Source organism: Haliotis rubra, unplaced genomic scaffold (assembly GCF_003918875.1).
Source record: "Haliotis rubra isolate DU_JTF1 unplaced genomic scaffold, ASM391887v1 Scf455, whole genome shotgun sequence".
Classification (NCBI taxonomy): domain Eukaryota; kingdom Metazoa; phylum Mollusca; class Gastropoda; order Lepetellida; family Haliotidae; genus Haliotis; species Haliotis rubra.
Genome location: NW_025767141.1, coordinates 44,874 through 116,962, shown reverse-complemented (window position 1 = coordinate 116,962; position 72,089 = coordinate 44,874). Strand labels below are relative to the sequence as shown.

Sequence of the window (72,089 nt, the reverse complement as noted above, 5' to 3'; positions counted from 1 at the left end):
ATATGTACTTCTACAGACAACCATTCAGTTACATTGTACTCCTACAGACAACCGCTCAGTTACATCTGTACTCCTACATACAGCCATTAACTTACATGTGTACTCCTGCAGACAGCCATTCAGTCATATGTGTACTCCTACAGACAACCATTCAGTCACATGTGTACTCCTACAGACAACCATTCAGTGACATTTGTACTCCTACAGACAACCATTTAGTCACATGTGTACTCCTACAGACAACCATACAGTCACATGTGTACTCCTACAGACACCCATTCAGTCACATGTATACTCCTACAGACAACCACTCACTTACATGTGTACTCCTACAGGCAACCATTCAGTGACATTTGTATTTCTAAAGACAACCACTCAGTTACATGTGTACTCCTACAGACAACCATTCAGTCACACTCGTACTCCTACAGACTCCCATTTTGTCACATATGTACTCCTACAGACAACCATTCTGTCACATGTGTATTCCTACAGACTCCCATTTTGTCACATATGTACTTCTACAGACAACCATTCAGTTACATTGTACTCCTACAGACTCCAATTCAGTCACATGTGTGCTCCTACAGACAACCATTCAGTCACATGTGTGCTCTACAGACAACCACTCAGTGACACGTGTACTCCTAGAGATAACCATTCAGTCACATGTGTATCTAACAGACAACCACTCAGTCACATGTGTACTCCTACAAACAACCATACACTTACATGTGTACTCCTTCAGACAACCACTCAGTGACAAGTGTACTCCTACAGACAACCATTCACTCATATGTGTACTCCTACAGACTCCCATTTTGTCACATATGTACTCCTACAGACAACCATTCTGTCACATGTGTCTTCCTACAGACTCCCATTTTGTCACATATGTACTTCTACAGACAACTACTCAGTTACATGTGTACTCCTACAGAAAACCATTCTGTCACATGTGTACTCCTACAGACAACCATTCAGTCACATGTGTACTCATACAGACAACCATTCAGTTACACGTGTACTGCTACAGACAACCATTCAGTTACACGTGTACTCCTACAGACAACCATTCTGTCACATGTGTACTCCTAAAGACAACAATTCTGTCACATGTGTACTCCTACAGACAACCATTCAGTCACACTCGTACTCCTACAGACTCCCATTTTGTCACATATGTACTCCTACAGACAACCATTCTGTCACATGTGTATTCCTACAGACTCCCATTTTGTCACATATGTACTTCTACAGACAACCATTCAGTTACATTGTACTCCTACAGACAACCGCTCAGTTACATCTGTACTCCTACATACAGCCATTAACTTACATGTGTACTCCTGCAGACAGCCATTCAGTCATATGTGTACTCCTACAGACAACCATTCAGTCACATGTGTACTCCTACAGACAACCATTCAGTGACATTTGTACTCCTACAGACAACCACTCAGTTACATGTGTACTCCTACAGAAAAACCATTTAGTCACATGTGTACTCCTACAGACAACCATACAGTCACATGTGTACTCCTACAGACACCCATTCAGTCACATGTATACTCCTACAGACAACCACTCACTTACATGTGTACTCCTACAGGCAACCATTCAGTGACATTTGTATTTCTAAAGACAACCACTCAGTTACATGTGTACTCCTACAGACAACCATTCAGTCACACTCATTACTCCTACAGACTCCCATTTTGTCACATATGTACTCCTACAGACAACCATTCTGTCACATGTGTATTCCTACAGACTCCCATTTTGTCACATATGTACTTCTACAGACAACCATTCAGTTACATTGTACTCCTACAGACTCCAATTCAGTCACATGTGTACTCCTACAGACAACCATTCAGTCACATGTGTACTCCTACAGACAACCACTCAGTGACACGTGTACTCCTAGAGATAACCATTCAGTCACATGTGTACTCCAACAGACAACCACTCAGTCACATGTGTACTCCTACAAACAACCATACACTTACATGTGTACTCCTTCAGACAACCACTCAGTGACAAGTGTACTCCTACCGACAACCATTCACTCATATGTGTACTCCTACAGACTCCCATTTTGTCACATATGTACTCCTACAGACAACCATTCTGTCACATGTGTATTCCTACAGACTCCCATTTTGTCACATATGTACTTCTACAGACAACTACTCAGTTACATGTGTACTCCTACAGAAAACCATTCTGTCACATGTGTACTCCTACAGACAACCATTCAGTCACATTGTACTCCTACAGACAACCGCTCAGTTACATCTGTACTCCTACATACAGCCATTAACTTACATGTGTACTCCTGCAGACAGCCATTCAGTCATATGTGTACTCCTACAGACAACCATTCAGTCACATGTGTACTCCTACAGACAACCATTCAGTGACATTTGTACTCCTACAGACAACCACTCAGTTACATGTGTACTCCTACAGACAATCATTTAGTCACATGTGTACTCCTACAGACAACCATACAGTCACATGTGTACTCCTACAGACACCCATTCAGTCACATGTATACTCCTACAGACAACCACTCACTTACATGTGTACTCCTACAGGCAACCATTCAGTGACATTTGTATTTCTAAAGACAACCACTCAGTTACATGTGTACTCCTACAGACAACCATTCAGTCACACTCGTACTCCTACAGACTCCCATTTTGTCACATATGTACTCCTACAGACAACCATTCTGTCACATGTGTATTCCTACAGACTCCCATTTTGTCACATATGTACTTCTACAGACAACCATTCAGTTACATTGTACTCCTACAGACTCCAATTCAGTCACATGTGTACTCCTACAGACAACCATTCAGTCACATGTGTACTCCTACAGACAACCACTCAGTGACACGTGTACTCCTAGAGATAACCATTCAGTCACATGTGTACTCCAACAGACAACCACTCAGTCACATGTGTACTCCTACAAACAACCATACACTTACATGTGTACTCCTTCAGACAACCACTCAGTGACAAGTGTACTCCTACAGACAACCATTCACTCATATGTGTACTCCTACAGACTCCCATTTTGTCACATATGTACTCCTACAGACAACCATTCTGTCACATGTGTCTTCCTACAGACTCCCATTTTGTCACATATGTACTTCTACAGACAACTACTCAGTTACATGTGTACTCCTACAGAAAACCATTCTGTCACATGTGTACTCCTACAGACAACCATTCAGTCACATGTGTACTCATACAGACAACCATTCAGTTACACGTGTACTGCTACAGACAACCATTCAGTTACACGTGTACTCCTACAGACAACCATTCTGTCACATGTGTACTCCTAAAGACAACAATTCTGTCACATGTGTACTCCTACAGACAACCATTCAGTTACATTGTACTCCTACAGACAACCACTCAGTTACATCTGTACTCCTACAGACAGCCATACAGTTACATGTGCACTCCTAGAGACAACCATGCAGTCACATGTGTACTCCTAGAGACAACCACTCAGTGACATGTGTACTCCTACAGACAACCATTCAGTTACATGTGTACCTCTGAAGTCAACAATTCAGTCATATGTGTACTCCTACAGACAACCATTCAGTGACATTTGTACTTCTACAGACAACCACTCAGTTACATGTGTACTCCTACAGACAACCATTTAGTCACATGTGTACTCCTTCTGACAACCACTCATTCACATGTGTACTCCTACACACAACCACTCAGTCACATGTGTACTCCTACAGACAACCATACAGTGTCCTGTGTATTCCTATAGACAATCATACAGTCACATGTGTACTCCTACAGAGACCTATTCAGTCACATGTGTACTCCTACAGAGACCCTTCAGTCACACCTGTATTCCTACAGACAACCATTCAGTTACAAGTGTACTCCTACAGATAATCATTCAGTCACATGTGTACTCCTACAGACAACCATTCAGTCACATGTGTACTCCTACAGACAACTATTCAGTCACATGTGTACTCCTACACACAACCATTCAGTCACATGTGTACTCCTTCAGACAACCATTCTGTCACATGTGTACTCCTACTGACAACCATTCAATCACGTGTGTACTCCTAAAGACATCCATTCAGTTACATGTGTACTCCTAAAGACATCCGTTCAGTTACATGTGTACTCCTACAGACAACCATTCAGTTACGTGTGTACTCCTACAGAAAACTATTCAGTCACATGTGTATTCCCACAGATAACGTTTCAGTTGAATGTGTAGTACTAAAGACAACCATGCAGTCACGTGTGTACTCCTACAGACGACCACTCAGTCACATTCAGACAACCATACAGTCATAGAGGAAATCCTGCAGCAATACAGATAAATGTTGTTTCAAAGTGAACTTGCTTCATAAGGTCTTGCTGGTTGGTAACTTTGGATTTAGACGATATCACACACACACACACGCACACGCACGCACGCGCACACACACGCACACACACATGCACGCACGTGCACTCACTTTACCTGTTCAGTTACCTTGAGCATCTTGAATGTTCCATTTCAAATCAGAAAAAAATTACTTAAGATTGATAATAGTGTACCATTCACTTGCAGTATCCACAAACGAAGACGATTATAAAATTCAGTTTACGAAGCATGGGTACCCCTCGTCGACACCCTCACTTGCCAAAGCTCCTTGCGTCAGCCTCCCCATGGGGCGGAGCTAAGACACACACTGCTGCTGAATAGTCGGGGACAGATCTGGCCACATTTAGAGTCGTTTTCCAGTGCACTGAGACAGGTTCGTACTTTTCCGAATTTTACTACACTATTCAACTTGGTCTTTATTCATCAGTGCTGAGTAATGACTCTTTTCGTTTTCAGACTTAGGGTATATAAAGTTTAGGGCCACCCTCACTATTGCCTGCTAATTAAGCTTCCAGATAGATGTAGTGTGTACTGATTTGACTGGTGTTCGTGTCATCATCCACTACTTTGTCGTGTATCGCATGCTCAGTGACAATTTGATATTTTGAAATTCTGTTGGCAAATTCAACCGTCATCACCTGAGTCTGTTTTTCTTTTTCAGAATGCTTCGACTTGCCGCGTTCGCCATTCTCTTCTGTGGGACCTTTGATGCCGCCAGGTATATTAAGACTTTCACCGTAATTCTGATTTGCAAACTGTTGTAAATACGTTGTAACTATACTACTATTACTACTACTACCTCTACTACGGGGTAGGGTGGGGTGGTGGGGATGGATGGGGTGGTGGTGGTGGTGGTGGTTGTAGGGGTAGGTGTAGGGGAGGGGGGTAGGGTTGCCTAGTGGTTAAGGCGTTCGCTCGTCACGCCGATGATCCGGGTTCGATTACCCACATGGGTACAATGAGTGAAGCCGTGATATTGCTGGAATATTGCTAAAAGCGGCTTAAAACTCACTCATTCACTCCTCACTCACTCACTCACTATTGGGAGCGGTGGGGTAGTCTAATGGTTAAAGTATCCGCTCGTCATGTGTCTGAGGACGATAGTGACGTTTACGGACGCGTCGGTCAAGTTCGTCTGATAGATGCTCGTTCGGGTTCAGGTCAGGCGATTTGGAAGGCCAGGGAAGGACAATGACGTTTGCACACGAACTGTGTGGGGTCGAGCGTTGTTGTGTTGAAACAGCCCCCTCTTGTTGTTAAAAAGAGGGAGGAGATGAGGTGGCAGGATTTGGTCGATGTAGCGATTTGCTGTAAGATTGCCATGAACTACCACTAGCTCTGATTTACCCGTGTAGGACATGGCTCCTTACACCAGGACGCTTTCTCCACCAAAGCTGTCCACCTGTCGAACGCAGTTCGGGGCAAAACGTTCGTGTTGACGTCGATAGACACATGGTCCCCCATCCCGTCATTGCAGATGGAAACGCAATTCATCGCTGAACCAAACGCGTTCCATGTGATGCCCAGTTATTAGACACGTCGTTGTCAGCATAGACGTGTCAGGACAGGTCCAGCTTTTGATTTGGCTCGAATTCCCACTTCTCTCAGACGATTTCTGATGGTTTGGTCGGAAATTCAAATCGGTGACGTAGGTGAAACACCCGGGTGAATGCGTCCTGAGCAGGAGTGGTCACTCTTGATCTTCCACTTTATGGACGATCTTGGGGCAAATTGAAGCGGGTAAACCGATGTCATAATCGAGATATGGTGCTGTTGTTGATGTTGAAGCATCTTGCAAGTGCAGACTAAGACTCCCTTCTTCCAAACGTCCAATGGCGATATTTCGGTCAGTAGCATTCAATCTCGGCATTTGTTATCATCGTTTACGTCGTAAATTTCGTGACGAAATAATGAATTTGGTTTGGCCTTTTATAGTCGATGTCTTTACTGTTCAACACGTTGCACGTGCATTACGTGGAAAACGTTTTCTGCATGCATTTTCATGTATCGTTTTCCTTTTTTATGGCCAACACTTACAAACACGTTTTGGGATACGCATGCGCGAAATACACCCACGACATGAGTAACGGGATTCAAACACAGGAATTGTCTTAATGAGGATTGCTGTCAAAATATATCGAAATGAACTGCTGGAAACACATATCCGTTTCTTTTTTTGAAGAGTGTACTAAACATCCCCAAGTTAGAACCCCAGAAACCTAGTTTGACTCATTCATTCTTTCACTAACTGTCGTTTCTTGAAGCGTGCCCTGCAACCCCCCTGATATGCTGTTGGGGAAATTCTGTGCTGCTGTGAAAGACAACGACGTCAACGATGACGGCAGAGTGGACGGCACTGACATGGGCACAGATCTCCTGAATTACAACTTCGACGGTAAGTTGAAAGGAAAAGGCTGGGGGCAGGGGAACTCATTTGAATAAAATCACTCCATAAAAAAACATTTAGCCCTCCGGAAAGTGAGAAAGTTACCGGATATGACGTGACTTATGACGTGATCAAGTACCAAAGATGGCGGAAATGTGAAGCAATGGTGAAGTCATTTGAGGCTGATATCTAACGATGTTGATGTGTTGACATTTATTTGTATCGTCTCTTCTTAATGATCTGTGATATAATTTGAAGCTCGTGTTAAATAGAGGCAGTGGGATAGCCTAGTAGTCAAAGCTGTCGCTCGTCCGATTCGACTCCCCACATGGCTACAATGTGTGAAGTCCATTTCTGGAGTAAAACTTACTTCTCCCACTCACTCACACATGTCCAATAATCAGGAAAACCTTCCTCGAAACGTCTGAAATAAGTCTTATAACCGTTTACCGTTACTTCAGAATCTACATTTTGTGTTTGGTAAAGATATCGCTATGCTTGCTCAAATTGTACAGACCTTGTGTATGTATGCCACCTTTAAGTGCAGACTTGATTTACTGGCCCATACATAAACTTTTTTTGAGACAGACAACTTGCATGTTCATAGTAGTTTATTATGTAATTCGGCTTAAACTATTGTCACATCTTAAACTGAATATCGTTTTTGACTATACCTAGGCTCAGCATTGACTATACCTAAAAGTGAAAATCACGAAAATTCACATGGGCAGCCCCGCCGTGATATTGCTGGAATATTGCTAAAAAGCGGCGTAAAACTAAACTTCAGTCTATATTTTATATTTGATAATCTTAAGAATGTGAAGTTTGATGCTAATGATGATGGTGGTGATATTGATGGTGATAAAGAAAACCCGAAGACCCAAACAACTGTGGCATACGTTTTTGTGAAAACCCCTGCATGTTTCAATTTACCCTACAGATGACCCTTGTATCGTAGAAGAATGGGAGGTCGTGTCTCGGTGGACGTGTCGGTACGGCTACTCCAAAGAGTACGGCGCATTCATGTACAAACAGTTTGACGTCAACCAAAATGGTCGTGTGACGGCAGGCGACTTCGTTACATTAAGTAAGATATATTTTCAAAATGTGTGTCTTTTCGTTCTTGGTGCACTTCTCAAGACAAGATGATAACTGACGATAAATGTCCAGTTGCCACTTTAACAGTCAGTCAACATCCTTGCCTCAGGAAGATGTTGGTGGTTTGATGTACCCGAGACAAGATGATGACTGGCTATAAATGTCTACTTTCAAATTTAACAGTCAGTCAGCCTCCTTGCCTCAGGAAGATGTTGGTGGTTTGATGTATCCGAGACAAGATGATGACTGACTATAAATGTCTAGTTTCCACTTTAACAGTCAGTCAACCTCCTTGCCTCAGACAGATGTTGGTGGTTTGATGTACCCGAGACAAGATGATGACTGACTATAAATGTCTAGTTTCCACTTTAACAGTCAGTCAACCTCCTTGCCTCAGACAGATGTTGGTGGTTTGATGTACCCGAGACAAGATGATGACTGACTATAAATGTCTAGTTCCACTTTAACAGTCAGTCAACCTCCTTGCCTCAGACAGATGTTGGTGGTTTGATGTACCCGAGACAAGATGATGACTGACTATAAATGTCTAGTTCCAACTTTAACAGTCAGTCAACCTCCTTGCCTCAGACAGATGTTGGTGGTTTGATGTACCCGAGACAAGATGATGACTGGCTATAAATGTCTCGTTCCCACTTTAACAGTCAGTCAACCTCCTTGCCTCAGACAAATGTTGGTGGTTTGATGTACCCGAGACAAGATGATGACTGGCTATAAATGTCTAGTTTCCACTTTAACAGTCAGTCAACCTCCTTGCCTCAGACAGATGTTGGTGGTTTGATGTACCCGAGACAAGATGATGACTGACTATAAATGTCTAGTTTCCACTTTAACAGTCAGTCAACCTCCTTGCCTCAGACAGATGTTGGTGGTTTGATGTACCCGAGACAAGATGATGACTGGCTATAAATGTCTAGTTCCCACTTTAACAGTCAGTCAACCTCCTTGCCTCAGACAGATGTTGGTGGTTTGATGTATCCGAGACAAGATGATGACTGACTATAAATGTCTAGTTTCCACTTTAACAGTCAGTCAACCTCCTTGCCTCAGACAGATGTTGGTGGTTTGATGTACCCGAGACAAGATGATGACTGACTATAAATGTCTCGTTCCCACTTTAACAGTCAGTCAACCTCCTTGCCTCAGACAAATGTTGGTGGTTTGATGTACCCGAGACAAGATGATGACTGACTATAAATGTCTAGTTTCCACTTTAACAGTCAGTCAACCTCCTTGCCTCAGGAAGATGTTGGTGGTTTGATGTACCCGAGACAAGATGATGACTGGCTATAAATGTCTAGTTTCCACTTTAACAGTCAGTTAACCTCCTTGCCTCAGACAGATGTTGGTGGTTTGATGTACCCGAGACAAGATGATGACTGACTATAAATGTCTAGTTTCCACTTTAACAGTCAGTCAACCTCCTTGCCTCAGGAAGATGTTGGTGGTTTGATGTACCCGAGACAAGATGATGACTGACTATAAATGTCTAGTTCCCACTTTTAACAGTCAACCTCACTGTCAGTCAACCTCCTTGCCTCAGGAAGATGTTGGTGGTTTGATGTATCCGAGACAAGATGATGACTGGCTATAAATGTCTAGTTCCCACTTTAACAGTCAGTCAACCTCCTTGCCTCAGACAGATGTTGGTGGTTTGATGTACCCGAGACAAGATGATGACTGGCTATAAATGTCTCGTTCCGACTTTAACAGTCAGTCAACCTCCTTGCCTCAGACAGATGTTGGTGGTTTGATGTATCCGAGACAAGATGATGACTGACTATAAATGTCTAGTTTCCACTTTAACAGTCAGTCAACCTCCTTGCCTCAGACAGATGTTGGTGGTTTGATGTATCCGAGACAAGATGATGACTGACTATAAATGTCTAGTTCCCACTTTAACAGTCAGTCAACCTCCTTGCCTCAGGAAGATGTTGGTGGTTTGATGTATCCGAGACAAGATGATGCCTGACTATAAATGTCTAGTTCCCACTTTAAATGTCTAACAGTCAGTCAACCTCCTTGCCTCAGACAGATGTTGGTGGTTTGATGTACCCGAGACAAGATGATGACTGGCTATAAATGTCTAGTTTCCACTTTAACAGTCAGTCAACCTCCTTGCCTCAGACAGATGTTGGTGGTTTGATGTATCCGAGACAAGATGATGACTGACTATAAATGTCTAGTTCCCACTTTAACAGTCAGTCAACCTCCTTTGCCTCAGGAAGATGTTGGTGGTTTGATGTACCCGGAGACAAGATGATGACTGACTATAAATGTCTCGTTTCCACTTTAACAGTCAGTCAACCTCCTTGCCTCAGACAAATGTTGGTGGTTTGATGTACCCGAGACAAGATGATGACTGGCTATAAATGTCTCTGTTCCGACTTTAACAGTCAGTCAACCTCCTTGCCTCAGACAGATGTTGGTGGTTTGATGTATCCGAGACAAGATGATGACTGACTATAAATGTCTAGTTTCCACTTTAACAGTCAGTCAACCTCCTTGCCTCAGACAGATGTTGGTGGTTTGATGTACCCGAGACAAGATGATGACTGACTATAAATGTCTAGTTCCCACTTTAACAGTCAGTCAACCTCCTTGCCTCAGGAAGATGTTGGTGGTTTGATGTACCCGAGACAAGATGATGACTGGCTATAAATGTCTCGTTCCGACTTTAACAGTCAGTCAACCTCCTTGCCTCAGACAAATGTTGGTGGTTTGATGTACCCGAGACAAGATGATGACTGGCTATAAATGTCTCTTCTCCTAACAGTTCCCACTTTAACAGTCAGTTAACCTCCTTGCCTCAGACAGATGTTGGTGGTTTGATGTATCCGAGACAAGATGATGACTGACTATAAATGTCTAGTTTCCACTTTAACAGTCAGTCAACCTCCTTGCCTCAGACAGATGTTGGTGGTTTGATGTATCCGAGACAAGATGATGACTGGCTATAAATGTCTAGTTCCCACTTTAACAGTCAGTTAACCTCCTTGCCTCAGGAAGATGTTGGTGGTTTGATGTACCCGAGACAAGATGATGACTGACTATAAATGTCTAGTTCCCACTTTAACAGTCAGTCAACCTCCTTGCCTCAGACAGATGTTGGTGGTTTGATGTACCCGAGACAAGATGATGACTGGCTATAAATGTCTAGTTTCCACTTTAACAGTCAGTTAACCTCCTTGCCTCAGACAGATGTTGGTGGTTTGATGTACCCGAGACAAGATGATGACTGACTATAAATGTCTAGTTTCCACTTTAACAGTCAGTTAACCTCCTTGCCTCAGACAGATGTTGGTGGTTTGATGTACCCGAGACAAGATGATGACTGGCTATAAATGTCTCGTTCCGACTTTAACAGTCAGTCAACCTCCTTGCCTCAGACAAATGTTGGTGGTTTGATGTACCCGAGACAAGATGATGACTGACTATAAATGTCTCGTTCCGACTTTAACAGTCAGTTAACCTCCTTGCCTCAGACAGATGTTGGTGGTTTGATGTATCCGAGACAAGATGATGACTGACTATAAATGTCTAGTTTCCACTTTAACAGTCAGTCAACCTCCTTGCCTCAGACAGATGTTGGTGGTTTGATGTATCCGAGACAAGATGATGACTGGCTATAAATGTCTAGTTCCCACTTTAACAGTCAGTCAACCTCCTTGCCTCAGACAGATGTTGGTGGATGCAGCAGGGGCTCTGGATTTACCATTTAAATAATTCATCAGTCATGGGATCTTTATATCACAATAAAATTTCTATAGGGAAATGGCTGAATGGAATTACAACTGGGATTAAAACTTCTACCAACATTCTCTTACATTTGTATCTCTTTTCAGATTTTACCAATGCCGACTTCTTAATGGCGCAATACACTGTAAGTAAATAAGTAAATAAACAGACAAGTCTTGATATATAGAGGGTCGATATCCCGAATACATCTCGAACAAACCAAGGCAGGTTACAAATCTAATCATAGTTGTTATGAACCGATATTGGAAGTCATTAAATGTAGTCCGTTAAAACTTGAGTTATACTCACGATTCTTGTCAACAAACCTCTCCAGTACTAGAGTTGAATTTTCATGATACGTGATATTAGATAAGCGCACATGGCCATGTCCGTGTTGGCCAAAAGTTAAAGGGTTCACTCACAACTTTGATTCACTTCATTTGTTGGTCGTCCTTTGTTCGTGTACCCTGTTCTAGCCTGACATGAATATTCATATTTCGGCGAAAAGCAAGATTAACTCTGTGTGACTTGAGGAACAGGTTACATAATAAACACTCATATAACCGAAGTGATATCACACGATATGCTACCCAGATAACACTGGATATTCATTTCATTCACTCACTCTCCTGTCCACAGCGTTTCAAGAACGCCTACTGCGGTGACCCTAAGAATAGGCAGAGCCCCGTTGACAAAATCCAGTGTGACGAGGTGGACAAACTAAAGACAGCGGACATCAAGTGTACATAAGCAGAATCTACATTCACCTGAGATGTAGAAACGGCAATAAAATTGTTGGTAATAACAAGTGTTTTGCTCTGATTGGGGAAGCTGTAAATGGTTAACATCGTCGCTCAGTTTCATGGCAGTGTTTTTGTCTGTTTTGTTGCTGTTATTGGTGTTTGTTTTCTTCTTCCTCCGCCTCCTCTTCTTTTTCTTTTTTGTGTTGTGTACATACATACATACAGACAGACAGACAGACAGACAGACACACACACGCATGCATGCATACATACATACATACATACATACATACATACATACATACATACATACATACATACACACACATACATACATACATACATACATACATACATACATACATACATACATACATACATACATACATACATACATACATACATACATACATACACACACACATGCATACATACATACACACATACATACATACATACACACATGCACACACACAGACAGACAGACACATACATATATACATACATACACACATACATACACACACATGCATACACACATACACATACATACATACATACATACACACATATACACATATGTTTACACATACATTCACACATACACACATACATATATATATACATACACACATGCATACATACATACATACATACATGCCTACATATATATACATACACACACACATATACATACACACACATACACATACATACATACATACATGCCTACTAACACACATATACATACACACATTGAGACAGACAGACAGACAGACATACTGACATACAGACAGACCGACAGACACATACATATATACATACATACATTCAGACAGACAGACATACTGACAGACAGACAGACACATACATATATACATACATACATACACACATACATACACACACATACATACATACATACATACATACATACATACATACATACATACATACATACATACATACATACATACATACATACATACATACATACATACATACATACATACATACATACATACATACATACATACATACATACATACATACATACATACATACATACAAACATACATACACATATGTACACACATACATACACATATGAAAAATATATTTGGATTTATCCGTAATAGTATTGATCTTTTCTGTGCGACTGAGAATAAATAAATAAACCCTTCATCACACCACTGGTCCCAACAATGGTAAGCACACTCTTAGTAAATGTAAGTACTATTCTTAGAAATGATATGTAACGGAACTTTTCAGAATATGCCCTTGTCATCTCAACCTTGGAACGTGGACCAGCTTTAAACCTGGCGTTTCCTTACTGCTAGTACCTAGGCTTGTCATTGTACACCAACAGATTGCAACTGTCTTACTATCAGCTTAAAAATGTGTTTCTATAGTACTCAGCAGATGGCACGCATTTATTACAGCACTTGCAAAAATGCTGATAGGAAATCCAGCGAAGAGTAGGTCACCAATACCTCATGAGTGAGCAGTGTGTTAATAGGTAATTCTTTTTCATCAAGTCTACAATTTTTTTGGTTCAATCCAATCGACTTTTTCCAGTGAGACTGGGCTTTTAGTTTGGCATGTTCGCTTGACTTTGATTGTCCAGGAGACATATTTTAGGACTGCTCCTTACTTCCTCGTTTCAATAGCCGGGGTTACTTGCTCAATAGAAGAAGGAGAGGGCGGTGGAGAAGATGAGGAGGAGGGAGAAAAGAGGAGGGGTAGAAGGAGGAAGAGAAAGAAAAGATGAGTAGAAAGTGGAGAAGAAGAAAAGGGGAGAAGAGAAAGAAGAGAGAGGGAGGAGAAGTTTGTGCTTATAACGTCATGATCTACAAACACTGGCAAAATAGAAAGAGGCCATTGTTGAGTATTGACACATGTTATCCCTTCAAAGCAGAAGAATGAAAGTAACTGTGAGTGGAACATGATTTTCCATTCATCCAACAGCATATAAGACCATACACGTCATATTCGTTTCACCCGATTTAGGTATTCGATTCATTCGCGTGATAGTCACCCCGCCGCTTCATGATAATCGACCAAACCAGGCGATAATGGGTTCACCCGATTAAATATTCGACTCATCAACGTGATATTCGACTCTTCCAAACAGCATGTACCACTTTATTAACAAAGCATTATCGTCCTTGCAGTCAGGTGTTCGTTGCCCCTTGCAATTGTCTTGCCAGGACAAACATGGTGGTTTAGTCAGACCGACGGAAATATATGGGTGAGCGTTTCCTTGTACTAAAGGCGATGTCCGTATACGCAACCTGAGAAAAGAGACAAAGGTTGGATTTTCAGTTCTACCAAATCCAGTAATTCTAATTTTATGGTATACTTATAACACTGATACAGATGATCTCCGAGTGTACAGAATACAGTGTGCATAACAAACTAAAGCCAGCATGTTAACGATGTAAATGATTTGAAAAGATATATAATATATAATATTCCCAGAAATTATAGAGAATGTTTTTATTCCAAATAATGCAGCCTTTCCTCGCATCAGATTATAACCTCAATAAAACCGTAAGATTGTATTAATGTGTTGAAATCCCGAGCCTAGATTTTCGAAGCTCTGTTAGCGCTAAGACAGTCGTAAGGTAATGTTAATGTATGGCACTTACGACTATCGTAGCGCTAAGGGAACTTCGAAAATCTAGGCCCTGATTTCTAATTCATTGCCAATATCTAATCTTACATGGGATTTAAATATTACAAAATGACTCAAATAACCTTTCTTCTGCCAGGTCGACGCACTGTAACTCTTATCTTAAACCCTATTTCCAACACTCAACACCCCACACCCTAGACCCTACACCCTACACCCTAGACCCTACACCCAACACCACACCCTACCTTACACCCAACACATCCTTTGAAGTGTTCTATAAGACCAATAAACATGAAACTGTGTTTGTGTCTAGTTACCTTTTTTATAATTCTTTGGCGAGGTACCTGTCGAAACAAGGCGATAAGCGTCTCCACGACCCACTGAAGGAGAAATGTAGCATCGGAATGCCGTAAGACGTTATTCAGACGTCAATCCCGTCAGTTCTACAAAATCCACTATTCTGGTTTTCATTACCTGAGTTTATACGACGCCCATACCGAGAATTTCCGTGTGCTCTGAGTACACTTTGCCATGCAGTGTATGGAACAAATCCTTGGAGATCAATGAATGCGGGATAGTCACTACACAGAAGTACCTACCTACAGTTTCCCAACTGGGTTAAGTATTGTCAAAACGTCATAAATACATCTTGCATATAGGCCTTTTCTTCCATATTTTGCTGCACGGCCATGAAACCCTGGAAAGCTTCAGACACTTGGCCATTACCTTCTGAAAATAAATCATTCATTGTGTTCAAAGAAGATGGGAGACATCCTAGAACAGTTGAGGGCCAGGACAGGGGTATTCCCCCACTCTAAAGGCCTAAAACAAGTCGAAAAAGTCTGTCCATATAACCCGTACTCAAAATGGACCACCATGACAGGTATGGCGTGCTTCATGGTTATGTCGACGGTCGGGACTCTAGGTAACTGTCTCGCAAACTCATGTATTGAATTCCATGACGTATTAACTGAACATTTTGAGTGAATATACACCCACGCAACTACATAATTTGACAAGTGAGCATGACATGTTGTGTTTCTCAATTCGTCACTCGATCACGTTCGGGTTAATCGGAAGAAGCGCTCATACAATGTCAACAGTTAACAACAACAACACTGGCTTCAAGTACTCAGTGCCGATGACTTTGATTACTGAGCTAGTGTTACGTGCTGGTGTTGAGCCCAACCCAGGCCTTGACACGCGTCAGAAACAACTTAAACTAGCGGACACAAGCAATAGTGATCCCGGTAGTAAGTCTGAGTTCGAGAGACTCATGGAGGAACTACACAAGATAAATACTAAAGTTGATAATGTGCAAAAGGATCTCTCGGGACGATTTGATGAACTCTCAGATTCTTTTGGTAGAATTAAGAAGTCAGTGAACGATTTATCTGCAAAATGTGCTAAACCTGAAGAAGAAAGCTGTACTCTGAAAACTAACGTTTCAGATCTCTCAGGCAAGTGAGACTACCTGGACAACCAAGGTAGGAGAAACAATCTTCTGTTCAAAGGTATCACTTAGTCTAAATCTAATGAAACCTGGAGTGACTGTGAAGATTCAGTGCGGAAGGTACTACATTGGTAGATGGACACTGACGACTCTTCTATTACTATTGAGAGAGCGCACAGAGTTAATCGTGGTAAATCCTTTATCATTAAGTTGCTGGATTACAAAGTGAAACGTGAGATTCTGTGAAATGCACGATCACTCAAGGATACAGGTATTTACATCTCAGAGGACTTTTCCCTTAGAGTTCGACTCATACGAAATAAACCCTGAAAACTATAATGGATTCTGAAAGAGAAAAGGGTCGAAGATCAAAACTTAGATTTGATAAACTAATCTTTGATGACGGAGAGGTTGTGAGCTGGAACAGTCAGGAGGATAAAGCTGTTTTCTCTAGGAGAGGTAGCAGTCGTCACGATGAAGTCTCCACACTGACCTAGGATAGGGGCCGGGCTCACCATGCTGAAGTTATTTCCCTTTTCACATGGAACACACGGGTACTACAGACAAAACTGTCCAAGCCTGGTCTTGTTGAATACTGTCCACAATGTTATATTATTGGATTTCGAGAGGTTTGAGGCAATGTAAACAGGAGTTCGTACAGAACAATTTTCCAAATTTTCCAAACTTGAGAGATTACAATAATAGAGGTGGAGTCCGTGTTATGATTAAGATTGATTTGCATGATGGTGTGAAGAAGGTTATAACAACATACAGTGACTGCATTTTTCTTACTTTGGATGCAAGACATTGTTTACATTCATTCTGAGGCCTCCTCTGTTGTGACTGATACTAGAGATAAGAAGGGTGTTGAATACCTCGATAGGGCTATCTTAGATCTCAAAGGTCATTATAATGACACACATATCATCATTTGTGGCGACCTCAGTGCCAGGACAGGTTGCCTAGCAGATTATATCATTCCTGATAAAGCAGACAATATTCCAGAGTTAGATGACATAATTGATACATTCGATAGTCTACATTCTTCAAGAGACTCCGAGATTATGGCAAGGAACTTTTTAATCTTTGTTGCAGTTATGGAATACATATTGTCAATGGTAGATCAAAGGCTGATCCGTATAGAGCGTATACTTGTATTGCAAACAAAGGGCATAGTCTAGTTCACTATACATAGTGTTCTACTAATCTATTTAACCTATTTGCCTATTGTTTGTCAGCTAAATTGTTTCTTCCAGAGGACTGTCGATTCGGAGCATTATGCTACAATTGCGATTTAAGGAGAATACTAACGTAATTTCTTTTTTAATATATGGAAAAAAGCATCCTAAAAGTCATCTTCCGTTATTAAAATTTCACAAAAAGTTTGTAAAATCGCAATAAAAACGAAAAACGCCCTCGATATTCCGCCTATTACGGAATCACCCGACAGTTAATGAGCAGAGGAGGATATCACGTGACATGACGTCAAATGTGCCCATTGACGATGGCTTCCTCTTCGTTATATTTGACATCTTGACTGTGACCATGGATTCTGAGGCAATAAAACATGTTCCCGATGTCATTTTTTACCTGTAGACCGTACCAATACGAGCCGAATTTACATCATGCAAGACAAACTTCCAGTGAAGATGAAAAAGATGAATCACTCGAAACGGAGGCACACTACTTGATTGGATTCAATTCATTAATTCGGTATTTTGGCCATGTGGCCCAAAGTAAAATTGATTGTGGCGACATAGCCGTACCACTTGACAGGAAGAACATAAATATATGCACATCTTCATCATGAGGAAAACACAGTTTCATGAAAATTGCGACAGAAGTTATGGATATATTTTGTATTGAGAACAGATAGACTTTTGTAACTGATACGATGTAAATATTTTAATTGTTCGCGGATGGGAGATCCGCATACCTTTCACATACAAAAATACACGGCACTGATCTTCGAAACTCCTTGGTTACAACTTGTGCATACCGGAATGTTTTCATTAGTCTGTTTTTGTCACAATATATGAACTTTAAACGAATGCAACTATGATGCAATACGTAATTTACAGAATGCACGAATCAAGGTCTTGTCACTTAGTGCTGTAAGGTATAGTTCAGGCTGTAATAATGATTTTAAAGTCGAGTAATTCTAGATGCATACTTGCCAACATTTAGAAATAATTTGAAGTATGTAGTTTGTACCATTTCTATGCATCCATAATACCTAGCCCCCAAAATTTCTGAACCATATAGTAAGTAATACAGGCATGACTTTACTATGAAAATATGTACAAGCAACTGCGAAGGAATTATGCTTATTCTTACGAAATAATGTATACTTGGAGAAAATTACTTTACTATCTTTCAGGGAGATAGTTTGACATGCTTTTGACCAATTCAATGATGATGAGAACAGAACAACGAGGTAGCTATAATAGATTACAGTTTTAACATCTTGACCACTAGGTGTCAACATCGGAAGACTCGGGAACACAGACTGGTTAGTTCGTCATATAAACAACTGTCGAATAATCGGTTTTATTACTTCAGTTATATTGTTAATGTTTCAAATCATTTTAGATGCTCTCAATATATTTTAATATAATTAAATTTTTATTGTGTTCATTAAAATTCTGGCAATCTGATTGGTTAACTGGGAACATTTCTTTTGATTTCATTTCCCAATGAATCTAAAAAAATAAGCCACGCCCACCGAACCGGACTACTTTCGGACCTGAGGAATGTCGGGGAATACCTTTACACAGCGAGGGAATTCCCTTGCACTCGGGTACCTTAATGAACTTTGGATAAACATTGAAGTGATAGATTGTGGTTAATATAAACAAACAACTCAAAATTATCCGTGAACGTTAATAAAGTGTTTATTTAATAAAAAAGTGTTTGTCATAATACATTATTTGACTGGTTACTGTGGTTACCACGTGCAGTCAGCGAACGGTCGTCTGCAACTTGTCTTGTTTACATTCCAACAAGATGGCCGATTCCAAGTACGGAAGTTTTGATCTGGGGAACTTTGAGTCGATTTTCGAAGATCAATCTACCGGAAACGTTGCAACTCTTAGCACGGATAACATTGATTTTCCGGATGATTTAGACCTGGAAGAAATTGAAAGTTTGTTAGAGATAACAGCATCAACCAGATCTACAAAAACATCGGCAAATCACGAGATGACGTGTGCAATGCAAGTCGATGATAAGCCATCCCAAACACATCGTTTCAAACGTTTATCAAATAATGATTTACTTCGAATGGACGACTACAGACAATCTACATCCACAAAAAGAAACACAAAATGGGGTGTTAAAATATTCCAAGGTAAATATACACAATTCATATAAATATTATTTTCAAATTCCATCCTACGTATATTTTCTCAAAACGAAAGACAGTTCATCAGCACAAAGTTGTATTTTTAAAAATGGAACAATTATCAGAATGAGATTAAATTATGTAGATCTAACCGAGAAAAATGATTTGCTATAAAGTTACCTAGTTCAAAGTTTACATAGTTGGGTCTGTCATAGTCAGGTTTCTAGATATTGTTTTCGTTCTGTTTATTTAGATTGGTCGTTCGACAGCGAGGGGAGATCTGGATTTTTCAACAATTACACCAGAGGAACTTAACACAAAGTTGAGATTTTTCTACACTGAGGCACAGCCTAAAAACCAGGAAACAAGATGTGAAAATATGCCGGCTGCACATGCTGCCGAGTATCACAAGAACACTTTAAAAAATGTTCGTTCTGCCCTGAAAAGACACTTAAATGATATCGGGAGAGATATTGACATTTTAAGACTAAGCAGTTTAAGTCTGCAAATGATATGCTTGATGCTAAATTAAAGTACAATGTACAACATGGCTTGTCACGTCCCACACAACATAAATCAATCATTGAAACAAGTGATCTGATGAAAATTAGCACTTATCTGCATTCGGCATCCAATCCTGTTATCCTCCGGTACAAAGTATGGTACGACTTGGCCATCCATTTTGTAAGTCGTGGTCTTGAATTTCACCAGCAGCTTACGCCCACATCCTTTGAATTTGCGGTAGATGATAGCAATGTTGAATATGTCACACTGTCCCACGAAACGAAACAAAAAAACATCCAGGGTGGTCTCAGCAGCGATGAAGCGCAAAGCGACAAACGAATGTACGCGACGAATGATATAAACCAATGTCCCGTCAATGCACTTCGCCAGCTCCTTGACAAAAGTGACCCAAATGCCGGATCACTTTTTTCGCACTGTAATAAAGATGCACTTAGTTCTCCAGACGCACACAACATTTGATATACAGCAACGTCCCCCAGTCAAAAAATACCAGTTCACTCGTTTCATGTCTGACATATGTCGCAATGCCCAATGTAGTCAGTCATACACTGCTCATTGCCTTCGCGCCACAGCAATCCAAGCCATGAGTGACGCGGGCTTTGAACTTCGTCACATAATGTTTATGAGTGGCCATAGGAATGAAAGTTCCGTGCGTAGTTATAGTCGCCACACAACGACTACTCAAAAACTAAGAATTAGCGAGACGCTTTCCGCCATTGTAACGCCTCGACAAGAGCATGCGCACGTTGGAACATCAGTTCATGGCATCGCAATCCCAGTCACATCACAGCCCCTTTCCACTTGCGCAAATACTGCTGCCACTAACAATCTCAGTTCCACTAACTTCATGTCATCGGGCTTCATTTCCAATTCTCACTTTTCAAACTGTGTCTTTCAGTTCGCTGGTAATAATTCAAATGTTTGAACTTGAAACTTTGCCGTTACCAGCATGCGTCACGTTGTGTTGTTCCGCTCTGATTCGCAACCCCGATGTTAGCTTGGTTGATTGACAGCTGTTTTGGGGTGCTCTATGCTGATTGGCTAATGGTTTGGTAGGCGTGTCATTTTATGTAAATGACTCACCTGAGTCATGTCACGCCATTACCGAATTCTTACACCGAAAATGTTAATCCGTAAATCGGTGGTAACAAAGATATCTGTTTCGATGAATTTGATTGTGTTTAAATAAAATATTGTTGAAAGCCTATAGTATTTGTTGTTGAATTTATTATAGTGATTGATTGATTTCTTTCGTTGCATTGATATGAAACTAAAACCAATGTGCAACTTTTGTAAGAATCCGCTACGCGGATTCATACAGTTTGCACATTGGTTTTTAGTTTCATACCTCAATGCAACGAAAGAAATACACAGTCAATCCTTAAATAATTCTTAGGTGTGAGATGTGGTGAGTGCATCCCGATGCCAACTGGTCTTGAAAGTAAGTGTTGTACTACTCTAGCGCTTGCAATTGGTGTTTGGCATTATGGCGGACTCTAGGCACATTTGACGTCACGAGCGGAAAGGTCACGTGAGTTCGAGCGGAATATGCATAATGGCCGAAGCTCAGATAACAGAAACTGTTTTCGCGATTAAAACATAAATGCACATATCTTTAAATTGAAAATTTGGGTACATTATGTTTCTGATGACATTATCTTTCACCCCGCAAATTATTGCAATTCTCTCGTATTCTCGTTTAAGAAATATAAGTGGAGACCTTCCATGCAGACAAATTGTAACTAAAGGAAACTTAAACTCGCTGCCTCTTGACGTGTTTCATGAGATTACAATGAATAATCCGGCTCCAGGTGCAAAAATGCTGACTCTCATTATTAAAAAAAACTGCATTTTCTTGTGGAGTGAACTCGAACCTTGTGAGGACACAGGACAATCATAGACATCAATGGTTTGATCAACACTGGGAAATTTAAAGCATGATGAATATGAATTTTTTGATAGATTTCGCCTGTCTGGGGATTTTTGTACCTTCAGTGGTAATAAAGTACGAAACAAATTCAGAGAACTTTGTCGTAACGAGAAGGAGGAATATACAATATCAATAACCAACTGTATATTATCAGATTTTTCTAGTGGTAAAAGGGTTCAATCTTTCAGGTCTCATGTGAGACATTTTAGTAGCGCTTCATGTAAATCTGTAGCATCGGTTGACTGTTTGTCATGGGTTGAATATCTTAAAGATGTTTTAAATAGTCAAGATATTCATATTGATGAATTTTTTTTTCCTTTACAAAGGATTTCATTGTAAATCATGATGTGAAGAATCCGTCTGTGAAATCTGTAATGATGATGATATAAATAATATTGTGAACATGGACATAAGTATTGAAGAGGTTGAGTTTTTCTCTTGGTAGTTAACGGCCTAATAAAAGTCCTGTTCCAGATGGTATTCCACCTGAGATGTTTAAGGGTAATAAAACTGTTTTGCAGTCATACTTATGTACTTTTTTAAATGGCGTTTTGAGGTCAGGTAAATTTCCAGATCAGTGGTCACTAAGTATTATGTTTCCATTGCATAGAAAAGGAAGCATTCATTAAGTAAATATTTATCGTGGTATCGGTCTTATGAATTTTTGTGACAAAGATTTTACTTCCATTTTGAACAGGCGTCTAATAGTGTCCATGGTTCTATGTACAATATCATTAGAGATATGTATTCAAAGACAAAGGCTGCTGTTAAGTTAAATAATTTAAACGTTTCAGAATATTTTGATTCTTTGAGTGGGGTTCGGTAGGGCAGTATTTTAAGTGCTCTTTTATTTGCGTTGTTTGTTGATCAGTTGTATACGGAAATAATTACTTGTGGAGACTGGGGCGTATTTATTGATCCATGGTTTATGGAATTGTATTTGCTACTGCATGCAGATGATTTATGTGTGTGGGCAAATCTGCAATTAGTATTCAGAGGAAGATCAATGTATTATTAAAGTTTTGTCAAAAATGGGGGTTGTCTGTCAATTTTGAGAAAACAGAGGTGTTGGTCTTTAGAAATTGTTGTAAATTCAGGCGCTATGAATCATGGTACATTGGCGATCATAAATTAAACGTTTCTACATATTAGAATTATTTGGGTTTATTGTTTCAAATAGACTTTCATGATCTAAATCGGTTCAAAATCTGGTAAATGAAGCGAATAACGCCTTGTCCTCAGTTAAGGATTTTGGTAGGAGATTTAAAAATATTTCTCCAATAATTATGTTCAAAATCTTTGACGTTCAGATACAGCCGAAAATTGTGTATGCTTCGGAAATATGGGGTTTTCAGAATTGGCATGTTATTGATCAGTTTCACATTAGGTTTTGTAGGCACATGTATGTGTTGGGTGTAAGTTTTTAAATGCTCTAACGCGACTGTTTTGGCGGAATATGGTAGAAATTATATTTATGTTGATAGTTTATTACTCGTTATGAAGTACTGGATCAAACCTCTACACTTACCAAAGGATAGAAATCCAAAGCAGTGCTATATTATGTTGCACATTCTACATAGTTGGTAGGAAAACGTGGGTATATTTTGTCCGAAATACTTTGTTCAATTACGGATGTGGTTTTGTGTGGGAAGCTCAACGAGTTGGTAACGAGGAACATTTTTAAAAAGATTTTCATGTAAGAGTTGGTGATTGTCAAAAGCAATTCATATTTTCAGAAATGCACAAATGTTCATTGCTTGATGGGGCGGTGGGGTATCCTAGTGGTTAAAGCGTTGGCTCGTCACGCCGAAGGCCCGGGTTCGATTCCCCACATGGGCACAATGTGTTAAGCTCATTTCTGGTGTCCCCCGCCGTGATATTGATGGAATATTGCTAAAAGCGGCGTAAAACTAAACTCAGTCAGTCAGTCATTGCTTGATGTTTATTCCAGTATCAAAAGCGTATTTTGCATTAAACCATATTTGACTTTATTGAAATCTAAAGATGCGAGGCGTAGAATAACAATGTTACGAATCGGTACACTTCCAATATATAAAAATACCGGTAGATACGAATACTGATAGATCAGCAAAACTTTCTGAACACATTATCGTATACCAATATTTCAACAGATACAAATTGTTGTACTTACACTAAGGAAGCATTGTCATTGCGTTCTTTATACATGTCAATCTGACTGTCAATTGCCAGTATCTTATAATTGCACTTGTTTATTTTGTATTCTATGTGTGTCTAAGGCATTGTTTAGAAATAAACGTGATTGATTGAAGACATTATGTATAACTAACACTAATGACTATTTTATTATAAATAACATTCAATAAGGCGTTTACGCGAAATGTGCTCCTTCTACATTAAGACTCCCTAGAGGGTCACCACCGAGTCCTCCACTGCTCAACTACACAACTTCGCAGGGTGGTTTCGTTGCTTGGAGCATGTACCCAATTGCAATTGCTTGACGAGTCAGCAAACTCAGCCTGTCACTCAAAGGGGGGCTCTAGACAGACCGACCGCGCATCTGTACGTATTTTCAATATTCAATGCCGTAGTAGTCAGCCAATACTTGTACAGCTAAACTAAGTGCTTACATTCGTTATATGTACCGTCTGTAGTAATGATGTTTTGTGGCTCAGCGTCCTATTTAGTAACATTTCTGTATAATGGAGGTGACATGATATTATAAGAAGAAGTGCATGTCATTAATACATTCTACGCGCATTTAACATGTTCTATTCAATGCGTGTTAATTTGGTTCAACTGCTTTGAATCTAATTTAATGGAGTGTCAGCTTGATATTAAAAATAGCCTGAATTAGATCAGGTCCTGCCTAGCATTATCATCGATACAAACCTTGGATTTGAACCCTGTTGTAATAACTTGTGGTGGTTGTGGTGGAATTGGGGTTAACGTCGTACTTGGGAATATTTCGCACATATGACGACGTGCATGCGTGTGTATGTGTATGTGCAGCTGCTTGTACTAGCCCAGACTGAAGCTGGTTTTATAGTGCTAGCCCACTGAGATACCATGCCGCAGTGAAGCATGAATACCCCACTCAGACACATTATACTGACTCCGAGCCCACCAGTCCTTGTTGTACCCATTAATGCCGAGCGCCAGGCAGGGACCAACAAGTACCATATTTTAACGTCTTTTGGTATGACGCGATTGGGGATCGAACCCGCGACCTTCCGCACTCCGGGCGGACGCTCTAACCACTACACCACGGAGGCGGTCTTGTAATAGCTTGTAAGTATTCAGGGGGCATTACATTATGAACAATCAATGCATCTATAGAAACAGTAAAAAATACATTTATCGTTGCTTTTTTCAGATATTTATTTTCTATTAACAGTTTTTGTCATGGCAGCGGCATTAAATCCAATTCCGTTTCCTCTGGCTATGTATGTACTTAAAGCCTCCTACACACAGATATATAGCAGGAATTTACCATGTAAGTAAACTATGTTTACGCGCAACGCGTCAAGTTCTGTTTTATGACGTGTTGTCAAGGAGTAAATATTCTACATCTGCAATTCATCCATTCCACAAATATTCACTGGACAAGAGCCTTTTCATGTTTTTTGTATTGTGGTTTAATGTACAGCGGGTGTTTCGTTAGATCACACAGGGATAAATGTTGTGAGCAACGACTGGAGTACGATCACACACATATACACACACACACACACACACACACACACACACTTGCACGCACCCTACGTGATAAATTATTTTGAGTATCTTGAAAGTTTCATTTCAAATCACACAAAACATTACAAAAGATTAAAAACAGTGTTACTTGTACCATTCACTTGCAGTATCCACAAACGAAGACGATTATAAGATTCAGTTTACAAAGCATGGATACCCCTCGTCGGCACCCTCACCTGCCAAAGCTCCTTGCGTCCGCCTACCCATGGGGCGGAGCTATAGCACATACTGAACAGTCGGAGACAGATCTGGCCACATCTCGAGTCGTTATCCAGCACATTCAGACAGGTTCGTACTTTTCCGAATTTTACTAAAATATTTTACTTGGCCTTTATTCATCAGTGCTGATTAATGACTCTTTTCCTTTTCAGTCATAGTGCATATAAATTTGCCATTCTCACTGTCCGCTGAATATGCTTCCTGATAGATGAAGTGTGTACTGATTTGACTGAAGTTCGTGTCAACAACCACTAAGTTTTCTTTTAGCGCATGCGCAGTAATACCCGAAAGACTGATGGCAAATTCAACCGTCATCACCTGAGTCTGCTTTTCATTTGCAGAATGCCTGCCCTCCGACTTACCGTGTTTATCCTCCTTTTCTGTGGGACCTGTGGTTTCTCAAGGTATGTCAAGACATTCACCGGGACCGTAAATCTTATTTGTAAATATTCTAAATATGTTGTAACTATACTACTACTACTACTACTACTACTACTACTACTACTACTACTACTACTACTACTCACCCGTAAAGATCTTGGTTAGAATTGGTCTCCAACATCGGGTGGTCAGGCTCGCTGACATGGTAGACATATGTCATCGTATCCCAGTTGCATAGATCAGTGCTCATGCTGTTGATCACTGGATTATTTACAGACAGCCGCAATACAGCTGGAACTTGTGCGAGTGCGGCGTTAAACAAACCAACAAACCAAGAAAACAAATCACTACAATTTTAATTCATGCTAAAAATTCCCGAAATTAGAACCCCAGAAACCTATTTTCACTATCTGTCTCTTCTTGAAGGTCCCTTTTCAGTCTGTTTAACCACTGCAACCCTCCTGAAATGCTAGTGGGGAAATTCTGTGCTGCTTTGTTGGACAATGACCTCAACGGTAACGGCATAGTGGACGGCAGTGACATCGCCACAGATACCATGCTTTACAACTACGACGGTAAGTTTAGCCACCTAGACCTTTACGAGGAAGGAATAAGATGCATGGGGGTAGGGGGATTGATTTGAATAAAAACGGCACATAAAGTAACACTTAGTGTAGTGAGTTCGATTAGGTTTACACAGCTTTTAGAAATATTCCAGCAATATCACGGCGGAGGACACCAGAAATGGGCTTCACACATTGTACCCATGTGGGGACTCGAATCCAGGTCTTCGGCGTAACGAGCGAACGCTTTTACCACAAGGGTACCCCACTGTTAAAAACCTAGTGTAAAACACTAACAATTCATTATTAATTATGAGCATAGAAATACCAAGACTGAACCTTTTAGCCCATGGACTTGACGTGACTTATGACATGATCAGGGCGGTGGGGTAGCCTAGTGGTTGAAGCGTTGGCTCGTCACGCAGAAGACCCGGGTTCGATTCCCCACATGGGTACAATGTTTGAAGCCCATTTCTGGCGTCCCCCGCCGTGATGTTGCTGGAATATTGCTAAAAGCGGCGTAAAACCAAACTCAGTCAGTCAGTATGACATGATCAAGTACCACAGCATTTGAGGCTTTGATGTTGCTAGATGGGGCGTAAATCTAAACTCACTCACTCATGTTAAGTAATCAGGAAAACATTCCTTGAAACGTCTGAAATCAGCCTTTTAACACGTTTTATCGACAAGTTTACATTTTGTGTTTGGTAAAGATATGCCATAATTTCTTAAATTGTACAGATCTTGTGAACGCATCCCGCTTTTAAGTATAGACTTGATTTACTGACCATTTGTTGAGACAGTCAAGGTTAATTTTCATTGTAGTTTACGATATAATTCGGCTAAAAAATTGTCACATCGTAAATATAGTTTACCTTAAGCATTCGTCAGGCTGTACAGGGAAAGTGAAAATAATCAGACCAGACGAGAGAGTTTCACAGTTACAATTTCTTAAAGTTCTAACCATCTAAGATGAACATTTAAAAACATAATGACACCATAAAGGGGGATTTGACAAGACTTTATTTTACATATGTTTTCAGACGTGAATTTGTTGAAATCCATTTTGCATTTCAATTCAATTAAAAAAGATCTTGCGTTTTACATAGTGCCTCTTCCCCCACACGTTAATACCTTAAACACAGATGTGATATCCACATTTGATATATGTATTACTGCTATAACATATTTTATACTTATACTTGATAATCTTCAGAATGTTGCTAATAATGATGGCGGAGGCGATATTATTGGCGCTGATAAAGAGAATCAGAGGAGCCAAACAACTTTAATTTGTTTTTATATTTTAATCTGCAGAAGACTTGTGTGTCACAAACAAGTGGGAGGTCGTGACAAGGTGGTCGTGTCGGTACGGCTTCTCCGAACAGTACGGAAGATACATGTACCAATTCTTTGACATCAACGGGGATGGCCTTGCTACGGCAGCTGACTTGGGTTCAGTCAGTAAGATGAATTTTTAAAATGTTTATCCTTCCGTAAGGGGTTCATTTTCCCGATGCAAGGGAGAATACTAGCCATAAAATGCTTATCACAATGATAATCTGTAAAGAAATGCCTAAATGGAATTATAACTGAGATTAAAACGCATAGCAACATTCTCTCACATTTTAATTTCTCTTCAGATATTAGCGATGCCTACTTCTTAAAGGTCCAATACACGGTAAGTAAATAAACATACAAGTCTTGATAGAACGAAGGTCGATATCCCAAATTTATCTCGAACAAACCAAGTTAAGTTACATATCCAAGAAGAGTTATAATGGAAATAATTAAATCTAGTCCGTGAGTTATACTCACGCTTCTTGTCAACATCCTTTCTCCAATATTAGAGTTGCATTTCCGCTATATGGGATAATGTCAAAGATTTGATTAACACAAATGTCCATATCGAAAACGTTCTCATGTGCCCATAGGCTAAACGTCAAAGGGTTCACCTACCACTGCCGTTCACTTCATTTGTTGGAAGCCATTTGTTTGTGTACCAAGTTCTAGTCTGACAGGAATATTCTTAAAGCGGCGTAAAACAAGATTCACTAACTCTGCATTATCCCTTAAGGCGTTGATTCGAATCCCTGATTTAGCATCGAGACCCTGTGTAACTTCTAGATTTAATTACATTTGGGTTATTCCAGTATTCACCAACTGGGATGAAAGCAAACACATGATATCACACGATATGCTACTCAAATAACACTAGATATCCATTTCACTCACTCACTGTCCTGTCCACAGCGTTTCAAGAACACCTACTGCGGTGACCCTAAGAACAGGGTGACCCCCCTTGACAAACTCCAGTGTGACGAGGTGGACAAACTGAAGCCAGAGGACATCAAGTGTACATAAGAAGAATCAGATTCTACGTTCACCTGTGATGTAAAAACGGCATTAAAACTGTTGGTAATAGCAAGTGTTTGTTCTCACTGGGGAAGCTGTAAATGGTTACCATCGTACCCTAGTCTCCCATCTGTAATCTTTGGGTGTTTTGCTGTTTTGTTGTTATTGTTCTTGTTCCTCTTCTTCACCTCCCTCCTCTTTTGGTTTTTGTTTTGTTAAAGGTCTTTTTGTATGGTGATGGACCCGTTAAGATCCGGGTTAGAATATTGATCCTCAGTACCCCATGCTTGTCGTAAGAGGCGACTAACGGGATTGGATGGTCAGGCTCGCTGACTTGGTTGACACATGTCATCGGTTCCCAATTGCGCAGATCGATGCTCATGCTGTTGACCACTGGTCCATACTCGATTATTTACAGAACGCCACCATATAGCTGGAATATTGCTGAGTGTGGCGTAAAACTAAACTCACTCACTCACTTGTATGGTGATTGACTGACGGGCGATAAGGCAACCTACACTTTCGGGTTATTCCCCATACAGGGATAAAGCCATAGTCATTGATAATGGTTGATTATAATTCCTCTAATAAAGGTAAATCAGAGAGTCCAGAGTAACACTCATACCAGAAGGCGTATACAGATGTTCAATGCTCGCATCCATACATACTGAACGTGAAAGTATCGCTAAAACATTTTGGTGATTTGGTAGCAAAATACATTTTTCAAGACACATTATGTCAAGTCAATTCCGAAAACAAAAACTTGAATAATTTAAAAGTATTTAAATCGCAAAGTATTTAAATGTCAATGTGATGAAATCACAAGCTCCGACTTCCAAAACAAAGTTATTTGTCAGTATGGTCTAAGACATAATCTTTTGATTGCACATCAGAACTGTCGCTTTACTGTTAATTTAAAAAAAGAAAGAAAAAAAAGACACTGATATTTTTTGAGTGTCTGAAAGAAAGACACTTTGATCTTGACATTATGAATACCTGAAAGAACAATTAATGTTTGAAATTAGCTTCTTGCGACTATTCGCAGCAACATAGCAATTTTTTATTTTATTTACATAATTGGCAATTTAAGCGTAGATATGTTTTGACACAATCACTTTGCCGCGACTTACGAGAGATCAGAGGAACCAAGCCTTGGGATGATTGCAAGTTGGCCAGACTGCACGGAGGGTAGCCAGTCATTTTAATGTTCATGTTAGAACAATCTACCGACTGCAGGAGCGGTATCAGGCCACTAACAGCATCCCAGGCCATCCTTCTGTAACATCAAAACGTCAAGACCGAGAGAACCTCTGCTGTCACAGGCCATATCGTGGCCCTGTCCTTGCCGCTCGTCACCGCGCAAACCGACTGCAATGGACAACTCAGCATCGAAATTGGCGTTATTGATGAAAGCTGATATAGTGTTCGACAGCCAAGGGCAGAGTGAGAGTATAGCGAAGGCGTGGGGAACGGTTTTCAATTGAGTGTATTGTTGAAAGAGACTCGTGGGGTGGTCCAAGTATCATGGTGTGGGGTGCAATCGGTAGCAATACTGGAATAAACCCAAATGTAACCTGAGAGTTAGCTCCATGGTGTTGCAGAAGATCGATCCAGGAGGAGGAATGGCGTGACAGCTGCTACAAAATTGACCAAGTTCTAAGACACCACGTTGTACCACATTTTGGACGTCACAGATATCACATCTTCCAGCAAGACAACGCTCGTGCCTACACTGCCAGAACAACACTGGACTTCCTAAGACAACACGGCATCTAAACCCTACAATGGCCTGCACTCAGTTCGGATTTAGTCCAATAGAACAATTGTGACGAGATTAAGAAAAGACTGAATGACCTCCAACCAAGGCCGACATCTGCCGCTGGAGTCATCACGCATTTCGCTGAGTATGGACCCAAGAGCCTATGGCCTTCATCAACCGGCGTATCCTACCATTTTTCGTGACTTTGTTTGTGTAAACTCTCTGTAAACTCTGAATGTCATTCCCGAAAATGTATTAACCATAATCGTGAAGTTTGAACTCAGTCCTCCGTTTTGATTGTTAATTAGAGGGAGTTAAAGTATGTGCTTTAAGAAACCTCTATCGGTGTGGCGTTTCGTTTGCGGTCAGTATATAAACAGAGCCTTCTATTAGAAAAGACTAAAAGTCGACCAACAAACATCAATAGCAAAACATTAGAAATTATGTCAAATTCACTCTAAGACGTTTCTGGAGAATGAAACAGCACACCTTGAAGTTCACTCTCGTCTCTTCTACAGCTCAACTACAGTCCGTTTGAGTCAGAAACGGACCGATGAATTGCAAATTTTATCATTGTACAAAATTGCCACATAAATATAAATAGGACACATGTTTATCATTTACTAATACCCAACAGCTTTCTAATATTTGAACATTTTCCGGACTCCACCAAAAAGTTCTTTAAGAAACTATCATTAAAATTTTGACACAGTTCACTATTTGTTACGAGGGAGGAGTGCAGAGAAAGGGACAGCCAGGTGTGCGAGAAAGGATGGAGACGGCACAGCACAGGCTAATGAATCAATAACTTGGTGGGCACTTGTGCACGTGCTTCTCTAACACCTGGCTGTCCCTTTCTCTGCACTCCTCCCTCGTAACAAATAGTGAATCGACGACGCATAGAGCCTATCAAACGTGCAAGGAAGGCTTGTGGGATGTCACGCCAGATTCTCTCAAGTTCTGTTGCAAGGTCAAGGACGTTATCTGGCGGATGAGGAAGACGGCGTAGACGTCGATCCATCTCGTCCGAAACATGCTCTATCGGGGAGAGATCCGGTGAATTTGCAGGCCAAGGCAGTAAGTTAACCCTTGCCGTATGAGGGCGGGCATTGTCCTGTTGGAATGTTAACCCAGGGTCATGACGGTGCAGAAAAGGAATTGCCTCAGTTCGAAGAATCTTATCCCTGTAGCCCACACCAGTTAAGTTACCCTGAACAATCACCAAAGGAGTTCTTTGGCGTGCTGTTATTGCACCCCAAATCATCACGGAACCACCACCAAAGCGATTCCTCTCCAAGACACAGGCCTGTGCATAACGTTCTCCCACGTGTCTATAGGCACGTTGACGTCCATCACTATGGGAAATGTTAAACCTGGACTCATCTGTAAAAACAACATTTCTCCACCAAAACAAGGCTCTGCGGACATGATTTCGGCACCACATTCGGCGAGCTTGTCGATGACGTTGTGTCAGGATAGGCCGTATGGCGGGACGTCGTGGTCTGATCCCGTGATGACGTAAACGTTGTCGAACTGTGTTGGGATGGATACGGCGAAGTCCTGGGATGGTTCGGGCAGTCATCACTGCAGTCTGAAACCTGTGGCGAAGATGGGTCACCCTTATCCATCTGTCCTGTCTTGGCGTTGTTACACGTGGACGTCCAGAACGTGGCCGATCGATGACGTCATTTGTGTTCTGGTAGCGTCTCACCAGTGCAGAAATGGTATTCCGGTGGCAGTGGAAATGTGCAGCCACTTGTCGTTGAGACATTTCCCCACGGACCATCCCAATGGCCGCAGACGTGAGCCTTGGCATGCTATGCGTTTCAATAGCCGTTTAAGTTTTTGAACGATCGCAAGGGCAGGGGTTGAGGTTTCCAAAGTGACAGTATTGTGTGGCATTCATTTGCTCTGTTTCTCTTTCCCGGAATGAACGTGCAACAACGTATTGCACGTCTCAAGGACGAACCCACTGACGTCACGGAACGTGGAACGTGCATGCATGTTGGATACATGTCACTAATCTCTGAGTCTAAATCCTTTATTTTTTTCCTTTATCCTTTTTAAATTTAGATTTTAAATTTTTGTATGCACAGTTTCTTTATGTGCCTAGTATATATTGAAAGAGGGTAGAAAAATGCATCTGGCTTTGTTCGGAATAGTAGTTGATGTTTTAAGTGCGACTGAGAATATATAATTAAACCCTTCATCACACCACTGGTCATAACAATGGCAAGCGCACTCTTAGTAAAAGTACTTACTATTCTTATAAATGATACACAACGAAACTTTTTAGAAGTGTGCCAGGGCCCTTATTCTCGAAACGTTCGTAGCCCTGAGAATTCTTAACTTTGAACGTAGCCAATGTGTTCAGAATGGGCTTGAGAAGTTCGTAGGGCTATAATAGCTAGCCTGGTCATCACTATCAACTTAAATTGTGTTTCTATAGTACTCAGCAGATGGCACGCATTGAATACAGCACGTGCAAAAAATGTTGATAGGAATTCCTGCGAAGAGTAGTACACTAATACCTCGTGTGTGCTGTGTGGTATCAAATAGTTCTTTTTCATTGTTGCGAGTCAAGTATTGTAAGTCTAGAAATTCTTTCTTCAGTTCAAGCGACTTCTTCAGTGACACTAGGCTCTTACTTAGGCGTGTTCGCTTCACCTTAATTGCCCTGGAGACATGTTGTAGGAGTGCTCCTTACTTCCGCGTTACAATAGCCGTGGTTACTTGCTCTATACAAGGAGAAGATGAGGTGGAGAAGGAAGACGAGGAGAAGAAGAAGGAAGATAAGAGGAGAAGAGAAAGGGGGGTGAAGCTTGTGCTGATAACGTCATGATCTAAAAACTCGTTCTGGCAAAGTAGAAAGAGGCAATTGTCCTCATGCTTGACAACGGTACAAGTATCTACACCGAAACGACGCTATTGTACAATAAAGAAGTTGATCATCCATAAAGACTTGTCATTTCCATTACTAACAACTTCTAGAATGCCTCTCAAACAGTTCAAATGTCGAGTATTTAAACATTTAATAATTTCAAAGTAGAAGAATGAAGGTAATTGTTGAGACGGAAGATGATTTTCATGAACATGAAGCTTATATAAGACCATCCACGTGATTGTTTCACCCGATTTAGATATTCGAATCATCCGCGTGATTTTCGGCCCACCCCTTCATGATATTCGACCAAACCAGGCGATAGTGGGTTCACCCGGTAAATATTCGACTGATCAACGTGATATTCGACTCATCCAAACAGTATGTACCACTTTATTAACAAAGCATTATCGTCCTTGCAGTCAGGACACCGTTGCCCCTTGTCTTGCCAGGACAGACATGGTGATTTAGTCGGACCCAGGGAAAAATATGGGTGAGCGTTTCCTGTACTTGTAGGCGATGTCCGTATACTTCACCTGACAAAAGAGCAAAGGTTGGGTTTGTAGTACTACAAAATCCAGTAATTTTAGTTTTCGTTAACTGACTTACAACACTGATACAGAAGATCTACGAGTGCACGGAATACAGTGTGCAGAACCAACGATATAACGATTTGAAAAGATATATAATATACATATGTTTTATTCTCAAATATTATCAATGGCTGAAGAGTTTGTTCACCTAAGCTATCTTTAGAAGAAAGTCTTTCAACATACATTGCCAGAACATATTAGAAGGAGATACAAACATTATTTTGTCACATAACCAAGGGTGACAACTGTCATGTGATAAGACAAACCTTCAAACCATGAAAAAGAGAGCGGTTTCCTAGTTTAGGTTTTGTCAGATAACCTTCTTTCTCAATATTTCCAACTTTTAAAATCCGACATCAATTAATCACAATACATAGCTACCATTCATGCCGTTATGTCTATGGATAAGCGATAAGCGTCTCTATGACACATTGAAGGAGAAATGTAGTATCAGAATGCGATAGGACTTTATACAGACGTCAACCATACCACTTTTCTGGTTTTCGATTTAATACGACGCCCATACTGGGGATTTCCGAGTGCTTTGAGTACACTTTGCCAAGCATTTTGTGGAACAAATCTATGCTATGTATTAGAGATCAATGAATGTGGGATACCCCAGTTTCCTAACTGGGTTAAATATTGCCGAAACGACGTCATAAATACCTCTTGCATGTAGGCCTTTTCTTCCGCATCTTGCAGCGCCGCCATGAAGCCCTGGAAAGCTTCACACACAGACACTTTGCCATTACCTTCAGATAAAAATTAGTCATTATGTTGTGAATTCTTATCGTTGTGTTTGTTTTGGTTTTTTAACGCCACACTCCACAACATTACAGCTACGTGTAAATAAACGAGCAAGAACGAGACAATCCAGTGATTAAAATCATGGAACTGGCAAAATAACGGCCAGAAATGAAGGACAGTACAACTGACTTATGTAAATTAGGCATTTTCTACATTCAAGTTGGTCAAACTCAAAACTCAAAGAAACAAACTTTCGATGTTTTGTCATGTTCCATATTCTGAAACTTATGAGGCTGTTTGGTAAAAATCATGAGCATGGAGTCTCATCAGGCGACAGGCATCAGGTGACAGGATTGGGCAACGATCTTTAAACAATATGGCTACCAAAAGCAGAGGCTTAATGTTTTGGGGTTGTGTAATCTTGTACAACAAAATCTATGCAAGGTATCGTATATCCTACCATCCTTCTCGAGCAGCTTGAATGCAGCATCGTCTTTGTCCGCAGCGCTGAGCTTGAGGTCTTTGTTCACGTCGACAACGTCGAAGACGCGGCCTGCAACTCCCCTGCTGATGTCATACCGCTTCTTCTCCAGCATTGCGTAGGTGCAACGGTCAACCCCAGCGGTTTCTGTACAAGACAAGAACATGACAAATGTGTTTGCAACCATGGACCTTTTAACTATACAGGACAAGAACATCCCAAATTTAGGTACAACCATCGCCTCCAACGTTAACTGCCAAGAACAAAAACCTTCGAAATGTAATTGCAGCCCATCGACTGAAGCATTAACTGTTCAGGACGGGAACATGGCAAATGGACTTGAAACAATCGACTCCAAGGTAAACTGTGCACTACAAGTTCGTGCGAAATGGAGGTGCAGCCATCCAAAGTGAACTGTACAGGACAAAAACATCCCAAATGTAGGTGCAACGATTAAAACCCAACGTTAGGCGCAAAGATCAACCAAACCGATAGTTGCTCAAGACAGGAACATAAGACAGAATTAGTTGTGATGCCAGGTCAACAAGGTGGTTCTTGATAACCTCTGCATGAATACTAAAATGATTTTACGTGTGAGGGAACTGTCGAAGGTGGCTGCAAATGTACGGTCGTTCATCTCGGCGGAAGTGAGGCTGCCATCTTTGTTGGTGTCGAGAGCTTTGAGGTCATCCAGAACTTGACGTGTGTCAACATCAGTCATGGACTCGTTGGTGGGCCTGAGTGAATACAGAGTCAAAGAGTCAGACGTCACATCTAATATTGCCTATTTGATACACAGAACACACCAAACATAAACATCATAGAACAACGCAAACAAGATATCGACTTAATGCTGAATTTGTGCTGAATTTGTGCTCGGACTCAAAAGATCATTATCCGATCAGAAACAGTGTGTCCCGGCTCGACTAAGCAGCCACAACATGTGGTTTTATTTCTTCACATATGCGGAAGTAAACCTGTCAGGCGCTGTATCTCAATAGCATGTGGTTATCAATGACCGGGTCTTTGGGGATCCGGGTTAAAATTGATCTTGAGCAGCCCATGCTTGTCGTAAGAGAATCGACTAACGGGACTGGGTGGTCAGGGTAGCTGACTTGGTGGTTGTTTGATGCTCATGATGTCAATCACTGGATTTGTTACTTGATTATTTACAGACACCGTCATATAGGTTGAATATTGTTGAGATCAGCGTTAAATAACAAACAAACATAAAAACAACGGGGCTCGAGTGGTTTGTTTGTCTACCACATCCAGTTATGTATCTAATATTTATGTCGGTGTGTGTGTGTGTGGTGTGTGGGTGGGGGTGGCGGTGGGGTAGCCTAATGGTTAAAGCGTTGGCTCGTCACGCCGAAGACCCGGGTTCGAATCCCCACATGGGTACAATGTGTGAAGCCCATTTCTGGTGTCCCCCGCCGTGATGTTGCTGGAATATTGCTAAAAGCGGCGTAAAACCAAAACTCAGTCAGTCAGTCTTTCCATAACCAGCCTAAGGTCAAAATACTACATTTGGCATTGTTGTACTTAAAAGCTGTAGTAGTTGCACTGATTAAGGTATTGTTGTAATTATAAGCTGTAGTAGTTATGAATGTACAAGTCAGTCAACGCAGGTAAAGAGATTTAAAGATACAACTACTATTGCGATAGCGATAGCCTATTGCAACATACTATTGCGATAGCGATATCGATAGCGATATTCTATTGCGATCAACTATTGCAATACTATTGCAATAGTATTTTCTTCTTTACTTGTCTCATTTGAAGTCATTTTCCAAATGAATATATAGTTTATAGGAATCAAAACAAGTTGAAGTAGTTTCAGTCTCTTTTAATAACTGACTAGAAACTTAAAACCCTGATCAAATAAATAGTTAAAACATGAAATTAAACTCAATGAAGCTGCAAGTCTGCACCCAATTATCCTGTATTTTGCGCTGCATATTTACCAACTGAAGTCAATTACTAAACTATCGATAGGTACACATACTATCGATGCATCGATTAATTGCTATCGGAGACTCAACAATTGCAATCCATCGATAGTTCGAAGCATCGTTACAGCCCTATTAGGAATGTTGCAAATGGGGGCACCACAGACTCATGTTGCAAGAACACTGAACTGTACCCATAACGTTATTAAAGCAACGTGGTAATTTCAGTATGTTTTGCATTAGCAAACATATATAATATATGTTATAAGAATATCTTCCTTACATGCACCCCGAGGAGATCCGGGTTAGAATGAACCTTCAGTAACCCATGCTTGTCGTAAGAGGCGACTAACGGGATCGGGTAGTCAGGCTCGCTGGCTTAGTTGACACATGTCATCGGTTCCCAATCGCGCAGATCGATGCTCATGCTGTTGATCACTGGATTGTCTGGTGTAGACTCGATTATTTACAGACCGCCGCCATATAGCTGGAATATTGCTGAGTGAGGTGTAAAACTAAACTCACTCACTCACTCACACACTCTTCCTTACATGCATTGATAAACGTTTAGCAGTTTGACTTGTACACATATACAAAACATATAAGGTTGAAAGTTCAGTATTTACATGCCGATGATTTAACCCACCAGAGCTTCTGATCATGAGCAGCACGCACATTGAAATCAGCATGAATGACGCCACAACATGATTGTTTTCATAGCGTCATCAAATTTGTTAGTGACGTATGCACATTATGTGATGTTAAATAGCCATATATGGAATACGTAACGTAAAATACATCAGTCATTATTATAATGCGACTGTAGGAGACAGGAAAGGGAACAAGGTTGCATATTCCTGACCAGATGATCACATAGATGTGCTCAGGTCATGTATAAGGTCTTATAACGTCTTAATGTAAAATACCCCGTTATATATACTGTATACTGTATCTTCCCAACATATTTACAGTTTTACAAGTTATTACAACAAATGGATTTGGTATTCAATGTCTTCAAAAAAGCATGAGCGATTACTTTCTTAAGGTTACTTGATGTATTCTTTTTTCTTTTGAAGTTCTTTTCTTTCTTTTGGACCATAACGTAAAGTACCAAAGAATTGGCGACAATGGAATTTCATTACGATTTGACTAATATCCCCAAATATTAGGTTAAATGACCATCTCACAGTAAAGTTCAGCATGATGCATGGAAAGATCAATACTGTTATCAATAGTGTTATTTCTGAAGCAACAAATATATACACCGTCACTGGCGGCATGCAACTTTTGCTCAAAATGTGATGTTATACATATCGTAAGAATATTTTGTGTATTATATAAATGGTAATGGTAAATTTACACAGAATACCCAATGTGTCTTTGTTTCCAAATTAACTTTTGTGAAGCAGTTTAATACTTTTGCACTTACAATCATGCGACAACGCAATAAAGGAAATGCGCACGTTGAGTGAGAGTGAGTGTCACGTGTTATCAAGGCCAGCTCACTCTCCAGACCGTAAGCCCACAGAGCACCTTTGGCATATCACGGACAGACAAATTCAATGGCGACAACACCATCCCAACATCCCAACATGAACTCATTGCGACTTTCCATGAAGAATGGCGACGCATCCCACCTGACGTTATCAGGCGACTGACGAATTCAGTGCGTATGAGAGTGTTTTCCTGCATTCAAGTCAATGGAGGTCACACGATGCTAGGGTGACACACATCACCACCTATGGTCATGTTGTGCCGTGCTGACCATTTGGACATGCACTGATAAACTGTTTTGTGTACTCCTCATATACATTACCAGCCATATGTATTTCACTGTTCATTGTATTGTTATGACTGTTCGCACAGGGCTGTTGCACATTATTGATGTTTACAATACCGTATATTATTTTATTTTCATTGAAGTCATTTATTTCCCATTTCCATGTTACAAATACAGGATCGCTTGTTCGATAAGCATTTGAAAGAAATATCATGTACAATTTGTGGGACATTAACATTTCACTGCAGAATTATTACAGATGCCGTCTACATGCAGCATAAAATACAATGGTAAGGTAGAAACAACATGGGCGTAAACGTTTGATCCGTATTACAAATAGCCGTAATCTGTTACAAAAAGTAAATACTATTGTTGCAACAGACGCAAGCCCTGGAATCTTAAATAGTCCACTTTCATATCAGACTTTGTAATTCTACAAAAATTGCAGAGTCTGTCCTCATTCATTAGATCATTAATATAAACTATACCTTTTTCGAAGTACTCTGAATAAAATACTGGTTTTCCATCAATTGTTATATTATTATTCCACCAAATGGATTGAGCAAGTACATCGGAAGTTTGTTCTACATTTTCATAATGTTTAGTGAGATAATCCACCAAGTCTTGGAGTACATCCCCCCCAGAATATATTTGAGACATATGGTAAAACATTTCTCTTTATAAAGACAGGGTCTGCCAACAAAATGCTTTCAATGGATGGAAAATCTTTTAATAAAATTTATTAAATTAATGTATTTATATTTTTGCGGATTTTGCAAGATTTTCTTTATCCAGTTCAATTTGTGAGCCGAAATAGTATGTGGTAAGACAGGTGATTTAGTTTGGGAAGTAGTAGAGATTTTAGAATGACATTCCTCCGCATAGGAGTTAAATTTCTAATTGACCACATTCTCATTTCCTTTTCAGTTGAAGTGAGTTTATTTTAATAATTCAGGTCTTGCATATTTTCTAGGTCTATATCAAAATCAATACCCAGAAGTTTAAATTTTGTGTGATTCCAGTCTAAATTCATATGCTTGCACAGTTTTATCCGAGATCTTTTTTTGGAGCAAATCCAAATTAATTTCGCCTTTTCAGTATTCACTTTGAGTCCTGAAAAAATTAAAATGTTGAAAACTGCTTGTAATTCCTTTTCTGATCCATTCAGGGTTAAGGTAGTGCCATCTGCAAATTGCTCTAAAATATGTTCTATATTGCCCATTCTTACACTTTTATAGGACTTATGTAATTTTAATTATAACCCCATTGACGCCTTATGAGTTGTTCTTTATCTTTAGTAAAATGTACATCTTGCAGGTAAAAGATATTTGCGTTTCTTTTCCTGAGGAACCTAAATACCTGTTCTCTCTTGAAAGAGTTATTCAAGCCTCTGCAGTTTCTGGACAGTATTTTAATATGTTCTTTACTATCCATTTTCATAATAATTTTTCCTTGGTATGTTTGAGTGCACATGACTTTTATTCCTGTAGATATCCTGGCAAATGTTTGTTGGTAATATGGAAAGGGTATTTTCATCAAAAAATGTTTGTGAGCGTTATCACTTAAATCAAAAGGTGGTTTTCCTCATGGCAGTTACGAGAGAATAAGATTCAGCAAAAATAATACGGTATATTATGGTCATTTATGTTTTGTAGTTTTTTTCGCTATAGAGTTTCAAATCGGCTGCAAGTTTCTTTTGGACGTTGGTATACTTAGCAACAAAGTCAGTTGCACTCTTTGTGAAAGCGTATCTCCTGCTTACAAGCGAAGTGCAAGAAATGTTTTGTCACCAGATTTTGACCTGTATGTTCTGTTCGACCGTCCTGATTAATTTAATCTGCAAGTCATTCAAACTCGTGAACACTGGGTCCGTCTCCCCATCAGCGTAAATATGCATGTGCTTAACGTACTGTGAGTAGATATGAAAGATAACATGTTGAGCGGCATGCTTGAATGTCGTAATGTAGCATGTGTGGAAGATACGACAAATTATACCTCCGTTGGTGTCACTATATGTAACGCACTTCAATAAACTTTATTTGGATCAAGGACAGTCATGCTTTTTTCTGAACTGCTTTATTGAGAGTTGACTGCAATGCAATCTTAATCATAACATCACATGTTACCTTGTGTAAAAATACATATTTATATTGATTACTCATAAGGTAAAAGAATATCTAACCAGTGTCATATATGTCATATGTGTACATGTGAACACAAATCACTTTTACCCAGTAACCACTGTTTCTGTATTTCTTCGTTTGTGACGTCATTAAACAATTGAACGTGACGTCAATGAAGAGGGCCGTCAAACTTGCTTACCATGAAAACTGTCCACAAATGCACTTGAATAAAATGGATAATAAAGAAACAATTACACTTGCAAGTGTGCCATACGACTAATACGAAACCCGTGAAAATTGTGCACACAATTTCACACTCGTTTCGTATATCACGCTTGCTTGTGTAACAGTTTCTCAATATAAAACGGATGCATTCTTGCATTTTCACTTTGTATCACACAACACTTGACCGAGCCCACCAAACAGACTTAAATAAGCAAGCATGCAGACTTACAAGAAATCAGTTAACAATGCAGTCAGGTAGACAAACAAGGATGCTCACCGGCTTCCATGAAGACTACCATACAGCCATAGAGACAACCAGTCACATGTGTATATATACAGACAACCATTCAGTCACATGTGTACTCCTAAAGACAACCATTCAGTCACATGTGTACTCCTACAGACAACCATTCAGTTACATGTGTACTCCTACAAACAACTATTCAGTCACATGTGTTCTCCTACAAACAACCATTCAGTCACATGTGTACTCCTACAAACAACCATTCAGTCACATGTGAACTTCTACAAACAACCATTCAGTCACATGTGTACTCCTACAAACAACCATTCAGTAACATGTGTACTCCTACAAACACCCATTCGGTCACATGTGTACTCATACAGACAACCATTCAGTCACATGTGCACTCCCACAGACAGCCATTCAGTCAAATGTGTAATCCTAAAGACAACCATTCAGTCACAAGTGTACTCCTATAGACAACCATTCAGTCACATGTGTACTCCTACAAACAACCATTCAGTCACATGTGTACTCCTATAGACAACCATTCAGTCGCATGTGTACTCCTAAAGACAACCATTCTGTCACATGTGTACTCATACAGACAACCATTCAGTCACATGAGTACTCCTACAAACAACCATTCAGTCACAAGTGTACTCCTACAAACAACCATTGAGTCACATGTGCATTCCTACAAACAACCATTCAGTCACATGTGTACTCATACAAACAACCATTCAATAACATGTGTACTCATACAAACAACCATTCAGTAACATGTGTACTCTTACGAACAACCATTCAGTAACATTTGTACTCCTACAAACAACCATTGAGTCACATGTGTAGTCCTACAAACAACCATTCAGTCACATGTGTACTCATACAAACAACCATTGAATCACATATGTAGTCCTACAAACAACCATTCAGTCACATGTGTACTCATACAGACAACCATTCAGTCACATGTGAACTCCTACAAACAACCATTCAGTCACATGTGTACTCCTACAAACAACCATTCAGTAACATGTGTACTCCTACAAACAACCATTCAGTCACATGTGTACTCATACAGACAAAAATTCAGTCACATGTGCACTCCTACAGAAAGCCATTCAGTCAAATGTGTAATCCTAAAGACAACCATTCAGTCACATGTGTACTCCTACAGACAACCATTCAGTCACATGTGTACTCCTACAGAAAGCCATTCAGTCAAATGTGTAATCCTAAAGACAACCATTCAGTCACATGTGTACTCCTACAAACAACCATTCAGTCACATGTGTACTCCTACAGACAACCATTCAGTCGCATGTGTACTCCTAAAGACAACCATTCAGTCACATGTGTACTCCTACAAACAACCATTCAGTCACATGTGCATTCCTACAAACAACCATTCAGTCACAGGTGTAGTCTTACAAACAACCATTCAGTCACATGTGTACTCATACAGACAACCATTCAGTCACATGTGTACTCATACAAACAACCATTCAGTAACATGTGTACTCATACAAACAACCATTGTGTCACATGTGTAGTCCTACAAACAACCATTCAGTCACATGTGTACTCATACAGACAACCATTCAGTCACATGTGCACTCCTACTGACAACCATTCAGTCACATGTGTACTCCTACAGACAACCATTCAGTCACATGTGTAGTCCTACAGACAACCATTCAGTCACATGTGTACTCCTATAGACAACCATTCAGTCACATGTGTACTCCTACAGACAACCATTCAGTCACATGTGTAGTCCTACAGACAACCATTCAGTCACATGTGTAGTCCTATAGACAACCATGCAGAAACATGTGTACTCCTACAGGCAACCATTCAGTCACATGTGTAGTCCTACAGACAACCATTCAGTCACATGTATACTCCTACAGACAACCATTCAGTCACATGTGTACTCCTACAGACAACCATTCAGTAACATGTATACTCCCGCTGAAAACCATTCAGTTACATGGGTAATCCTACAGACAACCATTCAGTTACATGTGTACTCCTGCAACCAACCATTCAGTTACATGTGTACTCCTAAAGATTAGCTTTAAATTACATGTGTACTCCTACAAACATCAATTCAGTCACATGCGTACTCCTACACACAACCATTCAGTAACATGTGTACTCATACAGACAACCATTCAATTACATGCGTACTCCTACACACAACCATTCAGTCACATGTGTACTCCTACAAACAACCATTCAGTCACATGTGTACTCCTACAGAGACAACCATTGTCAGATGTGTACTCCTACAGACAACCATTCAGTCATCTGTGTACTCCTATAGACAACCATTCAGTCACACGTGTACTCCTTCAGACTACCATGCAGTCACATGTGTACTCCTACAGACAACCATTCAGTCACATCTGTACTCCTACAGACAACCATTCAGTCGCATCTGTACTCCTACAGACAACCATTCAGTAACATGTGTACTCCTACAGACAACCATGCAGTCACATGTGTACTCCTACAGACAACCATTCAGTCACATGTGTACTCATACAGACAACCATTCAGTCACATGTGTACTCCTACAGACAACCATTCAGTCACATTTGTACTCCTACAGACAACCATTCAGTCACATGTGTACTCCTATAGACAACCATTCAGTCACATGTGTATTCCTAAAGACAACCATTCAGTCACATGTGTACTCCTACAGACAACCATTCAGTCACATGTGTACTCCTACAGACAACCATTCAGTCACATGTGTATTCCTTAAGACAACCATTCAGTCACATGTGTACTCCTACAGACAACCATTCAGTCACATGTGTACTCCTATAGAAAGCCATTCAGTCACATGTGTACTCCTACAGACAACCATTCAGTCAAATGTGTACTCCTACAGACAACCATTCAGTCACATGTGTACTCCTACAGACAACCATTCAGTTACATGGGTACTCCTACAGACAACCATTCAGTCACATGTGTATTCCTAAAGACAACTATTCAGTCACAAGTGTACTCCTATAGACAACCATTCAGTCACATGTGTACACCTACAGACAACCATTCAGTCACATGTGTACTCCTACAGACAACCATTCAGTCACATGTGTACTCCTATAGACAGCCATTCAGTCACATGTGTATTCCTACAGACAACCATTCAGTCACGTGTGTACTCCTACAGACAACTATTCAGTCACATGTGTACTACTACAGACAACCATTCAGTCACATGTGTACTCCTATAGACAACCATTCAGTCACAAGTTTACTCCTACAGACAACCATTCAGTCACATGTGTACTCCTACAGACAACCATTCAGTCACATGTGTACTCCTACAAACAACCATTCAGTCACATGTGTACTCCTACAGAAAACCATTTGTCACATGTGTACTCCTACAGACAGCCATTCAGTCACATGTGTACTCCTACAGACAACCATTCAGTCACATGTGTACTCCTACAGACAACCATTCAGTCACATGTGTACTCCTACAGACAACCATTCAGTCACATGTGTACTCCTATAGACAACCATTCAGTCACATGTGTACTCCTATAGACAACCATTCAGTCACATGTGTACTCCTACAGACAACCATTCAGTCACATGTGTACTCCTACAGACAACCATGCAGTCACATGTGTATTCCTATAGACAACCATTCAGTCACATGTGTACTCCTATAGACAACCATTCAGTCACATGTGTACTCCTACAGACAACCATGCAGTCACATGTGTACTCCTACAGACAACCATGCAGTCACATGTGTACTCCTATAGACAACCATTCAGTCACATGTGTACTCCTATAGACAACCATTCAGTCACATGTGTACTCCTACAGACAACCATTCAGTCACATGTGTACTCCTACAGACAACCATGCAGTCACATGTGTATTCCTATAGACAACCATTCAGTCACATGTGTACTCCTACAGACAACCATTCAGTCACATGTGTACTCCTACAGACAACCATTCAGTCACTCCTGTACTCCTACAGACAAACATTCAGTCACATCTGTACTCCTACAGACAACCATTCAGTCGAATCTGTACTCCTACAGACAACCATTCAGTAACATGTGTACTCCTACAGACAACTATTCAGTCGCATCTGTACTCCTACAGACAACCATTCAGTCGCATCTGTACTCCTACAGACAACCATTCAGTCACATCTGTACTCCTACAGACAACCATTCAGTCACATCTGTACTCCTACAGACAACCATTCAGTCACATCTGTACTCCTACAGACAACCATTCAGTCGCATCTGTACTCCTACAGACAACCATTCAGTCACATGTGTACTCCTACAGACAACCATTCAGTCACATCTGTACTCCTACAGAGAACCATTCAGTCACATGTGTACTCCTACAGACAACCATCCAGTCACATGTGTACTCCTACAGACAACCATTCAGTCACATCTGTACTCCTACAGACAACCATTCAGTCGAATCTGTACTCCTACAGACAACCATTCAGTCACATCTGTACTCCTACAGACAACCATTCAGTCACATGTGTACTCCTACAGACAACCATTCAGTCACATCTGTACTCCTACAGACAACCATTCAGTCACATGTGTACTCCTGCAGACAACCATTCAGTTACATCTGTACTCATACAGACAACCATTCAGTCACACGTGTGCTCCTTCAGACTACCATGCAGTCACATGTGTACTCCTACAGACATCCATTCAATCACGTGTGCACTCCTTCAGACAACCATTCAGTCACATGTGTACTCCTACAGACAACCATTCAGTCACATGTGTACTCCTACAGACATCCATTCAGTCACATGTGTACTCCTATAGAAAGCTATTCAGTCACATGCGTACTCCTATAGACAACCATTCAGTCAAATGTGTACTCCTACAGACAACCATTCAGTCACATGTGTACTCCTACAGACAACCATTCAGTCACATGTGTACTCCTACAGACAACCATTCAGTCACATGTGTATTCCTAAAGACAACCATTCAGTCACATGTGTACTCCTACAGACAACCATTCAGTCACATGTGTACTCCTACAGACAACCATTCAGTCACATGTGTATTCCTAAAGACATGTCACATGTGTACTCCTACAGACAAACATTCAGTCACATGTGTACTCCTACAGACAATCCTTCAGTCACATGTGTATTCCTAAAGACATGTCACATGTGTACTCCTACAGACAACCATTCAGTCACATCTGTACTCCTACAGACAACCATTCAGTCGAATCTGTACTCCTACAGACAACCATTCAGTAACATGTGTACTCCTACAGAGAACCATTCAGTCACATCTGTACTCCTACAGACAACCATTCAGTCGCATCTGTACTCCTACAGACAAACATTCAGTCACATCTGTACTCCTACAGACAACCATTCAGTCACATCTGTACTCCTACAGACAACCATTCAGTCACATCTGTACTCCTACAGACAACCATTCAGTCACATCTGTACTCCTACAGACAACCATTCAGTCACATGTGTACTCCTACAGACAACCATTCAGTCACATGTGTACTCCTACAGACAACCATTCAGTCACATGTGTACTCCTACAGACAACCATTCAGTCACATGTGTACTCCTACAGACAACCATTCAGTCACATGTGTACTCCTACAGACAACCATTCAGTCACATGTGTACTCCTACAGACAACCATTCAGTCACATGTGTACTCCTACAGACAACCATTCAGTCACATGTGTACTCCTACAGACAACCATTCAGTCACATGTGTACTCCTACAGACAACCATTCAGTCACATGTGTACTCCTACAGACAACCATTCAGTCACATGTGTACTCCTACAGACAACCATTCAGTCACATGTGTGTACTCCTACAGACAACCATTCAGTCACATGTGTACTCCTACAGACAACCATTCAGTCACATGTGTACTTCTCTACAGAAGAACCATTCAGTCACATGTGTACTCCTATAGACAACCATTCAGTCACATGTGTACTCCTACAGACAACCATTCAGTCACATGTGTACTCCTACAGACAGCCATTCAGTCACATGTGTACTCCTACAGACAACCATTCAGTCACATGTGTACTCCTACAGAGAACCATTCAGTCACATGTGTACTCCTACAGACAACCATTCAGTCACATGTGTACTCCTACAGACAACCATTCAGTCACATCTGTACTCCTACAGACAACCATTCAGTCACATCTGTACTCCTACAGACAAACATTCAGTCACATCTGTACTCCTACAGACAACCATTCAGTCACATCTGTACTCCTACAGACAACCATTCAGTCGAATCTGTAACACAGACAACCATTCAGTCGCATCATGTGTACTCCTACAGACAACCATTCAGTCACATGTGTACTCCTACAGACAACCATTCAGTCACATCTGTACTCCTACAGACAACCATTCAGTCACATGTGTACTCCTACAGACAACCATTCAGTTACATCTGTACTCCTACAGACAACCATTCAGTCACACGTGTGCTCCTTCAGACTACCATGCAGTCACATGTGTACTCCTACAAACAACCATTCAGTCACATGTGTACTCCTACAGACATCCATTCAGTCACATGTGTACTCCTATAGAAAGCTATTCAGTCACATGTGTACTCCTATAGACAACCATTCAGTCAAATGTGTACTCCTACAGACAACCATTCAGTCACATGTGTACTCCTACAGACAACCATTCAGTCACATGTGTACTCCTACAGACAACCATTCAGTCACATGTGTATTCCTAAAGACAACCATTCAGTCACATGTGTACTCCTACAGACAACCATTCAGTCACATGTGTACTCCTACAGACAACCATTCAGTCACATGTGTATTCCTAAAGACATGTCACATGTTTACTCCTACAGACAACCATTCAGTCACATGTGTACTCATACAGACAACCATTCAGTCACATGTGTACTCCTACAGACAACCATTCAGTCACATGTGTACTCCTACAGACAACCATTCAGTCACATCTGTACTCCTATAGACAACCATTCAGTCACATCTGTACTCCTACAGACAACCATTCAGTCACATCTGTACTCCTACAGACAACCATTCAGTCGCATCTGTACTCCTGCAGACAACCATTCAGTCACATCTGTACTCCTACAGACAACCATTCAGTCACATCTGTACTCCTACAGACAACCATTCAGTCACATCTGTACTCCTACAGACAACCATTCAGTCACATGTGTACTCCTACAGACAACCATTCAGTCACATGTGTACTCCTACAGACAACCATTCAGTCACATGTGTACTCCTACAGACAACCATTCAGTCACATGTGTACTCCTACAGACAACCATTCAGTCACATGTGTGCTCCTACAGAACAACCATTCAGTATCAAGACAGACCATTCAGTCACATGTGTACTCCTACAGACAACCATTCAGTCACATGTGTACTCCTATAGACAACCATTCAGTCACATGTGTACTCCTACAGAGAACCATTCAGTCACATGTGTACTCCTACAGACAACCATTCAGTCACATGTGTACTCTTACAGACAACCATTCAGTCAAATGTGTACTCCTACAGAGAACCATTCAGTCACATGTGTACTCCTATAGAAAGCCATTCAGTCACATGTGTACTCCTACAGACAACCATTCAGTCACATGTGTACTCCTACAGAGAACCATTCAGTCACATGTGTACTCCTATAGAAAGCCATTCAGTCACATGTGTACTCCTACAGACAACCATTCAGTCACATGTGTACTCCTACAGAGAACCATTCAGTCACATGTGTACTCCTATAGAAAGTCACATGTGTATTCAGTCACATGTGTACTCCTACAGACAACCATTCAGTCACATGTGTACTCCTACAGAGAACCATTCAGTCACATGTGTATTCCTATAGAAATCCATTCAGTCACATGTGTACTCCTATAGACAACCATTCAGTCACATGTGTACTCCTACAGACAACCATTCAGTCACATGTGTACTCCTACAGAGAACCATTCAGTCACATGTGTACTCCTATAGAAAGCCATTCAGTCACATGTGTACTCCTAAAGACAACCATTCAGTCATGCAGGAAACCCTGCAGCAATGCAGTCAACTATGCAGTCATATAGATATTCAATCCCGGTCAGCCTGAAAGCTTTTGATACACGATATTATACTGCATAACAAGGTCTTGCTGGCCGGTAACCATGGAAGAATGGAAGGATGTCCGTAAGAGAATGGTTCAGTGCCTTTCAAATATTGCAATCTAAGAACAGTTGGTGCTATTGATTTTGATGCCCACCATAGCCTAAGTAGTCTTAAATTAATAAATTACAATTACAACAGTCCTTCAATTATTTACATAATCACACCAATGTATTATCATTATACATTACGGAACCTTGTCAGTCACAGTCTATAAACATCTGCAACATTTAACATATCTATTAATGTTGTATAGTTTTATGTTATGGTGCTAATGTATTTTATCACTCCATTTTATGGGGTGGTGGGGTAGCCTCGTGGTTAAAGCGATCGCTTGTCATGCCAAGACAATGTGTACAGCACATATGTGGTGTCCCGCACCATGATATTGCTGAAATATTGCTAAAACGGCGTCAAACTAACCTCAGTCACTTACTCACTCAGTGAGTTTTATTTTATGGACACTGCGTTTACGTCATTCTGAACTGACGGATGGTTGTGGTTACTGCTCACTCTTAAGACGATGTCATCTGATGCAGGACCAGTCCCAAAATAGATTGTGTCAGGGCAGCGCCAAGAAATCTCGTTTCCTGTGACTAGTTTGTGTTTAAAACTTCTCACACACGGATATCTAAAACCACGACGAGCAGGGATGTACAGATGTTCGAGCGCCTTGTTGTATAGTGTTTTGGATTGACGCATTGTCAAGGGGTAAATTCATAGAAATCACAAGTATTCTCTGGACACGACGCTTTTCATGTTTTAAATTGCATTGTTGTTTAATGTCGCACTCAACAATACTCCAGCTATACAGCGACTGCTGGTAAATAATGCGTCTTGGTCAGATCATCCAGTGATTGATATTGTGAGCAGCGACTGGCGCCTTCAGGGTAGGAACACACATCCACTCACTCACACACGCTCACGCACCTTACGTAATCAGTTACTTTGAGTATCTTGAATGTTCCATTTAAAATCACAAAAAATATTACAAAATTATTTTAATAGTGTTACCTGTACCATTTACTTACAGTACCACAAACGGAGACGATTATAAAATTCAGTTTACAAAATATGGTTACCCCTCGTCGGCACCCTCACCTGCCAAAGCTTTTTGCGTCAGCCTCCCCATGGGGCGGAGCTTTAGCACATACTGAACGGTCGGAGACAGATCTGGCCACATCTCGAGTCGTTCGTTAACCAGCACATTCAGACAGGTTCGTACTTTTCAGAACTTTACTACAACATTTAACTTGGTCTTTATACATCAGTGCTGATTAATGACAATTTTCCTTTTCAGTCGTAGGGCATATAAAGTTGCCACCCTCACTGTCCGCTGAATATGCTTCTGACTGACTGACGGTCACAAGCCACTACTTTGTCGTTTGCCTTTGCGCAATAGCACTTTTGATATTTTGAAATTGTAATGGCAAATTCAACCGTCATCACCTATATCTGGTTTTCTTTTGCAGAATGCTTGCCCTTCGACTTGCCGTGTTCGCCATCTTCTTCTGTGGGATCTGTGGTTTCCCCAGGTATATCAAGACATTCACCAGACACGATCAGGATTCTAATTAGGCTTGTCTTATGGGCGACTAACGGGATCGTGTGGTGAGGATCACTGCGTATCAAAGTTGCGTAGATCGATGCTCATGCTGTTGATCACTGGATTGTCTGGTCCAGTCTCGATTATTTACAAACCGCTGCAATATAGCTGCAATATTGCTGAATGCAGCCTTAAACAACAAACAAACAAGGAAAACAAACTGTTACAATTGTTTTAATGATACTAAACATCACCAAGTTAGAAACCAATTTTGACTCCCTCGATTCACTATCTGTCTCTTCTTGAAGGCTCCTTTCTTATCTGCTTACCCGCTGCAACCCTCCTGAGGAGCTGGTGGGGAAATTCTGTGCTGCTACCGATGACAACGACCTCAACCATGACGGCAGAGTGACCTTCAGTGACGCGGGCAAAGATTACCTGAATTACAACTACGACGGTAAGTTTCGTTTAGCCATCGACCGAAACCAAAAGAGATGCGATGGGGGCAGGGGAACCCCTTTGAAGAAAAACACTCCGTAAAATAACTGTATGTCAGTGTACCTTTTAGCCCTCCGGAAAGTGAGAATGTTACCGGATATGACGTGACTTATCACGTGATCAAGTACCAAAGATGGCGGAAATATGAGACAATGGTGAAGCCATTTGAGGCTGATATCTAACGATGTTGATGTTTTGCCTTTACTTTGTACTGTCGGTTCTTAATAATCTATGATATCATATTGAAGCTCGTGTCAAATAGAGGCGGTGGCTTAGTCATCCCGAAGACCCTGGTTTGATTTCCCACATAGCTAGTCTACAATGTACAAACTCACTTACTAATGTTAAATAATCAGGTAAACATTCCTTGAAACGTCTGACATAAGTCTGATAACATGTTTTATCGTTACTTCTATATTTTGTGTTTGGTTTAGATATCGCAAAGATTTCTCAATTGTACAGACCTTGTGAATATATCCCGCCTTAAACTGAAGACTTGATATACTGGTCAATTTATAAACTTTTGTTGAAACAGACAACTTGCATTTTCATAGTAGTTTATAATATACAGTACAACCAGAAATTATTGAGAATTTAGGATTGTAATTTTTTATATATTTTTTCACTCATTACTCACGTATTAAATGTGAATATTAGCAGAACATAACTCCAGATTCAAAGACAGGTGAACAGTTAGTATTTTGTCAAGTCACCATGGGCAGCAATGCAGGCTTCAATGCGGCGGGGCATACTACTGATCAAAGAAGTTAGAAAGACGTGGTCCATGCTGTCCCAATATCGGACCATCCCTTCTTTCATTTCAGCAATATTTGTCAGTTTTTTCTTATTGATACTTTCCTTCATAAGTCCCCAAACATTTTGTATTGGATTTAGGTCAGGGCTATAGCTTGGGCAATCTAATAATGTCATATTTCGGGTCCAAAACCGGGCCTGTGAATGCTTTAAACGATGCTTTGGGTCGTTGTCCCGCTGGAAAATGCAAAACTTTCCATAGAACATGTGTGCAGATGGAAGTAAATGTCCCTCGAAAATATCTGTGTACCGCTCAGTGAACATATTCCCTTCAAATACACAGAGGGGCGTTGCCCCTAACACAGATATGCCACCCCACACGTTAGGTTTCAGACTTTACTTTGGGCGCTGATACAAAGGGTTTTCAGTTTGTTTGGTCCAGAATTTCAGTGTATTAGGAAACATCTGAGAAAATCACATTTTCCCAGTTAAAGTTTCTATTCTGTAAGCACCAGTTGAACCTTCGCGGCTTTTGTTCAGGTTTCATCATCTGTGATGGAATTCCTCGACTTTTCTGCCAACCCATTGCATGCAGCTCAGTTCTAATTGTCTCCTTAAAGACAGCCACAGTTCCTCTATCAATCATTTCCAGCCTTAAGTTTTCTAAACTCCTTCGTTTGTTTTTTGAACCACGAATACAAAGCCACCTCCTGTCACCGACAGTCAATCTTCTGGGCCTCCCTGCGCCTCCCTGGTGCTCAATGACATATCCAATTAATATATTTTTCAAAACACGATAAACAGTGGACAAAGGGATGCTTGTTCTACTTGAAATCACTTTAGCTGATCTGATGTCCTTGTTATAATACTCTAAAATCAACTTCCTCTTCTCTAAATCATCCATACTGAGGATCACTGAAAATGTCGTCTGCTAGCAAGTAAACAAAGGGGGATAACCCTTCACAAACTAATGAAAAAGGATTAACGGAGTTGTCTCTCTTGAATGAAACCAAGCACTTGATAGCTTGTCAAGGTTGTTTATGCTAGAAATCCAATAAAACATATTCTTAAAATTCTCAATAATTTCTGATCATACTATAATTCGGCTAAAAATATTGTCACATCTTAAATATCAAGATGTCAACAGGCTGCACATAGAAAAGGAAAATATTTGTGTTTCATTTAATTTCGGTAGGATCTTGCGTTGTAAAGATTGCCTCTTAGCATATGTTGATAGCTAAAGAACAGTAATATTTATTTTATCTTTGAATTTTGAAACTTTCTTTGGTTTATATTTGAATATGATCTTAAGAATAGGAAGACTGATGCTAATGATGATGGTGATGATGATCTTGATGGCGATAACAGAACCCGAAGAACCAAACAACTGTGTCATACGTTTTCTGTGAAAAACATTGTATTTTTCAATTTAACCTACAGATGACATTTGTGTCAGGAAAGAGTGGGAGGTCGTGACCAGGCTTCTGTGTCGGTACGGCTTCTCCGAAGAGTACAGCAGATACATGGCCAGATCTTTTGCCGCAAACGCAGGCGGATTTCTTACTTTCAGTAAGATATATTTTCAAAATGTGTATCCTTCCGTTTTTACTTGACTTCCCGAGATAACTGACGATAAATGTCCAACATCCACTTAAACAGTCAGTCAACCTCCTTGCCTCAGGAAGATGTTGGTGGTTTGATGTACCCGAGACAAGATGATGACTGGCTATAAATGTGTAGTTTCCACATAAACATTCAGTCAACCTCCTTGCCTCAGGTAGATGTTGGTGGTTTGATGTACCCGAGACAAGATGATGACTGGCTATAAATGTGTAGTTTCCACATAAACAGCCAGTCAACCTCCTTGCCTCAGGAAGATGCTGGTGGTTTGATGTACCCGAGACAAGATGATGACTGGCTATAAATGTCTAGTTCATACTTTAACAGTCAGTCAACCTCCTTGCCTCAGGAAGATGTTGGTGGTTTGGTGTACCTGAGACAAGATGATGACTGGCTATAAATGTCTCGTTCATACTTTAACAATCAGTCAACCTCCTTGCCTCAGCAAAATGTTGGTGGATCCAGCGGGGGATATTTGACATTTGAATTACTCAATGATGGGGTGCCTATGACAACAGTATTTCTATGAAGAAAAGGCTGAATGGAATTATAACAGGGATCAAAAAGTACAACAGCAATCTCTTGCATTTGTATCTCTTTTCAGATGTTAGCAAAGCCGACTTCCTAATGTTGCAGTACACTGTAAGTAAATAGACAACTCTTGCTATTCGACATCGCGAATATTCCAACAAACCAAGTTAACTTATAAATGTAGTCATAGTTATTATGAACTCATATTGGAAGTCATTAAATGTTGTCCGAGTTATGCTCACGCTTCTTGCCAACATCCCTCTCCAGTACTAGAGTTGCATTTTCATGATGAACACAAACGTCCATATCTAAAACTTCCCAAGTGCCCACAGGCCAAAAGTTAAAATGCTCACTCACTACGTCGGCCAACATCATTTTAGAAAAGCCGTGTGTTTAGTTGAGGGTTGGAATCTCGCTTACAGCCTGTGTAACTTTCTGATTTGATTATGATATGTATATATATCCTTAACTCAATATATATATATATATATATATATATATATATATATATATATATATATATATAATATATATATTATACATTTGATTACAAGCCAAATGACGATCAATATTCATTTCAATCACTCACCTGTCCACAGCGTTTCAAGAACACCTACTGCAGTGATCCTAAGAACAGGGTGAGTCCTGTGGACAAACGCCAGTGTGACGAGGTGGACAAACTGAAGCCAGCGGACATCAAGTGTGCATAAGCAGAATCTACATTCAATTGTGATGTAGAAACGTCAATAAAACTGTTGGTAATAACAAGTGTTTTCTTTTCATAGGGGAAGCTGTAAATGGCTACCATCGTCGGCTAGTTTCTTGACGTGCGGCGGTAAGGCAACCTAGAGGGTTGGGTTATACACAACCCCAACAGAGATAAAACCATAGTTTCTCAGTCACCCAGTGGTAACAGTTAATCATTATTCCTCACAGAAGGGTAAATCTGGGCACATACTTCCAGATTAACACCCATACACTCATACCAGACGGTTCATAGAGACGGTAAATCAAGGCAAAAAAGTCCAGATTAACACCAATACACTCATACCAGACGGTTCATAGAGACGGTAAATCAAGGCAAAAAAGTCCAGATTAACACCAATACACTCATACCAGACGGTTCACAGAGATCTATAATGTTCTTTGAACCATACTGAAAGTGAAAGTGGCCCTAAAAGCATTATTCTGAGTTGGTTCCAAATTAATTTTCAAAGACACATTATGTCAGGTCAATTCCGAAAAGAAAAAACATGGCATAATTCGTAGAAAGTATTTCAATCTGAAAGTTTTTAAATGTTAACGTGATAAAACACAAACAACTTCCATAACAAACCTATTTGTCGGTATGTTCTGCAATACAACTTTGCGATATAAAGCAGCTACATATGCAGATCAGGATCTGTCGTTATTTTTGATATTTCTAAATAATAACACTGCCTCCTTTGCTATGTATGTGAACGACCCTTTCGTCTTGACATTATGAATGACCCAAAGAACAATTACTGTGTGCAGTTAGCTTCCACTGACTATTGGCAACAAATTTGCGATCAGTATTTAATGTTACTCGCAGTTAAAGTTTAGTATTTTGCTTAAGTCTTAACATGAACAAAAGAGAGAAAAAAATCCCCCCAAAACACACGCAGGCACATACATGAAAATTACATCCTCAAATTGTGTCGCAATCATATTTGGACTTAGTAAGCTGACTTAAAGATCAGCCAGATAGTTTTTGGTTGTGTAATACAACATACACGTCGCTGACTAGGCCGTTCAGGGGATGTCTGAATGCAGTCTTATGGTCTCTATGCATAGCTTGTATTTCCTGATGAGATGTATTTTACAAGTATTTCTTTACCCTCTCGTAACCCGCTTAAATACTTCGAACTATCCGAAATTCGAGAAAACAGAAATTAAATGAAGAACGAAAGAATACGGGACATTTTCATCCACACAAACCTTATCAAAGTTCGACACAAGGGTGTTTGACTGTACTATAATGAAATACTCATAATTATCGACGGTGTGTAGCTCAGAGAGAACATTTCTCAGTTTATGTTGAAAATGTAATGTCAACAATCAAATATATACAAATTTAACTTGTTTGTTTCGAAACGAACTTTTTCCCGGATTCGATTCCGAGCATGGGTGCAATGTGCAAAGCCAATTTCTGGTGTACCCCGCCATGATATTGCTGGAATGTTGCTAAAAGCGGCATAATCCTTAACTCACTGCCTCACTCACTTTGTCGTAATGGTATTGATCTGAAAAAATATAATTAAACCCTTCATCACACCACAGGTCCTTGCAATGCGCTAAGTAAAAGTACATACTATTATCTGCAACAAAACTTTTCAAAATACTGCCCTGTCATCTCAACCTTGGAATGTGCACAGTTTTTAACCTGACCTTTCCTTGCTGCTAATACTTAGGCGTGTCCTTGCACCGTCTTGAAGCTGCAAGTCGTTTACTGGGACACTAAGGGATCATCACCTCATAAAATGTGCACTCAGCAGATGGCGTGCATTTATTATAGCACGTGCAAAAATGTCGATAGGAATTCCTGCGAAGAGGACGTCACCAATATCCCATGTTTGAGCTGTGTGTTAACAAGCAATTCCTTTTCATTGTTGCGAGTCAAGTATCTTTTCTGTTAAGTCTAGAAATTCTTTGTTTAGTCCAAGCTTCTTTTTTCAGTGTGACAAGGATTTTACTTAGACGGGTGATTGACGATCTTAATTGTCAGAGAGACCTATTTCAGGGGGGCTCACTTCTTCCTCTCCTTCTTTATGATTGGAAGTTTGAATTAGTTACTCAGATTGTTAGTGGCTGTATCCTCGAGGGGGTTTAAGTACTGTAAAATTATTGCCCTCCTGAGAGGGTCCGTAAGTCCCCAAATATACAAAGTCAATTTAAACGTTCAACTTATTTAATAGTAGAATATGTGTATTTTTAATGTATGGCTAGAAGTGTCTAAATTGCTAACAGCTGAAGTGATGATGCAAATCCAGCTAGGGCCCTTGCAGGTAGCAAATGTATTGTAAGTATGGTGATCCACCTTCAGTTGTTGGCAATCTAGAGCCTGTTTTTATATTGTATTGTCATTTATAGCATAAATATTTTACATTTAATTACTAGTCTTAAATGTTTTCCTGTGATAATCTAGTTTATGTGTTTATTGTTAATTTATAACTTTTTAAGTCACAATATGGCTGAAATATTGCCGATGTGACTATACATTTTAACTCACTCGCTCACTCAGTTCTTCCTCTCCACAAAATAAGGCGAATAAGGACGCGGAGAAGAAAAAGGAGGGGAGAAAAGAGGAGAAGTAGAAGGAGGAGTTGAATTTTGTCCTGATAACGTCATGAACTACAAACACGTTCTGGCAAATAGGAGGCAGTTGTCCAGAAACATATTTTAGGGGTGCTCCTTCTTCCTCGTTACAATAGCCGAGGTTAGTTGCTCTATTGAAGGAGGAGAGGGATTTGGAGAAGAGACGGAGAAGAAGAAGAATAATAATAGAAGAGAAAGGAGAAGTTTGTACTGATAACGTCATGAACTACAAACATGTTCTGGCAAAAAGAAAGAGGCAGTTGTCTAGGAGACATATTTTAGGGGTGCTCCTTCTTCCTCGTTACAATAGCCGAGGTTAGTTGCTCTATAGAAGGAGGAGAGGGATTTGGAGAAGAGAAGGAGAAGAAGAAGATAGATAAGAGAAGAGAAAGGAGAAGTTTGTTCTGATAACGTCATGAACTACAAACTCGTTCTAAGAGAACAGAAAGAGGCCATTGTCTTGTAGTTAAACATGTTATCCTTTCAAAGTAGAAGAATGAAGGTAATTGTTGAGTGGGGATATGTTTTTCAATTAATCCAACAGTATATAAGACCATCCTTGTGATTTTCGCTTCACCCGATTAAATATTCGACTCATCAACATGATATTTGACTCTTTCAAACAGTATGTTCCATTCTATTATTTACAAAGCATTATCGACCTTGCAGTCGGGTATATAGCCAATGGGCCGTGGGACGAAATTCTATAGGGCCCCTAGAAATAGGAGAGTGCTTCAACATACTTGGTGAATACAAGAACTATTTATCAAAATTTTTCCCAGGATGTGCTTGTTAAGAATCAAAACTTTTCTTGCAAAAATAGTTGCACATTAATCATTTAGAGCTCCTGAATGAAGGTACCCCCTGACCGGATTCTGATTACACGGCCTTGACTTAGGCCTGTTGGTAACAGCCTTTTATGGTACTTGTGATATAGTAATGTTGTAGAAACACTAGAAATGTTCTCATAATTTCATAATTAGTCATTATTTGTTAACATTGAAATTTATTGAATTAAAAAATAAAAATTAAATATGTGAATTTCCTTAAAGACATTTTGAAACATCAACTTGATGTAAATGAATGTTCAAAATGTCTTTTGAAAATGATTAACTGATAAAATTGCCTTTCTGGCTTGAGATGCTAAACATAATTGTGCTCTGGACCAAACAAGTTTTGGTGTAAATACAATGCCTTATATTTATAAAAAGGTACAGTTTGTAATTGTTCCCCATTAAAATATCACTTTTCGTAATATCTAGGCCCTCCATTTCTAAAAGCAACAAATTTAGGTTTCTTAAGATTTAATTTTATTCTTGTTTCTTTACTAAGTAATTCAAGGGCATTCATCTTTTTTTTTTCTGCATTTGAATATGCATGTCTGAAAGGGCCCAAAACATCATTAGCAGACATAAGGTCATACACATTATTAAAAACAGCGGAAATAAATATCCCCTTACCACCTTCATGTTGCTTCATTGTACATACATGATTAATAAATATTATAAATATTTGAGGGCTAAAAATGCATCCCTGATGGGTACCCACTTACAAGAAAATTGTTTAGAAAGTCCCTTGGGTGTTCCAAAACAGGCACAAAGTGAATTATACATACAAGTAATATTATTTTTAAAATGTCCATCTTATCCAACCTTACGGAAAGCATGTAAAAATTCATCATGTTTAAGTGTCTCGAAAGCTTTTGAAAAATCAATAAACTCTACCCTGTTTCTTATATGAATATTTCTGTGCGATAGCCTGAAGTGCAAAAATGTGGTCTGTTGTAGAATAGTTTTCCTTGAAAACAGCCTGATCTTTACAAATGATATTATTTAAATAGCACCAAATTTTAATCTTTTATTTAGAATTGATGTAAATAATAAAGGGAGTCAATGAGGGATATACCACGGTAATTATCGGGGTTGTTCTTGTCACCAGATTTTAACAAAGAGCAAAATATGCACTTACCCCACATGGGAGGGAAATAGAGTAGGGACAATGAAACTTCTGACTCCTTTAGAAATTCATGTGCAATTCCATATGGATCAGGGGCTTCACTATTTGGCAAAGACAGAATATTTGTAGATATTTTTTGATCGGAAAATGGTTAGTTTAAAAAAAAATGATTGTTGCTGGTAGGTTGTATAATTGGAGGTAAATGTTCTTGTGTGTTTTGGGGAGTATTAAGGCATAACAGATTTGAGAAGTGATCTATCCATTGTTGCCATGATTGTGATATTGGTTAAAAGTGTTTTCCAAAATAATTTAGTTAGTGCTTGCTGCTACTAATTTATCTTTCTGTTTGTAATCTTTTTTGTTTGAATGTACATTTGAAGAGTGTTCGTTATCTAGTGTTGACGTATCTAGTGTGCCTACATTAAACAGTGTTATGAAAGGAAATAATGAAGAAGAACCTAACATGTAGTCAACAACACTGCAACCGTTATAACTAAGGCATATAAATTGGCCATATAAATCATTACCTAACTACCATTGAAGGCATGAATGCCAAAAGTGCAACATAATTCAGCAAGTATTTTTTAGGAGGAGAATCTACCCTACCTTTATGCCAACAACCCTTGACTTTTAGTTTCCAAACTCCCCCAATGCTAGTCTTATCAGTAAATGTATGGTGACACTTCAGATGGAACTTAGCTGTGCTTTTAGAAGCTCTATTAACTTTCTCAGCTACAGAATGTCCAATGCCATCTAGTTCTTTCCATATTGCAACACATTCACCTTATTTTTGCCCATATTATATCCGTAAATGGACGTAAATCACAGATTTTATTGTCAGTAATGTGACATAAATATTCCACAGCCATGGCCGCGGCCATGTTGTAGTACCGCACAAATAGCTGCTTCCTGTATTCTGATTGGTCAAAAATACCTTGCAACCATGGCGAGTCACTGCTTTAGAATTTTCCATTCTAAGGCTTCTAAATAATTATTGTGCAAGTTATTTAACAAGAAAAGGTTTTTAATAGGCCTGATAAATAACAAACTTAATTATAACACCCTAACTTTGCATTCACCAGAGATGTTCAAGCACTTTGATACAATTTTGAGTGCCGTTAAACAACCAACCAAACAAACAACTAGGATTCGAACTCACCATCACAGTAGCCACCCGTGTCCGTGCAGAAAATGTACTTAACCAATAACCCTGAAAGAGGCTAGATCAGTATTTTACACTTGTTTATTGACAAAGTATTACGGTTATCGTCCATGCAGTCAGGTGATCGTTGCCCCTTCCCTTGCCATGACAAACATGTTGGTTTAGTCGGACCCAGGGAAAAATACGGGTGAGCGTTTTCTGTACTTGTAGGCGATGTCCGTATACTTCACCTGAGAAAAGAGGCAAAGGTTGGGTTTTTAGTTCTACAAAATCCAGTAATTCTGGTTTTCGTTAACTGACTGATAACACTGAGACAGATGATCTCCGAGTGTACAGAATACAGTCTGCATACGGAATTTATACCGGCAAATGATGTGCAAAAGATATATGATAAAAAGGATGTTTATTCCCAAATATATTCAAAGGCCAAAGAGTCAGTGCGCTTAAACTACCTCCAGGAGAAAGTCTTTCAACACAAGGAGCTCCAAACTCTTGTCACAAAACCTTCGGGTAACAACTGTCCTGTACTGAGGCAAATCTTCAAAGCATGAGAAACAGAGCAGTGTGCTTGAATAGTTCTTTTGGTCAGATGTCTCTCTTTCGACGTCGACGCACTGTAACCCACATCCTGTAACACTCAAAACCAACACCCTATACTCTTCACCCTACATCCTACACACCAAACCTTATCCAACTGGTGTCATTGCCATCACTGATTATTGCATTGTAACCCACATCTTCAACCCCACCACCCAACACTCTGCACCCTACATCCTACATGTACATCCTACATCCCAAACCTCATCTCACTGGTGTCATCGCCATCACTGATTCTTGCACTGTGGCCCACATCCTCAACCCCACCAGCCACAACCCGACACCCTACACTCTACATCCTACACCCTACATCCCAAATCCCATCCCACTGGTGTCATCGCCATCACTGATTCTTGCACTGTAGCCCACATCCTCAACCCCACCATCCACCACCCAACACCCCACATCCTACATGTACATCCTACATCCCAAACCCCATCTCACTGGTGTCATTGCCATCACTGATTCTTGCACTGTAACCCACATCCTCAACCCCACCATCCACCACCCAACACTCTGCACCCTACACCCTACATCCTACATGTACATCCTACATCCCAAACTCCATCTCACTGGTGTCATCGCCATCACTGATTATTGCACTGTAGCCCACATCCTCAACCCCACCATCCACAACCCCACATCCTACATGTACATCCTACATCCCAAACCCCATCTCACTGGTGTCATCGCCATCACTGATTCTTGCACTATAACCCACATCATCAACCCCACCACCCGACACCTAACACTCTGCACCCTTCATCCTACATGTACATCCTACACCCCAAACCTCATCTCACTGGTGTCATTGCCATCGCTGATTATTGCATGGGTTCTGTTGTGAGTGTGCTGAAAGACCAGGAACTCGTTCCTCAAGGCGATCGTAGCTCTAAGATGATTGTAACTCCCATATTTTAACATAGGCTTACGACTGTCGTAGCGCTACGATCGCTTTGAGGAACGGGGCCCTGAGCTAAATTAGATGGGAAGTCGTAGGTCATTATTGCTCCACTTTTACATTCTAACATCCATTACCCACAACTCATAGCTACGATCCATGCCCTTATATCTTTCAACTTATGTCCGTTACTGATTTTCGTATCGACCTGTACGAGCTCTATCAGAATGCAAACCACACAGAAACTTTATGAAATTGAAATTTTATTCCCAATTGTTACTGTACACTTAATATGTTCTTAAGAAATACAGTTCGCTCTATCACCATGTATAGTGTAATACAGCACACTTTCGCCCTGAATTATTATAACGTTTAAGCACTTGCGTCCGAGTGCTTTAACGTTATAATAGTTCAGGGCGAAAGTGTGCTTTATTACACTGTATACATGGTGGTAGAGCGAACTGTATGTCTTTTCTAAGATGCCAAATTTAATACTTTCTAAGGATAATTACGATTAATTTAAGGCAGAAAACAACCGACGGTGTCAGTGACCTAAATTAAGAATCCTCGCACAGGGCTAACTGGCGCGCTGTTCTATTGAAGTGACTGCCCCCTACGTTAAGACCTACGTGACCAGAAAAAAACAAATGCTAAACAGTTTGATGACGGGTTACGTTCGGATTAAATATCTTCTCTTAATTATTATAATAACATCTGTGATTAACGTAATTCCATATGGGGCAATATGAACGTCGCATTTCTACTATCAACGTAAGTTTAGATCAGTACATCCAGATGAAGCTGAGTAGTCCAGCGACATTCCACGATTGCATTGTGGGAATGTAAACATTGCGCACGTTACCGTGTCGCTGAAAACTTGAGAGTCGAATTGAGACATTTTAAACGTCGGAAAACCAGTGACGTTAGCTGCGTGAAGCAACTGCAAACCAAGAAACGAGATGCAACGGAACAGTTTACTGTCGGAGGCTGTACGAGGCGATGACAACTGACATGCATCGTGACGTCGCTTACATTGTGACGTAATGCAAAATTGTTCGATTACGAGGGGGCAGACTACAATTCCATTACATTGTGACGTAATGCAAAAAGTGCACATTATCACCGAAGATCTTTCACCGAAGCATCTTAGAATTTTCTATAAGCCAACCCTATTGTTTTCTAGTATTCTATAAGACCAATAAACATGTAAATACGTCTGTGTCGAGTTTACTTTTATAATTCTTTGGTGAGGTCGACACCTGTCGAAACAAGGCGATAAGCATCTCTATCACACACTGAAATGTAGTATCAGAATGCGGTATGACGATATACGGACGTCAATCCTGTCAGTTCTACAAAATCTACCATTCATGTTTCTGTTAACTGCTGTCATACCATGCCCATACTGATGATTTCCGTGTGCTCTGAGTACACTTAATCATGCAGTGTGTCGAGCAAATCCATGCTATGTATTAGAGATCAATGAACGTGGGATAGTCACTGCACAGCAGTGCATAGCTACAGTTTCCTAACTGGGTTAAATATTGTCGAAACGTCATAAATACCTCTTGCATGTATGCCTGTTCTTCTGCATCTTGCAGCACGGCCATGAAGCCCCGGAAAGCTTCACACACTGACACTTTGCCATTACCTTCAGATAAAAATCATTCATTATGTTGTGACTTCTCGTCGTTGTGTTTGTTTTTTTGTTTTTAACGGCACACTCCAAACTATCACAAATAATGACCAGAAAGAAAAGAAAATATAACTGACTTATATGAATTATGCATTTTCTACATTCAAATCTTTGGTGAAACTCAATGTTGAGGCTGTGAAATTCAGTAGTTTGGATGACAACGACTCTGGTATTTGAACCCGCGATCATGTAACTCTTGTACCTCTAAGAGATAGATCGTCTCTTCAACGAATTAAACCTAATCAGAATACTGGATCGTTCCATAATGGTTAAACTATATGACTACCAAAGGCAACAAAATCTATGCAGGGTATCGTATATCCTACCATCCTTATCAAGCAGCTTGAATGCAGCGTCGTCCTTATCCGCAGCGCTGAGCTTGAGGTCTTTGTTGACGTCGACGACGTCGAAGACGCGGCCTGCTACGCCCCTGCTGATGTCATACCGCTTCTTCTCCAACATCGCGTAGGTGCAACGGTCACCCCAGCGGTTTCTGTACAAGACAAGAACATGACAAATGTGTTTGCAACCATGGACCTATTAACTGTACAGAATAATAACATCCCAAATTTAGGTGCAACCATTGACTCCAGCGTTAACTGTGCAGGATAAGAACATGAGAAATGAGTGTGCAATCATCAACTATGGCGTTTAGTGCCAAGACCAAAAACATCACAAATGTAACTGCAGCCATCGACTCCTTCGTTAATCTTACAGGACAAAGAGCATGAGAAATGAGTGTGCAACTCCAGTGTTAAAAGTACCCAATAAAAACATCCCAGATGTAGGTGAAAACCATCCTCTCCAGGGTTAGACGGAACGATCGACCAAACTAATAGCTGTGAAGGACAAGAACTTACCACAAACATAGTTGTCGTACAAGTTCTACAGGGTGATTCTTAATAACTTCTGTGTCAATATTAAACCTATTACTTACGTGTGAGGGAACTGTCGAACGTGGCTCCAAATGTCTGGTCGTCCATCTCGGCCGAAGTGAGGCTTCCGTCTTTGTCGGTGTCGACAGCTTTGAGGTCATCCAGCACTTGACGCGTGTCAACATCAGTCATAGACTCGTTGGTGGGTCTGAGTGAATACAGAGTCACAGAGTCAGACGTCACATCTAATATTGCCTATGTAATACACATAATAAGAGACCCCTCATAAATATCATAGAACAACATAAACAAGAATTTGACTAAATGCTGAATTTTTCTGAATTCCATAAGCACGCACATGGTGATCGCACCCAAAGATCATAATCCGATCACAACCAGTGTATCCTCGCTCGGCTAAGCACCCACAACATGTGGTTTTATTTCTTCATATTTACATTTGAGGCCGTACACACGGAAGTAAAACTGTCACGGCGCTGTGTTTGACTAACATATCCGGACCCTTGGAGATCCGGGATAAAATTGACCTTGAGAAACCCATGCTTGTCGTAAGAGAATCGACCAACGAGACTGGGGATCAGACTCGCTGACTTGGTGGTGGCCAGTTGCATACTTCGATGCTCATGATGTCAGCCACTGCGTTTGTAACTCGATTATTTACAGACGCCGTCATATTGCTGGAATATTGCTGAGTGAGGCGTTATGCAACAAACAGATCTAAATACACGATTACATCTTCGCGGGATCAGGGCTCGAGTGGTTTTCGAGTGGATGCCTCCCACATCCAGTTATGTATCATTCTGATATTTGTGTCGGACCTCATTATCCTGGGTGCGAATCCCAACTTCTCCTCAATCATCACTATTGGTTTCTCAGCACTATACCAATATTGCAGTGTTATTCCAGAGTGAAAACATGTCATACGTCACCTTGTTCATATTCCCATACACCCATAGAGTTATGTCCCATGGAGCGCCCTTTGCGAATATCCTACGCACAACATGTGATTGACAACACGGTACCGCATGCGACAGTTTTCGATGTACCGAGCAAATGTTTACATTCCACATTCCACAGTGTTCTCTGTTTTGTAGCTATTCGCCTCAAGTCTCAGTTATCGGCGCCAGGCAAGTCGTAAGGGATAATAAGTCTTTTACAGAATCAGAATATGCTAAAGTGAGTGCATATGCCCCAAAATGTATAATATAGGCCATAATATTGTCGACAATGTGTGGCATTTAAAGGCTGTAGTAGTTATACTTATTAAGGTATTGTTGTACTTATAAGCTGAAGAAATTATGAATGTGCGACCACGTCAGCGCAGATCGAGATTTGAAAATAGAAAAACTATTTTTTATTACCTACGAGGGCGAACATATCGGGGTTCATACTTTTCAGACGATGCCCTAGGGCAAAATATCACTTTGTTGTGGTGACGTGACGTCATGAACAAGGCTATGACGTCACGTTTCTTCTGTGACGTTGCTTTCTACATGCGGCGACGGCGGGTAACCAGCCTGTGTTTGAAAGTAGATTTGGGTTTATTGTCCTCAATTTGACGACTTCGGTAATAAACAGAATATTATATTCGTGCCCATGTCATACTATGTTTACGACACTCGTGCCTAAATATCGGTATATCCCTCGCTCTCGCTCGGGAAATACCAATATTTAGGCACTCGTGTCGTAAACCTAGTATGGCATGGGCACTCATATCATATCCTCTATGTAGTTCTCACCGGCCAGCCTGTTGAATTTGGAAAGAGCCGCATTCCGTATTCTTGTTGCTGCTGAACCTCCTTCCCAAGGCTGATGCAGAGCCAACGAATAGGGCCAGACACAACAACGCTCTGTATATCATCTGTGGATAGATAGAAGTGAATACATTTACACGAACTTACTTATTTACTCCAAATGGCTATTATATATTTTACAGCACAATAACACAAAAGAGATATGAACAATAGTTCTATCGTGAAAATTATAATCACGCAAATATCGCAAAGATTTCGTCAACAAACAAATTCTTAACGCTAAAGGGTTAATGATATCGATGATTTACAATTACTAATATACACTCTGACAGAAGCACATAATGAGACTGAGTTCATATACCATTTGTAAAGAGGGCTTTCAACGAGAAAAAAATATAAGTTGACCAACAAACATCAACAGTAAAACATTAAAAATTATGTATAACTCACACTAATGAGTATTTTATGCTAAATAACATTCAATTCATTTAGACTATCGGGAACAGCTTACCTTGAAGTTCACTGTCGACTCGTCTACCGCTCAACTACACAATTTCGCCGGATGGTTTCGTTGCTCGGAGCATGAAGCTAAATGCTTGCCAAGTTAGCAAACTCAGTCTGTCACTCAAAATGGTGCTCTAGACAGGACGCACACTTGTACGTATTTGCAGTATTTAATGACGTGGGTGTTAGGCAATATCTTGTACAGCTAAACTAACTACATACATTCGTAAAGTGTACCGTCTGAAGTGATGATCTTTAGTGGTTCCTGTGTCCAATTTACGCTCTCTTTCTCAATAACGGGGTGCAAATGGTTAATAAAAATATCGAAAAAATTAATCACGTTGTATTTGAGTGAAATCATTTATCTTGCCAAGGTAACATATTGGGCTGCTTAAAACCGACAGGAATTCAACAAGAATTGAAAACGTTTGAAAATATAACAAGCTTACAAGATAGGTACACTCTTAGAGAATCCTAACACTGAAAGGTTCGTTATAACAAGGGATAACCACCTAAACCGATTACAACACACAACTAGAAAGCAGTAAAGGCCCTTATTACGAAGCCTGGGAGTACATGTTTCCTTAACATTGTAACTGTGTCCTGCTAGGTAGACTAACTAATCCCCAGCAAGTACAGTGCAGGATAAAACGTACTGAACTTGCAAACATTGACCAAACTTTGTGAAAGCAAACTTTAGGAACGCAGGATATATACACATGAAACAAAATGCCATGAAGTGACAAATACTTTCAAATCCTCTGAAAGTTCAATCATATGTGTTCTCTGTTTTAGGAGGAAACATGGTTTAAAGATTTCAGAAGCATGATTGGGGGCTATTTATTTTTTGGGCAAACTGAAAACTGACATTATCTTAATAAATCTTAACAGTTTAAATGCAGAAAGGTAAACTATTTTCAAATCTACGTATTATTATTCAATCTTTTTGGGGGATAAATTTCAAATAATGATACTGTGATCATTTAATATGAGTATAACCAAAAATCTGGAATTATTAGGACTGTATCTCAATTTTAATATAAATCGAAGCGACAGAAATATCCGTTACTGGGATGACATTTTCCTTGTGGTTGTTATTGAAGTTATGGTAATGTTTCTATTGCCCAATTGTAAGTCTGTCTTATCAAATACAGAGTGACATTACTTTGTAAACTCTGAAACGTGAGTAATAACTAAACAGTAAGTGATGGTATCAATTTTGTATTTAGAAATAAAATGCTCGTTACATCGTTACTTCTTATTTCAGATGACGCTCAATTATAAGTCTTTGGTGATTGTGTACATCCTCATTGACTTCCCAGATTGGATAGGAGTCACGTGATATTTGAAAAATAATATCAGAACCTTTACAAGCAATATAGCTCGAATATCCTGGTAACGAACATTTCAGTAATGCCAGATTACATATTCTGGCAAATCAAACAGTAATTTACCATTAACCACACACTAGCTTTGAATATTTTCTATTCTTATCCCATTTGTCATACTTTCTGTTATAAACTGAGCACAATTCCCTATTTTGGCGGTAGTAACGGAAAATTCACTCTTATTTCTACGCATGGAATATTTTCTATGTATTGAGATATACTATGCAGAGATATATTATGAGCCCCAAATAATGACAAGAACCATTAATGTAAACATAATTTGCATTCATTCAGAGTGAATGGGTAAGATTATGCGTTGTTCTAAACATGCACATGTCAAGCTGAAAATTAATCGCGGACATTTCTTCAAAACTGGCGACATGGCATTAGAACACATTTGTCTAAAAAGAATGCATTGGCGTAACAATTTGCAGAAAATGAAACCTTTTGCCAATATCAAAGTCCTAAGGTGCTGATATCCAGGTATTTATATACCAAAATGCATTAAGTTCAACTGCAAAGTAAGGTTTTGTTACCGGCGACAGTAACGAACATTTCAAATTGACCTATTACCGTAGCTGTAACTAATATACTTTCTTGGTTATTAGACTGTTTATGCATGATAGATGTTGGCCAGGTTGGTACCATTATCCAACCATACTGATAATAACATTTGCTAATGATGTATAGCATGGCGGCGGCAGCATTTGCACCCCTTTATTGAGAATGAGTGTTTCGGCAGCTATTCGTATTTGTTCTAAGTTTTGCCCGATTTTACGAGTAAACATGCTTTTCTGGGTATGCTATTACGCATCCCACTGAACGCCCAGTTCAGTTGTTTCGACATATGCTATTTGCATTTGTGTACATTTTAGGGATACAGAGTAACAGTCTAAAACCTTTTTTTTCTATTTCTGTCGGTACTTCAGTGGTTCCTGCGTCATGTTTAGCACATTCTATATATTTAAATAATAATAATAAAATGCAGATTTCTTCATGCGCCTTTTCCACGTCAGCAGATATGCTCAAGGCGCAACAATGACAGATTAAAAGAGTCTCCCTCATTTATACAGCAATATGTACACGTCCAAAATAGAGTTCCTAATAATACATTGAAAACAGGTATGTTTTGAGTCCTGACTTGAATGTGGCAATACTATCAGAAACTTTCAGATTGTATGGGAGTGAATTCCACAAGGTTGGGGCTGCATATGAAAAAGTCCGGTTTCCAAAAGTTTTAAGCTTGAAGTTTGGCACGAACAGAAACTCCTGATTGGATGATCGAAGGCAGCGCTTGTTTGAGTAAGGAGTAAGCAGGTCAGAGAGATATGGGAGAGCAAGTCCGTGACGGGCCATGTAGGTCAAGCAGAGGATTTTGTAGTCGCTTCTTGCCTTGATGGGGAGCCAGTGCAACTGTTTAAGAACAGGTGTGATGTGGCCATGTTTGGGAATGCGACTGATAATACGTGCGGCCGTGTTCTGCACCTTCTGTAACTTATCCAATAGCCTCTGACTGATCCCAAACAACAAGCTGTTGCAGTAGTCGAGCCTTGAAATCACAAGCGCCCGGACTATGGCATGGGTGGCTTCAGCTGTAAGATATTGACGGATGTTGCTGATGGAGCGAAGATGGAAATAGCAAGTCTTACAGATGTTGTTCACCTGTGTTTCCATTGACAGTGATGTATCAAAGTATATGCCTAGATCTTTGACAGATGAGCTTATAGGAACAACTGCATCGGCAATGGTTAGGTTCTTAATGGGACATCATATTTGAAGTGATATGGGCTAAAAGAAGATATGCTTGTCATCAATAAATTCTACGTGAAAATTTAAATGTGCTGTTCATAGTGAGTTAATTTGGTTCAACTGCTTTGAATCTAATCTAATCGAGTGTAAGCTTAATATTAAAAAAGAGCCTGTATTAGATCAGGTCCTTCCACGTAGGGGCACATGTATGGCGTTGAAACATCAAGGATCGTAATCGATGCAAACCTCGGATTCGAACCCTGCTGTGGTAGTTTGTAAGTATTCAAGGCTCATTACAGTATTGAAAACTCAATGCATTTGTTTTTGCTTTCGGTTTTTTTTTCAGACATATTTCTGTATTACATGTATACTGAGTCCAAAAAGAAACTTCACATTCTTTCTTCAGGGCACTATAAAAGAGGTGGTAAGATGGTTAAATGTTATTATTTCATTGCTGAGATCTGTGTGATGTACTCGATACACTGACAGTGCCATGATCAGTTCCATTAGGCTACACCGCCGTTCCAAAACATGGGTATACAGAATGTCAAGTCACAAGAATAAAAATGCGAAATTTCTCAGTTCAATATCGTGTATGGCCGCCCCGCGCG

General features: G+C 40.1%; 3 protein-coding genes across 4 annotated transcripts; 2 read left to right on the top strand and 1 right to left on the bottom strand.

Moving 5' to 3' along the window:
- The first annotated feature begins 4,819 nt into the window (after positions 1-4,819).
- LOC124290056 lies at positions 4,820-12,486 on the top strand. The gene is made up of 6 exons (XM_046726744.1): positions 4,820-4,874; positions 5,103-5,159; positions 6,706-6,836; positions 7,768-7,914; positions 11,789-11,826; positions 12,321-12,486. Exons 2-6 carry the CDS (start codon positions 5,104-5,106, stop codon positions 12,429-12,431), a joined length of 483 nt encoding a protein of 160 aa, XP_046582700.1. The 5' UTR covers positions 4,820-4,874; position 5,103; the 3' UTR covers positions 12,432-12,486.
- Positions 12,487-26,230: 13,744 nt separating this feature from the next.
- On the top strand, positions 26,231-56,307 carry LOC124290065. 2 transcript variants are annotated; one of them, XM_046726755.1, is made up of 6 exons: positions 26,231-26,336; positions 26,609-26,671; positions 27,075-27,223; positions 28,529-28,675; positions 28,855-28,892; positions 29,465-29,635. In XM_046726755.1, the coding sequence occupies exons 2-6, from the start codon at positions 26,610-26,612 to the stop codon at positions 29,573-29,575; spliced, it is 507 nt and encodes a 168-aa protein (XP_046582711.1). In that variant the 5' UTR covers positions 26,231-26,336; position 26,609; the 3' UTR covers positions 29,576-29,635. The 2 variants fall into 2 exon arrangements, with proteins under 2 accessions (XP_046582711.1, XP_046582712.1); XM_046726756.1 differs by lacking the exons at positions 26,609-26,671; positions 27,075-27,223; positions 28,529-28,675; positions 28,855-28,892; positions 29,465-29,635 and adding exons at positions 52,067-52,129; positions 52,449-52,597; positions 54,832-54,960; positions 55,616-55,653; positions 56,142-56,307 and having other exon boundaries at positions 26,240-26,336.
- On the bottom strand, positions 34,605-36,759 carry LOC124290066. The gene is made up of 4 exons (XM_046726757.1): positions 36,619-36,759; positions 36,007-36,174; positions 35,466-35,551; positions 34,605-34,742 (listed from the first exon to the last, which is right to left on the bottom strand). Exons 1-4 carry the CDS (start codon positions 36,746-36,748, stop codon positions 34,674-34,676), a joined length of 453 nt encoding a protein of 150 aa, XP_046582713.1. The 5' UTR covers positions 36,749-36,759; the 3' UTR covers positions 34,605-34,673.
- Positions 56,308-72,089: the final 15,782 nt, after the last annotated feature.

Coding starts and splice junctions, on each gene's coding strand:
- LOC124290065 (XM_046726755.1), top strand. CDS start 26,610: ATGCCTGCCCTCCGACTTACCGTGTTTATCCTCCTTTTCTGTGGGACC. Junction 27,224..28,528: donor CATGCTTTACAACTACGACG/GTAAGTTTAGCC, acceptor TTTAATCTGCAG/AAGACTTGTGTGTCACAAAC. Junction 28,893..29,464: donor TCTTAAAGGTCCAATACACG/GTAAGTAAATAA, acceptor TCCTGTCCACAG/CGTTTCAAGAACACCTACTG.
- LOC124290056 (XM_046726744.1), top strand. CDS start 5,104: ATGCTTCGACTTGCCGCGTTCGCCATTCTCTTCTGTGGGACCTTTGAT. Junction 5,160..6,705: donor GGGACCTTTGATGCCGCCAG/GTATATTAAGAC, acceptor CGTTTCTTGAAG/CGTGCCCTGCAACCCCCCTG. Junction 6,837..7,767: donor CCTGAATTACAACTTCGACG/GTAAGTTGAAAG, acceptor TTTACCCTACAG/ATGACCCTTGTATCGTAGAA.
- LOC124290066 (XM_046726757.1), bottom strand. CDS start 36,748: ATGACTGATGTTGACACACGTCAAGTTCTGGATGACCTCAAAGCTCTC. Junction 36,175..36,618: donor CTTCGACAGTTCCCTCACAC/GTAAAATCATTT, acceptor TGTCTTGTACAG/AAACCGCTGGGGTTGACCGT. Junction 34,743..35,465: donor AAAAGGCCTACATGCAAGAG/GTATTTATGACG, acceptor CTCTTTTGTCAG/GTGAAGTATACGGACATCGC.